This window comes from Strix uralensis, chromosome 1, assembly GCF_047716275.1.
Source record: "Strix uralensis isolate ZFMK-TIS-50842 chromosome 1, bStrUra1, whole genome shotgun sequence".
Classification (NCBI taxonomy): domain Eukaryota; kingdom Metazoa; phylum Chordata; class Aves; order Strigiformes; family Strigidae; genus Strix; species Strix uralensis.
In genome coordinates, this window is record NC_133972.1 from 101,944,811 (window position 1) to 102,016,899 (window position 72,089).

General features: G+C 40.9%; 1 protein-coding gene across 2 annotated transcripts; it reads left to right on the forward strand.

Annotated features, from left to right (window-relative positions):
• Positions 1–13,743: 13,743 nt before the first annotated feature.
• INO80C (INO80 complex subunit C) lies at positions 13,744–45,659 on the forward strand. 2 transcript variants are annotated; one of them, XM_074875402.1, is made up of 7 exons: positions 13,948–14,079; positions 23,650–23,788; positions 25,918–26,028; positions 35,281–35,391; positions 38,298–38,409; positions 40,117–40,184; positions 44,944–45,659. In XM_074875402.1, the coding sequence occupies exons 3-7, from the start codon at positions 26,005–26,007 to the stop codon at positions 45,073–45,075; spliced, it is 447 nt and encodes a 148-aa protein (XP_074731503.1). In that variant the 5' UTR covers positions 13,948–14,079; positions 23,650–23,788; positions 25,918–26,004; the 3' UTR covers positions 45,076–45,659. The 2 variants fall into 2 exon arrangements, with proteins under 2 accessions (XP_074731496.1, XP_074731503.1); XM_074875395.1 differs by lacking the exons at positions 23,650–23,788; positions 25,918–26,028 and having other exon boundaries at positions 13,744–14,079.
• The last annotated feature ends 26,430 nt before the right edge of the window (positions 45,660–72,089 follow it).

Here is a 72,089-nt window from a genome sequence, read left to right on the forward strand (position 1 = left end):
CAATTACCTGAAAACATAGGCACTGTTTTGATGTTTTTGCTGTTGCCTTTCTTCCTGGCTTTTGGAGTTGTTTTTCTCTTAGTTCAGCAGTAAAGCCAGCATCTGCAATTTGCTGCTGTCTACACAGCTAAGCAAGTGGCAAGTATTACACTTTTGTTATGGTGGATCAGGCCCTTAATCTGAACAATGTCTGTAATGAATCAAATAACCTCCAGGGCATTTCTCTTATGTATGACACAGTTATTTACTTCCATATAAATCATGCTTTTCAGAAACGAAGTGCTGCGCTGCTTCTAAAACCCAAATAGTGATGAACTTTTACCACATGTTCAAACAGAGGAGGAAGTGCCTCCCTTTCTAAATTTCTTCTAGCTATGCTGTCAATCAACCACAGTTTATATTTCTATTAAATAGGCAGATTTTCCTTCCCTCATGTGTCCGATATATTTTTTTGTTTGGGCCCTCATAGTTGCTCATCTTGCTACATCCCAAACAACAGGCCCTGATGTTCTGAATGGTGCCTTTATTAGGATTGTTTCATTGAATTTTTAGACAAATAAAGATACAGAGGTGAAGAAAGCAAATGTACAAAACTGATTATTTTTCTATTTGAAAACTAGGTTTCCTGCTGTTCTAGACAGACGGAGAGGAAAAAGATGGTACTTAATGAGGTGGGGCATATTGTACTTCTTGACAGCACTGCTGAGCCAGAATCCCATTTTTTAACATGAAAACCAATGCAGTAGATAATATGTCTTTCAAACACAGTTTTAAAGTGAAAACCAATACACAAATCAACTCATCTCACCTAATTTTCTCATAGCAATAATAGACTAGTTTGGTTTTACTGCCTACATTTGCAGTTATTACTGTTCCCTCTTCCTCCCATTTCCTACCTCTCTCTTTTTTGTCAAAAGAGAAGATAAACAGATGCTAGCAGAGTAACCCTGAAGACAAAAATACCTCAGAAACCATGCACAATTTCCCAGGAATTCTTTCAAAGCATGCTGCTAAAGGAACATGGTCATGCACTGTAAGCCTCATACTGAGCTCTGGTCAGTGTGGGACATTGTTTTACACCACCAGAATAGCTTGCAAAGTTTATAAACTTACAAAGTTTAGAAATTCTCAGCTGGCAAGGTTAATTATCCTCAAGGTTAGTTATCCTCAGCTCTGAAACTAAAGATTGAAACCATCTGGGAAGGAAAAAAAAAAGATGTGTCAATTATCTAAAATGGGTTTGTGCTTTACGTATAGCTTATTAATAAATATATAGTCAGAACACATCAATCCTACTGAGCAACTCCAGCCTGCAGGAAGCTTATTTTAGGCATGTGATTTGGGAAGCATGCAGAAGAGAAGGCTCATCCAGAGTCGGTGCAGTCAGTTGGAAGAATGCTGCTAACTGAAATGGATTCCAGAGGACCCCCATGTGCAACAGTCAGATACCTTTGTCTGTCAGCATCAGAGTTCACAAAAGCTGTGGTTTTCTGTACTCACTCCCAGCTAAGCAGAAGCCAGAGTTACCCTGACTATTAATGTTCATCAGCAGGTTGAAGAGTTTACTGAGGTCCACAATCCCTTCCCTCTCAAAAATCCCAATGGCTGTAAGACTCTCTTTCCAATTAAGGCCAAATCAGATGGCCCCTGCAGCAACACTCAAAGATGTAGCTTTTGAAATGTTACAAAGCCAACTCAGATTCTTCAAATGTAATTTTGGAATAATTCTAATTTAATTGTTGCCTTTTGCCTCAGAGTTTTTGTGCCTATGTGTTTGAATTAGCATTTTCAAGTGAAAACCTAAAAGCATTTTGCTGTAAGTAACAGGAGATGTTAATGTAAAAACTAATGGAGATTGTACTTACCATTGAATAAGGCACAAAGGAAAATAAGAGCCCCAAAGAATTTACCATCTAAGGGCTCATTAAATTCAGTGGGACTACTTCCAAGATGAAATGAACACTTCTGGGCTAAGTATTTGTGAGATCTGTTTCATTTTGCAGACATAAGATACAAAATCGTCCCTTGAGACTAGGAGAATAATTCTGCAGAACAGGAGGCATGTACTCACTCTTACTATCTTCAATAGCAAAACTTTAAGGATAGGAGAGCCCTCTGAAGAGTTTTTTACATACACTCCTCACACACGCACTTCTATGTATGTACGTAAAAGTTTTATCTTTAGATATATATGTATGTGTGGATGTGACTTCCAGTTACATAAATATTAAAATATCTCTATATTCATATATATATTGAAATCCAATCTATCCCTGCTGTATAGCATATACTGTAATACGATAATACGTAAACTAACAAAGAGGATGGTGAGAAGACAAAGTCTTTCATACTCGTAAGACATCAGAGGTCCCAAATCCAATTTTAGAGTCACATGATCTTCTTGATTATATGGAATAACTCCTCTTTCTGGAGGAATTCTAGCTCCTGCTGTGGTCTGTGAAGAGTTTTCCTCTGCTTCCAAGAGGAATCAGCCGAGTCCTTGCTTTGTCCAAACAGAAATCATTTGGATAAGACTATGGTGTCCCTGCTAGATGCAGGAGTTGGGTCTTGTAGTTACGTATTTTAAAACACTGGATAATTCATAATCACCAATAAAGGGGAAAAAAACCCCACAAAACCCCACACCCAACCAAACCTATTTCTTACATGGATAGTTTCAGATATAGCAAAATTCCCTCTTTCCAACCTACAGTACAATTTTAAACAATCAGAGTTTTATGAAAGTGAGAAAGTTGATATTGACAGCTGCTTTGGGATTAGGTGGGTTAATGTTCTGGCAAGATAAAAGGAATTAAACCTAAAAGTTACAAGGCATTATGATCTGCAGGAAAACCCCTACACCTCACCATGCCATTCAAATTAGTTTCTGGTATTAATATTGAGCTCCTCCCAAGTTGTGTTTTTCGTTTGTTTTAACACTAAATTGGGATTTATGCAAACATTCCTGAAATAGAATGGATTTATTACACCTTTTTAAGTAGGAGATTGAAAACTGCCTACACGCCTACAAAATCATCATTGCTCCATCAGTTAAAATTACATCCCATATTGCTCTAATTTAATCAAAAGCCAAACTTTATTAAAAAGAACAGTCATTAAAAAGAACTGGCTTCTTGACATTAGCCAATACCAACATTAAACAAACAAACAAAAAAAATGAATAGCTCATCCAAAAATTGAGGCAAGTGTGAAAAGGAAAAAATATGTTAATCTAATTGGAATGGACTCCTTTCTCCAAGAAATAAGAAAAAATATTGGCAATTTTCAAAAAGAATTGGCAGAGAGCATCTTAAGAAAATCACTTAAGGTTTCATCATAGTAAAAGTAAGATAGCATCAATATTGTAGATTTTGTAACATCTGTTTACAGTCAAGATTTTTTTACTGAAGTACTATAAATTGGCAATTGTTTATCTACAGTAATGGACTCAATTACTGCTTCCCCAGATTATGCAATGAGCATATTCAGTAACTGAGATAATTAAGCAATAAACATATACTTCGAGCTACAGCAAAGCCTTGCCAGCATTAATTCTGCCAAATCAGAAGACATGCACACATTGCAATGTCATTTATTTGCTCTTCATTTTTCAGTACTTTGTCCTTCACTGTTCACTTCTGTAATGCTAATGTACTATTGCTTTGAAAATAATCACAATCATGGCCTGACCACATGCAGTTTGAAGAAATTAGTGCATGACCTTCCACACTACACAGAAACACATACATGCCAGATAACAAGGTTATGCAGCATTAGAGAAACAACTACATGCAAAATTACACATTATAAATGTCAATATGCTAACCAAAATTTCGAAAGACATATTTTGATTGCAAACTTGTGTACACTACAGGCTTACATTACAGAAATAATTTTTTTTTAAAAGTCTCCCTCAATCTCAATTTAACCACCACCATTTGTCCTCAGTTTTTAAATCTGTCAGGAATACTCTTTATTTCCATTAATTTTTCATGCTTTTTTTTGTAGGCCCAACACTTAAGTTGATGGTGGTTGCCTCTGAATGCCTAAACCTCCTTGGGAGAACGAAATGCTTCACAAGATCAAACTGGCATTATCTTACATCTCTTAGAACTTGCTAATTGGGAGAGACAGAACGTCACTGCAGATTAACGCATCTTCTTTCACTTTGAGCACCTGAGTTGAATCTAATCTGCACAAAAGTGACTAAAAATCAATCTAATCTGGCAGTGATGAAATTATTAGGTATAATTATATGCATTCTCAGATCCTTAGCTGGAGAAGACAAAGATTCCTTGGAACCTTTCAAGAGAGGAATTTAAATTATATTTGTAGGGCTTTTTAAAAATCAAAATCATACAGAAAACATTTGTTTTCAATCATAAAAGATGAAAGATGATCAAGACAATATCTTCTGTTCATATCAGCCCTTAATATTTGCTACAGGAAACAACACACCCCCATGCCAGAAGTGTGTTGGAGGAAGGAAGGAATTGGGGGAAGGGAAAAACCTTGAAAAGTACTCAGATGAACCATTTTTAATTACCTAAAAACGTGCATTACATTTTTAATGATGGACTCCTCTCCATTAAAGGAGCAGAGATCTTAGCTTGCTCATGCAACGAAATAATTAGCAAAATTCCTCATTTGCAGAGGGCTATATATATCCACCTACTGCAAGCAAGTAAAGTCAGCCCTTTTGCCAAACTCAGAGCAATGGACGTGACCAGGAGACCATAACCCTGACTTGAAGCTACTTTTTCTTTTTCCTCTCACTCAAGTTTGCTGAGCCATATTCAACTACAAATTAGGATATTTAAAAAAAGAAAAAAAAAAAAAGAAACAAACCACTACAACAGGCGGACACACCTATTTTTTGTCAATAATCTCAGCAATAACACAACACTAAACAGTGCTGGAAAAAAAAAATCTAGTTTGTTTAAATACTAATCATGCTTATTGAAAAGATTGCAATGGATTTGCAAATTTTTTACTGTATAACATGACATATTCAGCAGCACACAGTTAACAATGTTCTTCATCAAAATCTTTCTTCAAGTGGTAAAATGCATCCATTTGTAATTCCAGAATTCCAAAAATGAAGACACAGATGATGAAATCATTGTATTCTGAGCATTAAAAAGCACAGCAAGTCTATGCATCAGAACTAGGAATGTAATACTGTGATTAAACTAACAAATTTGGTTTTGGTGAAAAGAATAGATTCTCATGTAAAAGAGAATCACATTGTTTGCTACTACGGTCATATTTTTATGCCCACAAGAACATGGACAATGGAAATCCAGTCGATACAATCCATCTGGATTTCCAGAAAGCTTGAGGAACGTAAGCACCTACCAAAAACCAGTGAAAGTCCTTGCACAGATAGAGAACTTGTCAAAAAACTGAATATAATGGCCCAAAAGTGTTAGGGAAGTAAATAGTCCTCACAGAGATCTGTCCTGGAACACATGCTGCTCATTGTATTTATAAGAAAGCTAGAAAAGGGGTGTAGCAAGGTGGCAAAAGCTGCTGATGCTCCTTCATTACGTAGGGTAGTGAAGGTGAGGGCTCATACAGACCTTATGTGTCTTAGGCAATAAACTAGCACAGGAAATTCAATATAGATAAATGTAAAAAGATACACAGGAGAATAAAACTGTCCAAATTTTACATATACAGTGAGTTGACCAGTATTTCTCAGGAAGAGAGACCTAGAGGTTAGGACAGACAGATTATGGAAACATAAGCTTAATGCTCAACAACAGTCAAAAAAAGAAAATCACTTATTCAGAAAGGAATTGAGAATAAACCAGAGAACATCTCTTTGCTACATATAACGTGTCTGCATCTTACCTACTGCATGCAGTTTGTTCCCTCCATCTGAAAGATGTAGAGCTGAAAGTGTTCCAAACAGGGCAACAAGAAGAATCCAAGCATTATCTTCCATATAAGAAATAGCTAAGTAAGCTAGAACTCTTGAGTCTAGAAACAGAAATGTTTAAGACCAAATAAGGTAAAGGTCTATAAAGTCTTTAGTGGCAATGGTCGATCTTTAATGTCTCTCCAAAAAACAAGAGCCAAAAAACACCAAATGAAGCTAGAAGGGAGTCAGGTTCAAAACCAAGAGAAAGAGGTGGGTCTTCACACCTGTGATTCAGCTGCAACAACTTCTGGTTGTAGGATACCATGAACACCAACAGCTCAGACTTGTTCAGTGGGCATTGGACAAATTCATAGGACTGGAATCCACCAAGAGCTACTAAATACACGGAAACCATCTACAGGATAAGTATCATCCTGTGTAGTTGCCCTGTTTGTACAGTCTTCCCCGTCCATCTGCTTTCAGCTCCCACTGAGGATGGTGTACTGGGTTAAACAGTCTGACCCTGTATGGCCAGCCTCACATTCTCACTTCTCTGTGTGAAAGCACATGCCTTTGACGAACAACGATGGAATTGACAGAATCACAGAAAACAGAACTGAAAAAGTTCTTGAGAGGTCATCTAATCTACTCTCCTGTCTCTTGGTAGAATCAGATGTACGTGATCTTTTGTGGCAGATGTCTAACCTGTTTCTCAAAACCTTCAAAAGCAAGCTATTCTAGTGCGAAGCTGGCCTTCTCTGAAAAAGGCTCTTTGTAATATAACCTGAATCTTTCCTGCTGCAAAGTTAATCCCTTTATTTCTTTATTGTTACAGACACAGAAAGATATGGTCCCTCCCCCCTTGCTGTGGCTTTTCATATCCTTGGACTTAGCTACCAAAACCTAGAAAGAAAACCCAAGCCCTCTCAAACTGTAGTCAACTAATCATTGAAAGGAAAAAAAAAAAACACCACAAAACACCAACCCCCCCAAATACCAAAATTCCTCTACATATTACCCACTTGAGTGCATCACAGAAAGTAACAGAACAGATTCTTCTAGAAGGGTCATTACTAGTACAAAAAAACCCATGTGGAGTATGGCCATTATATGCAGAATGGCGAATACTGCTCAGTAAATTGAGTTCATCTACAATAGGCACAGAGAACAGTTCTTCCCTTTATGCAAAAATGGCCTTCAGCCCCCTTCTCCTCCTTATGCCGCACGTGTAACCCAAATTCTCACTCACTCTTCACAGACCGCACTTCCTAGACCTCAGAGCATCCTCTTATTCTCTTCAAGAAAGATAGGAAAGACTTGGAGAGAGTCCAGAAGTGTAATGCCCAAAGCTAGACATAGCATTCAAATTGAGCTTAACCAAAGCTTTGACAAGTGAAAGGATTACAGCATGTGCCTCGCAGGCTTCCTGCTTGTGTGACCTGTATGTTCAAGGCACTGCAATACCGCTGATTCACATCCAACTCATAATTCACCCAGGCTCTGTGATGCCTTCTACTGCAACTGTTATCCACTCATTTTTACCCTAGCCAATGATTTATGTAGTTCCAATTATTTTCAGGTTTTTTCTGTCTTGTAGAACACTATTTACTCAAAAAGAGATGATCTTTTTTAGGAATGTCACAAAAATTACACTGATGCTAAGAAGCATCAATTTGCTTCTCTTTGTCACCTCACATGGACTCTAGGGATTTTGCAGGATCAACAGGCAATACTCTTAAAAATCACTGGCTGTAGAAATAAAGTATGAATTTGTGCTGGTTTTTATATATATATATTAAAAAAAAAAAAAAAAAACCCAACAGAAAAGACTTTTCTCTAAATTCTAATCTCATGCTCCAACTACAGTCTCCTCTTGGCTTGGTATCATTTGCAAGTTCAGTTAGGGTGTTTTTTTTGTTTGTCCCATCATCTGGTTTGCACAGTAGCAAGTTGGTAGAGCAGAGACCTCAGCTAAGACACTGGGTGGAGTCTGACTAGTTCAGCATCCACCAGAGTGGTTTACCTAGCACTTGAATTCTTAGTTTGCATTTCAAAAAAAAAAAAAAAAAAAAAAGTGAGACTGACAAATAACCACCAAAGTCAAGATGTTATCAAGCAGATGACATACTGGTTGCACTTTGCATCTTCATCTTTTGGGTTTTTTTTTCATCAAGAAAATAATACTAAGCAAAGCAGGTAACATTCACAGATGGCCCACTAACACTTAGAGATACTGTTGGCAATATTAACTTACTTAAATTTATATCCCAATTGCAATAAAAATACCACAGCCTTAATCTACAGGCAAATGCAAAATTACTATAGAACTAAAAATGTTATAGCACTAGAAGACTTGTTCTAACAAGCCGAGATGCATGAGATAATCCCTGTGAGCAATTTATTCAGTGACTTCAACCTCTGTTCTGTTAATGAATTCAATGGGACATCTTTATTTCCGTGAATTTATTCTTTATTTAGAATTATTAATTAATTATATGACCAAGCTCAGTCTCCAGACTGCTCGCAAGCTATTTGCCATCCCACCAAGATCTTATGTTCATAAATCTGATTACTTACTCAGCTAATCCACATTTTTTTCAGTCTACAAACCTACAGTGTTTTCAAGGTGGTTACTGCATTAAAGATTATGCAAATGAGTATCATGACATTTTTATCTTTCTCAGCTGAGCATTTCGGAAATCAAGAACTTGTTCACATGAATAACTGCAGAAAACATTAATCAGAATCTGAATGCAAACTAAATAGGAAAATTCTTAACCCATTTTCACTCTCAAAAAGATAACATTAAATCTAATATGATAAATTAATTCATAAATCTTTTGAGACAGTGGGTAAATATGCTAAATATTGCATAACAAAAAATTATCCAGGATATCCAGAACACAGGGTTCCATTAACTGCACAACGGTCAGTTTCTTCCTTTCACATGGTATGCAAACACAATAATGTTAAAAATCAAGGTCAAATATTACATGCCAAATTTTTTTCCAGTGTAGAACACTATTTTACCATGGTGAAATCTGTAGTTAACATAACTTTTGGGTTAGATTTCTCTTTCCTACACAGTGTTTTAGTTAAGGTTGTCAGACACAGCATGCATTCAATTTTTGGTCAGAAGTCCACACCTCAAGTAAGAACACTGATAAATGGCAACAGTGCTGTCAACATGACTTTACTCAGTTACTAGCAAAAAGTTCAAATAAAGTACAACTAAACTGCAAACAGAACAGCACTCTAACTCTTCTCTTGCTGCTCATTTCTGATGTGTCAAACTCATAACATTTAAAAAAAACCTTTGAGAACAAGAGGCTACTAGGAAAATGGCACAAAAGGCATTCTAAAGACCCTGTTTCTCTTTTTGTGTTACTAAGAATATAGAAATGGCTTTTTCAAAACTTCTAACAGGAAGACTGCATTGCAAGTTAGATATTTGATGTGTGCAGTAAAAAGGCCTTTAATATTACAAAAGTATTCTCCTTAATCCAAAGTTCAAATACCTATTTTAAAGGCATTCGGCATTATATTTAAACAAAGCTAGTGCAATGCCTGCAGCTGCAAATTGCAGGGAACAAATGCAAATCACAAGAGTTCACACTGCAGGCTCTGAAAAGTCATCAAAGCCTCCAAGTACTTTTAAAGAATAATGTACAAAATGCCACCAGACCTCACAAGCTACCCTGCAGGAATCCATTGCTTTTTACCTGATAGAGCGGTGAAGCTAAGAACTTCAATCCTTTCTTTTTCCAGAGCTTCTATAAAAATGCAAATGATACCCAGTAGACACATACACAACTAAAGGGGAAAAAAAAAAAAAGTGTGGGGTTTTTTTTAAATAAAACTTGTCTTTTTAAAGAGTTAAAAACTTACAAATTATAGCACAAACTGCATCTGTGCAGTGCCCCCAAAGATGGATAAATTAACAGAAAAGTTGTCTGATACTGTTGCCAGGAAATTGTAATAGTACAAATTACTATGTAACCATCACTAGGAGATATTTCTCAACTGCCAGAACTTCCTCCATTGCGTTCAACCTACCATCTAGTAAAAAGTTATCTCCGCTTTGTAGACACAAAAAAAAAGCAGAAAGAGGTTATGTATGAATTTTAAAACCTTCATTTTAATTCAGTGGTCTAGAGAGGAATTATGTATATTTTCTTACACCATTTTAGATACCTAATAATCTTATAAATGCAATATGGCCAATGAGTGAAGCCACAGACAATTTCATTTTCAACCTGCCCATTTTTCTGGTAGTATAGAAGAATAGTAGAAATGTTGAAGCTAAACAGCCAGGTGGAACATAAATTAGGTACTGCAAGAGATTTATTTTCAAAGCTTGAAACAGAATAAACTTACAGTTGAGTAGACCAGTTTTTTCCTGTTGATGGAGCAGAAGAGTACCAATGCATTTGGTCTGAAGGCATCCAAGGCATTTGCTCCCACACAGCCTGACCGTGGCTGTCGGAGGGCGACCCACTGCAACCAGCCGCTCCGCTGGGCCAGTTCACCAGTACCAGTAGGAAGGGAGCTGGCACAACTCTCTACTCCCTAGGAAGCCGCTCCTGGGGCTGGCGCAGGGAGCAGCTCCGACAAAGCGTATGCTGCCCCAACCGTTTCTGCCTATGGATCTTCTCCGTCAGCTTTCCCTGCACCTCCAGATACACGTTGCTGACGTTCATGGTGGTAGGCCATCCTCCCTTCCAGGTCAGCCCTTGCTGTCCCGGCAGCTCATGTCACGCCTCGCAGAGCCACCTGCATGGCAAGGCCCTCCCATGACCCCCGCAGCTCACGGACACAGCCTGCGCAGGGGGCAGAGCGTGGCTGCCGGGGGCCTCGCTCTCCCTACTCTGCTTCACCCTAACTCGTGCTAAAGATCCTTCTGCTGGTTTTCCAAGCATTTTCTTCTCTCATCACCTTCTTCCTCGATTAAGAAAAAAAGAAAAATCTTAAATTATCCTAATCATGAAGCACCTACCACCCTTCATACGCCTCAACAACTTCACACTGAAGTAATCCTTGCTGCATGATGAGAAAACTATCATTAGTGGTCAATTTTCATCCAGTCAAAGGGTGAAAACAAAACCAACCCAAACAACAAAACCAAAACCCCACCTCACAAACCTGGGATAGGATACCTGAGATCTTCTTCCCTAATTCAGGAGACTCCTGCATTTTTCCTCACGTATTATCATGAAAAGTACAAGGAACCTTTCCAGTTCACTGAGACTTACTAACAGGCAGGTGGGTGACTGTTAACATCAAAGAGCATGCAGGGTTATTGCTGAGCTGTATTTCATTTTCTTATTAACAAGGCAGCATACAAAAAAATAGACCTTGCAGTACTAGTGAGGGAAAGTGTTCACCTCAAGTCAGGTTCAGAACAAACAGCAGGAAGAACCACATCACACCAAGCCAGACTAGCAATTGCAATTTGCACTTCTTCAGGCGAGCCCTCATCTGTATGGCAAAGCAACTGCCCGTTTAAGCGTGTAACAGGAACCTAGCAAGATACATATTGCACTTATTCACCAGAACACCACCTCTTAATTTTCAGCAGGGCTGGGTGTGGACAGCCACTCAAGGAGTGGGGAGAAGGCAGCCTTGCAACTCCACAGCCCTTCCCACATCCCTAATTCTATTACTCATCCCCTGCAGACACTCTCACCGTTTACATTGCCATTATTGCTATTTTCCAATGAATTGTAGGCCTTCTGGGATTGTAAAGCATTTGGTACCGTGTGAAATTGCACTGTACTTAATATTGCTGCAATACGCATGGGCCTTGGGATTTTGTTTTTAGTAAATTGATTGATACAAACGGGTACAGATAAGAAAATGCCTGGCTAAGTGCTATTTAAAAACTTTCACTGATGCAGCACCTTAATTCTCTGCATGATTCACATGCAACATCTACTCTGCAGCAGCATTAAAGATGCTCCTCTCAGTAAAAGTACTCCTATGATAAGGTACGCTTTCTTTTTAATTGTGCATGCCTGGGAGCTGAGCACACAGCATGTGCGTGGGAAAGAGATGGGACCCAGCCCTGGGAACGAAAAAAGGCTGACTAAGACAAGATCAACGCTTTGAGCACACAGCAAAGCAGATTTGGCTTTGTCAGGGGATGTGACTCCCCTGCAATTCCCAGTGCCCCTGCTAATTTCAAACTCAGGTCACCATCTTGGTCATGTGACAGGAGGCTGTTGTCTGAAGCAAGAAAAAACACACACTGCACAGCACACATCAGCCTCAAACAGCCACTAAGGGCAAACGCAATCGTGTCTACCAGTCTGCTCTGCAGCGCTGCTGGCAGCCTGCACGCTCAGACAGAACGACAGCAACTACAGTTGGAAAGGAGGAGATGGGTCTTGGATGTTTGTACAAAGCCTTGCTTATGTCTCTGGAAAGCAAATCTTGTCCTGCTTTTCTGCTACATACACAGGTGCCTGGAACACAGCCTGGAAGTCCAGGCTTTTGTCTTCAACTCTCTTTCAGGCCACCTTCAAAGCTTTTGTTTTACACAGCACTGCCTGGCACCCCTACTGTGACCAAGCTCAATCCTCATTACAGCACCGTCTATAAACAAGACCTAATTTTTGCGCCTGAATATCAACTTCTTGGACCTGTGCCTCTCCACAAGGCATGTGCTGTGGCAGGATCTCATACAGTGGCTGCTAGAAACCTAGTAGTCAGGCTTTGCATAGAGGTGGCTCAAAGAAACGTGGTAATAAGTTGACCAGTATGTTGAATGCAGGTGCATGCAAGCATAAAGAAGCTAAAAACAGTTTAACAGTCATCAAGCAGCTTGAGAACTGTCTGCAGCCCCGTATTACCACCAACCAGTTCTCTGGGGTAGGGAATGAAACAGCACAGACAAAAAGATGACTGTGAAAACACTTTGGAGCACAGTCTGAATCACTACAAATCTATTCTGGTGCATCACTCTGGTGCAAAATTACTCCAGATTCCAACAAGAAAAATTGCTGGACCAGGTTACCATGTCAAAACAGAGTGGAAACAACCAAATCTGACAGTATGAGCTACCCAGAAAGGCATTAATTATCAGCTATCTGTAGTCGTATTTTGAAACCTTTAATGACAAGTGTAATTACTTGCAACTTGCATTTAAAAAGATTATACAGTTTAAGTGTGGACAATCACATACAACACTTATCAGTAGGCTTCTCAGAGCTCATGATCTTAGAACTGAGGGGAAGCAATTAAAGCCAGCTGCATGTTTTATCAAGGCAACTGGAAAAAGCTGACACATTTCAGACTCACAGACCCTTCTCATGGTCTGAAAGCGTTTTGCATAAACTTTACCTCACTTTGGGCAGGCTTAAGACAACAATTGCCTGCAAATGCAGTGCAGTACTCCCATGCTCACACCGTGCATGGTCTAGGTCCCCTGTCTCCCAAATAGCTTTTTATTTTACACTTCCCAAATGATTTCGCACTGTAAGACTCAAAAGCCTCTGTGATATACAGGACTCGGGTGACAGCGCCCTTCCCCAGCCTTGCACACTTACACGGTTAGCAAACCCAAAGCCTGCCACATCTTGTCACCTCCCACGGCCACGGGCGCCAGCCCGAGCCCGGGCCCGCGCAGCCAGGCGAGGCGAGGTCCCCCGGGGCCGGCTCTGCCGCCACAGCCAGGCCTCCAGAAGGGACCCGGGCTACCGCAGGCCCGGCGGGGGGGGAAGCAGTGAGCATGCAGGCTACTTCCTACGAGGTTCGCCCCAGCTGCTAAGGCAGCGGGCGCGCACGCCCACGGTGCAAACCCTCACGAGTGGAGCCCAAACCGCTGTGACATCCCCCCACGGTACAGCCCGGCCGGGGGAGGGGCGGGCCTCGCCACGCCGCTGCTACTGCGCATGCCCGACCGCAGCGCCGCAGCACCGCCGGCCAGCGCCCTGCGCGTGCGCCGCGCTGCCCTCGAGCCCAGCGTGGCGGGGGGGGGAGGGGGAGCGCGCTCCCTCGCGCCCTCTCTCTCTGTCCCGGTTCTGCCCCGCCCCCCCATCGCCGACGAGCTCGGCCCGGGCGCGGAGGGGCTGGGAGAGATGGCGAGTCTGATCCCCGCGGCGGCCTCTTCTCCCGCCGGCGGCCCGGCCCGTAGCAAGAAGCGCCCGGCGAGCCCGGGCACCGGCAGCGGCCCTGCTAAGAAAAAGAAAGTGACGGTGCCGGGCGGCCCTCAGGTAACGGGCGCGGGGCGGCCAGCGCGCATGCGCGGCGGGGACCGCCTCCTCCTAGCGCGCCTGCTCGCGGGAGGCGGGTGAGGGGCGCGCGCGGTGCCTGCGAGCAGGTCGGTGTGGCTGTTACATCCCCCTCGGCGTGTCGTGTCCCGTCCCCCGACGGGGACCGCTGCCTCTGCTGTACCCCCGGCCGCCCCGCGGCCTGCCGCCGCCGCCGCCGCCGCCTCCCGCCGGGCCTCCCACGGCCCCCCTGCCTCCTGCTCGCCAGTCCCGCCCGCGGCCCCGCTGGATGCTGCCGAGCCTCAGGGAAGGGCTGTCCGCCGGGGGCCTGAGGCTGAGCTGGGGGGCCGCGGTGGCCCTCGGGTTGGCCGTTTCGTTCCAGGCGTTTGGACGCCGAGTTTCAGGCCTCTTCTTTCGTCCCCCTGTAGCGTGGAGGTTGTGTCCCCTCCGTGTATACAGCTAAACCGGCAGTACAGTTGTCATGCCGTCTTCAGTCGGGTGTGAAACTAAAGCAAAACTCCACTGAGATTCGGTTATAGCTGTGGTTACAATCACTTGGCTGTCGGCGTTGTATGCGTTGGCACTTTCTGATCAAACCGTCTTGCAGTTGTTAATTTTTCCCCATGCTTGCCTTCAGTAGCTTCCTTTGTACCAGACATTATGCCATACCTCAGCTCTCTGTACACCTACGTGCACAAACCTGCTTGTGCATGATGATGATTTTAATTTGAGGTAGTTGATCTGTCGTCGAGGAGGGACTAGCGCTTGAACGAGTAGAGTTTAACAGCTGTTGTGTGCAGCTCAAATACAATTTTGTTTTATGGCCTCTTGGTTGAGCTAAGTGGACCTGAGCTAAGTGTGAAATGAAGATGTAGCCTGAGTTGTGGGGAACAGGGTTGGAGGGGGGAGAGGGGCTATTAATGTGAGTTTTTCCTAACTTTCTACCCCCATTCGCAGTGGGTAGCACAGCCCCTATTTCTGCACTATGTGACACCACCGTGCAGCTCCACAGACGCATCCCCAGCTGATGACACCTACCCCCTTGATCATGAGGTAGCATCTTATGCTCCAAAACTAAGCTCTGGAAGAGGTTCAGAGTCAGTGTGTAGGTGACATCTCTATAGACTTTAGATGCAGTATGTCTTGGATTACTTATTTTAGAAAGATTTTGGTAGCTAAAGTGATCGAAAAAGAGTTGGAAAAAAATGGTTCCTCCCCAATGATTCTTCTCAGTAGTATTTAATGTACTATCACAGTTCTATAGCTACAAAGTACACCCTACTGCTAGTTAGGTTGCTTATTTTCACATGAGCCATCAGATTGCAGGAACGTTTCTGCATTTCTCATCAGATCTTCTCTCCAGACAATTAAAAGCTATTGTGCACACACCAGAGCACAGACACAAACCTTTCCTCATTCTGAATGATGCTCTTGTAACCCTGTGGCAGTCACATAGTTTCTTTTCCTTTTCTGGTGGGCTTATCTCTAAGAGAGGGAGTATGAACCATGGTGCTTAATGTAGCTAATAAACTGCACTGCAACTGTGAAAAATTACTGCCTGGCACGATCACATTTGACAACTTTTTCAAGGTCTGCTAGAGGTAACAGTCTGGATTTCCCAGGAGGGGACTGCTCTGTGCATGTGTGCTTGTGTGTGTATGTGTATGCAGATATAAAACATTGTATACTTGTATATAATTTAAATGTGTATAAAATATATTTAAAAAAATTCCCCAAACCCTTCAGCCTCTAAAACTATTTTCTGAAGTTCACACCAAACTTAAGTCTGTGGACAGCTTCCAGTATTATGAGACCATCCATGATTTCTTACTCAAATTGAGTTTTGATAGTGTGTGATAAACAGTTTTTGCAATTCTTCTCATAAGCAATTTCAGTGGAGGAAGAAGTAATTTCTCAACATTATGTCCAAGTCAGCATACGCATTCACTGACTTCAGCAGTGCAGATCAATCCCATGAGGAAAAGAAAAAAAAAATGAGTCTCAGAAAACATGTAACCTCAGGAATGGGACAAGAAACAGCTCGTTGATTTTCTAGCAATCATATTCAATGTTGCTGACTAGCTCTGGAGCGAGCCAGTTCAAACAGAAATGAAATGGGGGCTTTGCATTTTTTTGAGTTAGAAACATTGATCATTGGGCACTTTCTTCTACAGTACCTTATTTAATCTTAATCTCCAGAAGTCCTTATAATGTCCTTAGTTAATTGCTGAGTAATGTACTTTTTCTGGATAAGGAAACCTGTGACACAGTGAAACACTCTAGTCTGCTGAGCTATTGAGACTGTAGCCAGTCAACAAGCACTTAACGCTCTATTTTATAACTTAACCAGTCTTTAAGTGGCTCAGCCAATCAGGGACTAGGTCATCCATGAATTTTAAATACTTTTTCTGAATATATTATATATCGAGTATCCAGTCATTGTGGGATTTTTATTTTAGTTTAATTTTTTAACTCCAAACAAGTGACATTCATTTGGCAGTCTGACAGGTACACACCTTTAAATACACACCACTTTCAGCACAAGTTTGGAGGTAGCACTTGTTACTCCTCTGACTGCTCACTTTCCTAATTAACCCCTCTGATATTTTTAACAGCCTTTTACAGCCTGTTTTCAGCCTTTAAGAAGACAAATATATAGTGCCGTAGCTCTGCACTAAATGGTTCCTATTTTAAGTAAACTGACATTGTGAAATAAATAAATAGTGAATTATTTCCTTGGTTAACTAGCAAACTATAGGTAAGAGGATCCCTACTGAGAGGTTATTAACTACTTGGAGGGGTCAGTTTACGATCTGGGTACTCCCCATTATATTAACTGGTAACTTCTGAGAACCTTGTGCCTGGCCTGCATGAAATTACACCTCCCATTGTGCCAACTGTGAATTTACCCACATCTGTGATTCTGTCACTGTGAAATTAAACAAAAAGGGGTGTTTGTAAATTCCATAAATCATATGGTTTGTTTTTCTTTCACGCGCTTTACGTCACAAGTAGCTCTCGCAGTGCTCGCACTGAAAGACATGCTGGTCTGGTAAAACTGTAGATTTCAAAAATGTGGTTTATTTTTTTATACAACAGTTTTGTTTAAGTATAGCAACGTAATCAACTAGTTTCAGTAACTGCGTGTATCCTGCAAGAGGGCACAATTATCACACAGCATACAGATTTTTATAAACCCAATTTTGATTATGTTTCTCCAACATATGAATTGCTACTTTCTCTAAGATATACTTTAGGAACATTACCAGAAAACATTCTTCATCATTTGTATGAGTTACCGACCCAAAGGTATTGAGTCATATTTGTTTTGGAAGCACGTTGCACATAGGGCTTGTCACTCACGTCTACAGAAGGAGACATGTGCTTTTTTGGATATAATGCCTGTATTTACCAAATGTGAAATTAAAAGCAAGTTTACAGGAAAGCATGATTGCAAATTGATTACATCACTTTCATTAGCATTACACAATTATTCCTCCCATGCAGTTGTGCCACTGAAAAATACCTCAGTCTTTGCTTCAGCAGAAGATTTTTAACGTTTAGGATTATTGTGTATATTAAATTGTAACTTTCATGTGTCAAAACCAGTGCTGTTTAGTGATTTACATAGCACCGTTCAGTGAGGTGTCCTCGCCCTGTGATTCCCAATAGCAGCTGTGCTGGTTCAGCTCCATCGCGGGCTCTTGTGCAGACTCCAGGTCTTCCGTCTTTTTAATTACTATCACTTAACCTAGGATAGAGTCTTTGACACTGATCTTAAAATGCCACCAATTCCTCTACCTTAATGTTCACACCACTATTTTTATAGATTATACAGCAACAGGAAGCTTTTAAAAGAGTATATTCTACATCAGGATGTAATTGATGAAACGTAATGCTTGCCCATGACAGCTAGCAAGCTTTAAAGATAAAATTTGCAGAGACAGATTTGGGGAAAAAAAAGTCTCTGGTTTTGTCAGAGGACAATTAAAGAGAGAAAATATGCTAAATATTATGGTAAGTGTATACTTGCTTACATTATTTGTGAAACAACTTCAGACTTAGGTGATGAAGTAAACGCGTCACTTTGAGACTGACATCATGTTTCGTCTTACATTTTGAATTGATGTAAACTGCTAAAGTACAGAAATACAGAGAATGCTTTTCTGCTTCCTTCCTCTCCATCGTTGTAGCAACAGCAGGTCTTGGTACCATTCAGAAAACTGAACTTCCTCTTCTGCAATGGTATTTAAGAGTTAAATTATTAAATATATTGATTTTATCTTTATTTGTGAATATTGCAGCAGTACTACTTGCAGCTTTCATTTTATGTAATCTGCTCTCATGTATACTTAACACTTTCTGTATTTCTTGTTCTATGCTTAAAAACAGAAGGTATACAACAATATTAGAAAATAGAAGGGTTTAAAGTTATGGGCCTCTTAAATAAGCTCCTTTCATGAATAACATGAAAATAAAAGGAGCAACTCTGATATGTTTAGAACTCCATTTTTATTTTAAATATAACTGAACTGAAGATCATCAGATTAGAGTTCTGATAGACAGCTGTCAGTTCAATAAGAAGACTTAAATATATACATATTAACATGGTTACTATTATGTACTCAGAAGCTGTCCACTAAAGACAGAGTTTACCCTAGTACATAAATGTCATGGAACTGCACTCTAAACCATCAGTAAATTTAATAAATTTTCCTGTTATGCTATTTTACCAAGCCCATCACTGTAAGTAGGAAACCATCAAATCAATTTTAAAATAACTTTCTTTTAAAGAGTCCATTTGATCTGGCTGTAATTTCCTGAAAAATGAGGTTAGGGAGAATGAGTTTAACTACAGAATCAGTGAGTACCACTACAACTAGTGAGCTGAACTGCTGCTCTCACCATGTTCTGGGAGAAGTACCTCCTCTAGTGCGTCACAGTATAATAACTTTCTGATCTGAAATTAAAAATTGCCTACTTACAAATTCAGACCTTGTTTACTCCAATCAGTATAACAGTAAATTTATTCTAATTATTATAATGCTATTCCATATAAGACTTTCTGTAACAGAAAAGCATTATTTTCCTTTGTAGTTGGAACTGTAATAAACAAGTTGTGTTTCTCATCAGTCCACCTGCCTTGAAAGAGACAGCAGGACCCTTATACAGCATGATAGTAGGGAGATGTAAGTACATATGTATTTGCCAGTTTATTAAAAAACTGTCACATCATTATGCTCTAGACTACACTTTTTTTTTTTTAAAAAAATCTCTCAACCTTAAGGTTATGACAGTAACTGAAAATACATGAATTTAACCAATGAAGCAGTGCCAATCTGAATCTACTGCTTGCCTGGAACAGTATCTTTAAAAGATACAATGTGCTCTCAGGGGTTGTTAACTTAACTCAAACCTAATTAAATTGATTGAAATGACACTTCCATTGGATAAAGTATAGATATCATGATACGGTGCAGTCAGTTGCTAGTTACTGATAAGAACTGCTGAGGTGAGCTCTTCCAGTTCAGCCACTTTTGCACTTATTCATAACCCTACCCAAGAGTTTTGGTTCTTATAAAACTAGCAGCCAGTTTAAAACAAATTGCCATGTCTTAACAAGAGTTTTAGCAGGTAGTGTTTGAATTAGGATTGCTGTCCCACAGATAGGTAACATACTCTGGCATCACACTGCATGTCACCAGACCACAGAGCGCTGAAAATCCCCCAAACTTTCAGTTCTTTATGTGGAGCACTCAGAGGGTCACCGCTTACATCTCCTAATCCTTTCAGACACGTGTCCACAAAGGTACTTTCTGCAACAAAGCAGACAGTGAACAGCTGAAATATTAAGCATCTCTTCTTCCATGGGGTTTTTGTACTCTTCCAAAAAAAGGGCTTATTTTCAGGCAGTCCACTAATGAGAGCCAGCATTATCCTGAGGTACCAGTTTTTGTCACTTGCACATTTAAAGTCAAATCTGTTAAAGAACCAGAATCCCCCCAGTTCCTGATGGAGAAAAATTATAATTAAAGACAAGTAGCAGATTTTGTAGGGAAATCTGGCAAAAGTTATGTGTGTTTTAAGTTTAGCTTTATTAAAAAAAGGGAATTGCTTTTATAGAGCAATCTAGATTAAAAGGGAAACTGTCAAAACTGAGAGCTAAGAATTGACTTTGCTTGACATTTATCACATATTGAAGGCTGTAGATGATCTGTAATCATAAAAGTATGTGAATTTCCAAACCAGACTATGCCAGTCTCAGAGAATTACCAACCCCCCAACCAAATGTGATTAGATTTTAGATTTAGAGTAAACACAGATGTGTTATGTTGTCGAAAGGCAAAAGCATATGTGTATTGACTTTTACTATGGGTGTCAGTATGCTGGTGTCATGGGTTTTTTACCCTTCTCCCTTATCCTAGTAGAAAATTTCAATTTTTCCTTTAGCTAACAGAAAATGAGGACCCTTACTATGATCACACTTAATTTTAGGATTCATAATAAACATGCAAGAAACTTAGGAGAGATAATAAAGATGGTTCACTGCTTCTTTCATAAAGTGATAAAATAGGACAGGTTATTTTTTGGAAGAGAAAGAGCAATCTAAAACACTGCACGTATGTACTTCAGTGTGACATTTTGTCTGAGAGGTAGTGCTCCTAAAAAGCAATCTCAGAATCCAGTTAGTGCATTAAAAGGTTCAGATTAACAAAAGAAAACTTGGAATAATTTAACTGTCTAGATATTCCAGATTTGAAGAGGTTTCAGACTGTTTCTCACATTTTTGTAAAGTGTAATGCTTGTGTTAGGTAATAACTTCAGTTCTTGCTTTAGCAAGGCATTAGCAGTTATATAAAAGTATTAATTTTGGATTAGAAGGGCTAATAGAAGTATTCATTTGGTAGCTTGGGTGGGTTTTGAACACATTTTTTAAGCCTTGCAAGAAAACAGAACAGAGACGTTGACAATTTTTTAGGCCTGCAGAAAGCCATGAAAGTTGTGATACTGTGTTGTGAAATACACCTGGCCCTCAACAGCAGAATTCATATCCATGAACAGCATGTCTTGTCTCACTGCAAAGCACACCTGTGACTTCAAGAGGCTCAATTAGGCAATCTATTAGCTTCTCATGAGGAAAAAGGAATGAGTCCCAGTCTCCTCCTATCTTCTTCACTCCTACCTACCCCCACAAGTGTCAGCTGCATGCTCCTGCTGCCTGCATCAGTACTCACTAGACCTGCTCAGCCACTGATAGAGGTCATCAGCCAGAAGACTAATTTACCAAACCTTCTCCCTCTCCCAGGAAGCTCCATTGTCTCCTGCTGTGCTGGTGAACTGGACTGAAATACAGGGAGATCTAACAGGTATTGGAGGTAGCACAAGGAAGAAACAGGACCATGTGGCAAGGAAAACCACTCTTCCACTACAAGCGAGCTATTTCATGAGTTTAGATACTCTTTAACTGTAGATTTCATTGATTTACTATAATAAACTAAATGAAAACTGGAGCAGTTCAAGATCTGATTCATTAGTAGATCCAGTGTCCCTGCCTGTGGGAAGACCTGGAAAGTAACAGCTTCAGCTGTCATACTGCTTGTCTCTCAGTCTCTAAGTACCTTAACTGATTCTACGAACTCCAGCAAGCTCTGTGAGATGCCACCAAAATAAGCTAGCAGGAAATACTGTGGACTAGTCCTAGTTCTACTTCTCCCTGAAGATTTAAGCAACTTTTTCTACTTGGGATTCAAAACCATGAACGTCTGCCTTTCTGAAAGCAGATATTAAAAAACCTTTCTTTCAAAAGTAGAACAGAAGTCACACATATGGCACTGATAGTTGCTTTTTATATCATGTGTCCTAACAAGTGCTTGCTGTGTCCTCCACTTGAAGTTAGTCCTGTTCCTGCCACTGCCTGAGGGGATTCAAACCCTCTTTTTCCCCACACACACCCTAACTATCAGGCTGGAAGCCAGTCTGGTGTGGTGGGAGGGGAGCGTGGAAATGTTTTCTCCTCTACAGCTGAGGATCGAGGCTCTCTCTGTTCCAAAGAGAATGACTCCATAGCCTGGTACTGAACACGTTTGTCAGAACAGTCTGCTTATGTATTTTAGGTATTTTTTTTCTGTTACATGTTTTGTCTAATGATACTTTCAATGCAAAATACACAGTTGTGCAAACAGGGATCAGAAATCTTTTCCTTCCAAAACTCTAGCCAAAAAGTCATGCCATCTAATAACATGCATTTATGTTGTAATAAAAATGCATCACTTAATTCAAGAAACAAATATGAAATGGATAGAAGGAAACTATTTTGTGAGTAATATGTAATTAAAATGTAGCAGAGTCCATCATTCTGGGAGGGGTGAATATCTGTAGTTACATGGTTTATAATCATCCTGCCCCAGGATGTAAGTGCTGTCTGACTCAGGAAGAAAAATTGTCCTTGCTGATTATAAGACCTTGCTGAGGATAAGCAGCGTTTTGGAGAATTAAAAGAAAAATCCTTCTGTAAAGCATTGCAGGCCCTTGCTAGGATTCACCGCATGAAGAGAGACTTCTGGTATCATATCTGTCTCCTCTTATCATTTATTAAACAGAGAAAAATGATTTAATGTATATCATATGTCCTTAATTTTCATTAAACAGACAAAATACCGCATTTCCGTGTGCTTCAGTGCACAACCTGCCTGATATGTGACTTACATAAAATCTGACATGATTTAAAAAGATACCTCATTTTGCAAACATCCACAGGCCTAGAGGTGAAACCTTCTACACAGTTTTAAGCAAGTTAGGTTTTTTACTTTTCTGCCCTTACAGTGTTGGCATGCTTGTAGCACCACTTACCCCTGTGTTTATAAGGATGCAGTGTGCCTATCACAAACAGCCTTATTTACTGCTTCCTCAGATTTATGTGTTTCTGAGTTAGTGAAAGGATGAGAAGGACAGAAAAAGCTGAGATGCCTATGATAATTTCTGCATAACAGACAAGGTTTACAGGTATGGATAGTGTCATTTAAATGTACAGCTGGAAAAATCAAATAAGTTTTCAAGCATATCAGTATTTTTTCAAATCTGAAAATGAAGCAGCAACTTCCCAAGCTAAATACAGAACAACCGCTTAGAGTTTGGTTAGGTATGTATCAAGTAGACCATCTCTGAAGAAAAGGTTAGTGGAATCCCAGGAGTACAGGGGATGTTAATCAGGGAAAGGAGAGACTATTATGAAAATACTTATCATCTAGGAGAAAGGAGAGAGTTAAAAACCAGTAGGAAACTGCTTGAAAGCTATCTGCCTTAAAAAGTCTTTCTACTGAGTCACTGGTGTATTGGTATGCAGTCCATCCCGAAGCTTGTCTTAATTTTCCAGATAAACAGGTACATTTAATAAAAGATGACCCCTCTGCCCTGAAACTTTGTTACATTTATGCCCTGAAACCATCAGGACTACAGCAAAATACTGCTGAAATGGAACATGCAGAAATTAGGGCAGTAATTAATGTGAGTTATATGACTGCTCATGACCAAAAGAGCTTTTTGTTAATAAACCCAGTATTTTCTATTTTATAGGATATTGATTTCTAACGAGGGAGATGGAGAGTTGCCCAGAGAGCTGTCGAACCTCTGTCCTTGGAGGTGTTCAACACTGCTGGGATAAAGCCCGAAGCAACCTGGTCCAAGATCAGTTTTGACCTGCTTTGCACAGGAGGTGGGCTGCTGACCTCCCAAGACCCCTTCTGGCCTCAGTGATTCAGTGTCCCTGTGTCTCATTTCAGATGACTGATTTATGTGATTAAGATGGGTGTGTCCTCACCCTAGACCAGTGGTCATACACTCCTTCCATAGGCAGGTCAGGGAACCTCAGTTGGGTACTTTTCCCCATAGTGTATTTATGAAGCCCAAACCTCAGTGACTATATTTAGACAGTATTAATTCTCCCTACACTGTAATAACGGTTATGTTTTAGTAGAACTGCTTTTCCCTGGGAGGAACAGCGCAACGTTCTTACAGCAAAATTAACTCTTAAAATCAACAAACTGGAATAGGAGAAGGCCATTTTTCCTTGGCCTGTGCACAGTGTGTTCAGGCTCCTCAAACCAAAGTAGTTAGCTGGAAAGTCCTTATGCCTTAAGTTGCTTATCTTTGTTTACATAGTCTAGAACTAGCAATGCTAGTTTGAGTCTCACATTAATGACCTTAAATTTTCTCAAGTCAGAAATTCCATTTTCTCCTTATTTTTTGTTAAACCTATTTGTTGCAGCCACAGAATCGCCCTTTTTATCCTCCTCCTTTCCATCTGTCCAAAAGGTATTTTTTTATTTGCTAAATAATTCACTGTGGGAAGCTTCTTAAAATATCCTGTTAAATCCATCACAGAATATTAAATACTATGTTTCCTTCTCACCTACAATCGTGGATGTGATACCAGAACTTCATTAATTCTAATGTAGGGGACAAGTCAAGTCTTTAATAGTTCTGTTCTGTTTCAAGTCCAGCAAAAAAGGCAGTCGGGATACCAGTTTGTATGCAAAACACTGAACTGTCTGGCACTTTTCAGATGTGCTGCAGTTCCTCAGCTTCAATATATAGTATCAGGGTGGAGTGTATGGCCACAGAACTTCTGTAGTTGAGTAAACAACCACCTACTTGTACTAATGTTTCTGCAGAAATAGTTCAGAAATTTCCCTTGAAATTAGCATCACTATACAACTCTCTCCTCCCTTTTCCTCCTGAGCAGCCTCAAAGTAAACTACAATAGATACTTGTATTACCTTATTTTCACCTAAATTAGAATTTGCCCTATGTTTATTTTGGTTCAGTCATCAGGTTTTTTTCATTATCCAGTTAAACGTAGGTATCCATAGGATAATGCACCTACAGTTTTGCTGAGTACAGGAGACCTGGTGTGCTATTCAAAGCAGGACTGGTTGGTGTTGAGTTTGCTAGATGAAGGGAAGTGCATGTAGTATTCAGAGGATGTACAGACAGATTTTTCTGTCCCATTATATGAGACAAACAATAAAGATGACATTTGTAGTCTGAAGATTTTTAAAAACTAAGGTATAGTTTCTTTTCTTGTCCTCTTTTAAAGACCTTTGGCGCACCTGATACAATTACTGCTCTCTGATATATTATGCCTTTGATAACTTTTTGAAGGTTTGTAGAAAGAATATTTTTATTCTCAGTTGCTTTAGAAGTGGAATGTTCCATGCATCAGTGTACCTAACGTTTGTCTTTCTGATAGTGTGTTTGGATATGACAGTCTTAAGTACCTGTACACAAATGGAAAAACCTCCTGAGTAACTTTAGACTGCAGCACTAAGCCTTTGCAGTAGGACTGCTGGTATTTACTAATGCATCACAGCAGCAGTAGGTGTAGTTAGCAGAAACGTAATAGAAATAGAATTTTTGTCTACTTAAAGCAACAACTGAGACAGATAGAAGGAAGTGCTAAAATGTGCAAAAAATAGGGAAAATGCAAAAGTAAAGTTTTGTTTTCTGTATTGGTTTACCAGTTAGTCCATAACATCTGAATGTAAAATTTGCCTATTCTAGTTCAGGTCTATATTTCCTAAGAAAAATAGATAGAATAAGACCTCTGGAAGAAAGATAACACCCTGTCTTTACTTGAAACTGATTAATTGCCTTTCCTTGAAGAAATGTTGTTTTGTTTTTGTTTGTTACTTAAATGTTGTTTCCTGTCAAAATGGATAATGTTTTACAGAATAAACTAGAATCAGAAAACTGAGTATTTTCTGCAGAATGGAATTGCTTTCCCATCAGCCATAGGAGCTGATATCTTTTTGCTTTCCTTGTCCCTGGTTCAGTCACATGCAGATGAATGGACTTGGATCCTTCTCCTACCTTGGCTGAAGCCTGTTATTCGACAGAGGGATTTTGATATGCTCCCTGAGCAGCATTACAATGTTAACAGCACTTGAGCACATTGTAAGCCTCCAGTCTTTTCTCCAGAAATACTTTGACCTTAACTGTTCTATATCAAATGAGGTATTGTAAACTTTAAGAAGCAGTTTAGCTGAAGTCCTTGACTGAACTGAATTTTTCTGATAAAGGAATGCACTGGCAGTTTTTATAAAAATTCAATTATGATTTACTCTGGTCTTTTTGCTAGTATGCTTCCATCCATTTTCAGTCTTAAGGCCCATCAATTTAGAAGACTTTTTTCTCTTGGGGAATCAAAATGTTCTGTTAGTTGGGCTCAGTTTTACCCTTTGTGAAAGTATGAACTATCACATGCTTTTTCATTCCATATATACTGAAATTTTTAGCTCCAGAGCTGCTTAAGCATGCCATTCAGCTCCTGAATCAGTCCAAGTTACAATTTTCTTAATAAAGAAAACTGTCAAATGTTATAAACAAGGAATAGTCCCAGTCCACCAAATGAAATCTAAAAGTGAGAGATCCTTTGCAATTATTTAAGCCGAAGGGAGCTTTGTGGCAAATGCAAATTAAACCAAGCTTTTCTGGGATAGTGTGAAGCTATTCACAGTTGTGTCCCAATTACATTTTATTTGAGGCTTTTCCCCATAGAAAATAGTAATTTTTTTCCTTGAAATATCTGTGAGTTATAAAACTTTGTCTATCATAGTGCTTGAAAGTTTTTAAATGGAAAAACATGTTTGGCATCTGAAATCTCTTGAGAAGAAATCAAAGCTTTTCATTGAAGCTTGTTGGGTCTCTTTCTGGGTTTGAACGTTTAATCATTTTGAAGAGAACAAAGTAAACTTGAGTTTTTCTGGATTTTTTTTTCCTTAAGTAAGCAGTACCAGTAAGAAAGGAGTTCTTGTGTCATGAAATTCCTAGGTCTTTTTCCCCTATGTTTTCAAGAAATGTTTGAGAGGTGGGGCACATAATTAAAATCTTTTTCTCCCTTTGGCTGCATTTTTAATTTTTAATTCAAACCCTCCCACAGCATAATAGAGCTTTGCTTTAGGGTGTTTTATACCTCTATCAAAGTGACTAAAATAATTAGTATTTTATACATTTTGGTAAGTATTTTGTCACTGGAAGCACCAGTGCAGGTGAATGATAATGGTTTGAAGTTCAGGCAGTGACGGGACCCTAAATGAGAATGTCGCCTTTTAATCAAGAGCACTTGGAGTCTATGGTATTGAAATGCCCTACAGAGAACATAGGAAAAAAGCCATCCATCACTTTGTGACAGTCCAATCTTTTAGTGCATGAGTAAAATTTTATTCAGCCTTTCTAAGGCAGTTGGAATGTAAGATGTTTTAACTCACCTCAAAACAGCAGTGTAAAAGTTCGAAAGCATAATGTACAGATTGCTTTCTGGACAGCTTATGTGTCTTATGTATAATCTTTGTTTATTTCGTTTGCAACTGAAACATTTTCTATGTCCTGCTTCAAACACCTCCCCCCTCCCTATTGTACACCCATCAGGCGAGATTATTTCTAAATTTTAGTCATATGTTTAGAGTTAATTGGCATAACTGATTAACTCTTGATGTTCAGCAGAAATACTCAGGAAGTTAGAGGGAAAGAACTGCTGCTTTAGGAAGGGCAGATTTTGTAAGTCTCACACAGAAAAGTAGTTTTGACACGTGACTCAGAAGTCCTCTGGGGAACACTTAGAAGAAGCTGAAGTACATTTAGTGACATGTACTTGGAATTATAAACTGTTATTATAATAATTCAACAATCTAATCTCAAACTTTGTGTTGTTAATGTTTGTTTTTAAGAACCCTCCCTCAACTTTCTTGATAAGTGAAAGCAGCAGCAGCATCTGAGGATAATGTCATAATTTAAACAAAAATATTTTTGTTGTTGGGCATTTGGGAGATTTACTTTTTAGGTCAATGGAAGCAGAAACCTGTACTAGGAACCTTGTCTTTTAAGATGAGTTGGCAATGATGAAACCCATTGACTTAAATGGATTTACTTCCAATTTACACTGTATGCATGATCGTCTTGCCCACCCTACTAGCTGCTTGAAATCAAGGACATACTTAATACCCATTTTCAGCTGGCTACTACTCAGTGTTTGTGTTTAGTAAATTGAGTTTTTCAGTACCCTGTGGAACAAATTTGCTGTGAATATGCAAGATTAGTTTTTTTCCCTGCCTGGCATTTGAACATTTTCAAGCTGAAATATTTTTTGTCCTACCCCAAAACAAGGTAGGACCTTCTGTGAAGGGAGAATGTTCCTAAAATGCTACCATGTACCCAAATGCTGAGAGAGAAAAGGCTGGGGAACTTGTTTTGGGCTTCATTTTAGTGAGTGGAAAGGAAAAGGGAAAAAGTTTTTCCTGCTGAATCCGAGAACAAGTAAAATGCAACCAGATGGGGAAGACATGTTTACACACGTTACTGAATAAGTCTTTCCAGCAAACCTTTCTGTCACAGACATGGGGAGAGTTAATCTTGTTCAAGAGTGCGTTTCTTCAGTGTTACATTGTTATTGAGTCTTCACTGAGTTTGCTTTCAGAAATACACTGTGCTAATAATGCTGGTGATGAGAAATTTTTTAGCCATCATTTTAACTTGAGTTTAAGCACGTCTAATTCTGACACCTTTCTCAGTGAATTGTTCCCAGCAATGTAAAGAGCTGCATTTTTCTCTGCCAGACTGTACGTGTTCAAGTTTTAATGACTCCTGTCATGTCATCATGCAAAGTTAAATGAATTAAATATTCAGAATGCCAGGCTTGTTATACAGTGAGAGCTAATATATTAATCAAACAACTTAATATATGTTCCAGTATGAGCAGTATTAGCTGGGACTCTGTTAAATAGCTGACATTCAAAGTCTACTCCGAATTTTGAAAAGTCTGCTTATATCATCGCTGCTGTCATCTAGTGACATTTGTGCTCTGTTTTCACATGGCATTCTCACTCACTGTAATTGGCTGCTAGTGAAAATACAGGTATTATCTATTTTATAAATTACCATTTTCTTCCATGGCAGTATAGCACAGCTTTATCAGGATGTCATACAACTTGCAAACAGCTAAAAGCTGAGTAAGTTGCTACAAGTTGGATATTGCTGCCTTAGAAGTAACCTACTACATGAATAATTGGACATATACCGTTACTGAGGCTGAGTTAAAACAACAGTGTTAATGAAATTAAGAATGTCATTGTAGGATAATTGTGATTATGAAAATCAGCTGCCAAAAGTAAGTAAAAATAGTTTAAACTATTTATTGAAGGTTGGAGACAACAGGGTTCCTCAGCAAGCCAAATTGGGTGCTTGGGGCAAAATTATCATCAAGTGTGAGGGCCTGATTTAGAACCAGACCCCTCTTAGTACTTATTTTTCAGTAGTGACATACAACCCCCTAGTCATCACTGTAAGACAAAGCCAGAGTATGAGAAATACTGAACACAAAAATGAAACGAAACCAAAAAACTGTACTCAATATAGTGTTAAAACTGACTTATGAATGAATGATTTGCAGAAAACAAGACAGAGAAAGTCAGTGTTCACAGTATTGGTTTTGAAGCCCCCTTAAATTAGATACTCCCTTTCCAGTTCTTACAGAATTTACTTACACATTTAAGTTTTGCTTTAGCAACACACTGTTCAGTTTAACTTCTATTTTTAAATTCTGTTTACCATGTAAGTGGCCACTGCCGATTGTAGTTTACCTTCAGTGATATGCAAATCCATTTTTTTTCTAAGCCATGACATGCATGGTATGCAGTGATAAGATGCCAGAAATGCACAAATTTATGTCTTTGACTTTTATGTTTCATATTTTTAAATGTTTTTTATACTTTGTAAAATCCTGTTAGTTTAAAATAATGAAAAAAATATTACAGAATATAATCCAAAAGTAAATAGGTAAGAAATGATACTTCAGCATATATCATTCTGTTATGCAGTTTTAATTCTTGCTGGGGAAAAAGAAAAAAAAAAAACAAAACATGACGATTCAGATGAGCACTTTCATAATAAGCTAATTCTACCTGGTATTTAGTCCCATCACAGACACCCATCCCAAACCCCACAATGCTGATTCTACCTAGAAATAGCCAAAACAAAGAATTCAGCTTCCATGGTCTACAAGTTTTGCTTGTCCTCTCCCTAAGTAAAACCAGACAGACGGAGCAATCTTTGGAAATCATGTGAAAACCAATACATCTGTGGTAGGGAATTTGGAACAATATATTGAAAAAATTAATAGATCTACCAAAACCTAAAATTGAAAGTAGTATGTGAATAGGCAGCCTCCCAGTGCATGTTTTCTCCCACTACAGACAGCACATACAGTAGGGTCCAAACTAGGCTCATTCCTGGGGTTTGGCTTTATTCAAAAGAAACTAGTGTTAAGGTAGCAAAGCTTAGCTCAGGTCTCTTCCCCAGACTTGGCTGCTCTTATAACAAACCTCTTAGGACTCCCAAGTGTTTGCTGCAGGTCTTTGCTCTCTCTTTAATTTTTGCTGTCTCCTAACCAAGTGAAGTCCTCAGCCAGCTTCCTCACTCCGCGACTGTCACCTGGTCCTAGGACCAACAGGGAGGACAGTGTCCCACCCAGCTGGGATGCACTGAATACTCAATAGATGGTCTTGTGAAAAGAAATGCAAAAAAGAAGCAGCACCCCTCACTATTACTCCTGTCTGTCACAGGAGGGATAGAGGTTGCGAACCTGTCACACTGTGGCTGTAGTTAAAATTCAGCTAAAGCACATAAACACAACTTTATAGAGGGGATAAAAATTGCACAAGTGGTCCTATAAGAAGCCTTTGAACTGCTGTCTACAACTTTTAAAACATGCAATTCCAGTCAAGGTTGCTCTATGCCTGGCTAAGGAGGATACTGGGAGGAGGAGAGCAGAGGAAGGTAACATGGGAAGAGGTGGCAGCATGGACTTCTGTGGAGGTTAACAGAAGAAGAGTTGATGGGAAAGGATGAACATAGTTAATGATGGCTTAGCTGCAGTCTTTACTGTAGTGTTTTTATTGTTCTTTGGGGTAAAATTAGTGTAAGCGTGTTCAGCTGTACTGAAGTCACACCTTCATTTGCCAGTGCAGATGTACCCTGTAAATGTAAAGCCATTCCAAAGTCTTTGTTGTTATTCAACAGCCTGTGGAGAGAAACCTATACTGCATAGTGACTATTGTAGCACAGATTTTGTGTAGCCTTAGTTACTGTGGTGGGTTGACAGTGGCTGGATACCAGGTGCCCACCAAAGCTGCTCTGTCGCTCCCCTCCTCAGCTGGGCAGGGGAGAGAAAATATAATGAAAGGCTTGTGGGTCGAGATGAGGACAGGGAGAGATCACTCACCAATTACTGTCACGGGCAAAACAGACTCAACTTGGGGAAATTAGTTTAATTTATTACCAATCAAATCAGAGTAGGATAATGAGAAATAAAACCAAATCTTAAAAACACCATCCCCCCCCCCCTCCCTTCTTCCTGGGCTTTAACTTCACTCCCGATTTTCTCTGCCTCCTCCCCACCAGTGGTGCAGGGGGGCAGGGGATGGGGTTGTGGTCAGTTCATCACCTGTTGTCTCTGCCGCTCCTTCCTCCTCTTGGAGCTGGCTGGTATTGTCTCTGTTGGACATGGGGAAGCTTCTAGCAGCTTCTCACAGAAGCCACCTCTGTAGCCGCCCCGCTACCAAAACCTTGCCACACAACCCCAATACAGTTACATAAACCACCACTTAAAAGACACAATTTATTTATAAGGTGCACATTAAAGGCAACTTCACTGTCTCCGTCCCTGAAGTGTATACTGAGCTCCCCATAAAGGACATTTACATTACAAGATCAGTTAAAAAGAAGCTATTGAGAATTTCAGCCTATGGTTAATTACACTTTCTTTCTAGCCCTACTGCAAAACATTTGGGATTCTCCTAGGACGCTGGGGGTGAGGGAATTAGGTAGGAGACTGGCTGGGTAGAGAAAATATGCTGGGGGCTGGCTTGGGCAGGAAGGGGAAGTTGCCCGCATGTGACTGAGGGTTACAGCACACATTGAGCAGTACGTGTTCCCTGGTGACAGGCGCTTCCTCACTGTACTCACGAGACCATCATCACTTCATAGGACTACAAAGAGGATTTGAATTCATTCCTGTTTGTTTGCCCCAACACATGACAGTGAAGAATGAACTGTTTTCCAAACTAAACAACCAAGCAAACAAGCACATTTGTGAGAGATTTGTTCAACTAATGTTAAAAGTTAAGGATTACCTTTGCCATACAGTAACTGTTCACTGAGGAATCTTCTTTCAGCCTGTAAATTATGTTTTGTATTGTCACTGTATTATTAATTTTCAGGAAACATGGGTTTTGCAGTAGAAAGGTAGATCCATATTGGTTAAAATTAATTTGGCATCCCCCCCCCCTTTAAAAAAACCTTTAAAACTGAAACATTAAATGATGTTTCTTCTGCTTTAAATCATGGCATTTTAAAACATAGGCTGGACAGATTTGTAGATTGTTGAGACATTTTCAGTTTGTTGCTATAAGACTGCTGAGGATGTCAGCTGAGACTTTTGCAGGCTGCACAGAAAGAGCATTTCAAAGCTCTGTACTTGCCGGAGTTCACTCATCTTTGCAGTAGCACATTATTCTGGAAGCAGTGTTTCTACTCAACTCTTTAATGTTTTTCCAGAAAGAAAAGCACATTAGCTGAGTACCTCTCTTCCATAGTGCTGCTGCTAAAAATCAGAGTTTTCATACAAGCAGTGCTGAGCGAGGGAACTGGCATGCCTCTATGTCCTTATCTCAGTTCCCAGCATTTAACTGGGATCATAATACTCAGTCTTATTTGATTCCCAGTCTGTCACAGGGCTCTGAAATCGTGATATCAATTGCATACCACTATGGTATGCAAGCTGCTTTACAGTCCTGCACACCAGCCTGCACTCTTTGCCTGGGAGAGGAAACCACTGCTCTCCAATTATCCACGGCAGATCCAGAAGCTACTGCTGGCATTATGCCTCCGTGGGACTGGAGGATGACTTGGGTGTCTGCATGGCCCAGAAAAGCAGCAGCTGCTGCTCCAGATCCTGCTGCCTCTGCCACTGTGCAAGGAATACTGGCACAAACAAAATTAACATCTGGCCTGTAACATGAGTTATCCCGACTCTTAGCAGCATTAATACCTGAAATCCTTTAGGGGTCGGTCCGGAAAAGAAACAACGTGTAGAATTTACATTCAGGAATTGTCCTGCCAGGAACAGTTCCTTACTTTCCTTCCCATTGCACCAGCGAGATTAGCACCAAATCCACACAGAAAAACCCACTGATTTCAGTGAGTGTAATATGTAAGTGTACCCAGCTGCAGAACTTAAGGAGTATATGTATAGGGAAGCTTCTTCCCCTTTCTGTGTAACCATTTTTATTTGTTCCGTCTCAAAATACTAGATACTGTTTTGAGGTATTGTTGAAATGCTACTCAAAACCTGTTTCATAAACAATGGAATACTTAGAAAACTGTGGGATTGGATTTAAAACCGACCAAATGGTACCAACTAAAAGGAAAGAATGCTTTGAAGAATAACTGTGAGTGCTGATTCCTCCACTTAGAGAGATTACACTGATAATGAGCAGTATCAGAGATAATTTATTCATAAAAAATAATCTTGTGCCTTGTTCACTGCTGAAATCTGAAGTGCTGGAAGTGTGCATGTGCAAGAATATAGTTTGAAACCTAGCAACTCATTGTATAAAACCACTTTAATCAGGATTGCTGAAGATACTTTCTCTGCTCACTGTCACATAATGCACATGTTTCTAAACATCCATCTGTGTTTCTTCTGTTTCTCTGACAGTGACTGCTTTTTAATGTTGTCCTCAGCAAGGGAATAATCAGGTTTAGGCTACAGACTTCAGTGTTGTTTCCACTGATGTTATGGCAGTATCCCCTGTACTAGGTGCTTACAGAGGACTGACTTGAAAATAGATAATCTCTATTCATATATTTGTTTTAATAAGACACTAGAAACATGACTATTTTACTTGAATGCTTCTTTATTCCATAGTTTGAATATTTAAGACCTCTCTGCTGTGTTAAAAACAGGCACTGTTCAACTTGCCTAGTTCCTAATCCTATAATTACGTATGCATGTAGTTAAGAATACAAACACTTCCCTTGTAATCACATGGAGAAGGATATGCTGAATCATGGCCTTTGCTATATAGTCCCAGTTTCTAGATGTACTCCCATAATTCACTAATAATAATGATCCTTTTTTCTCCTACTTAAAAGAGTATTGTATCAACACAGAAGGTTTTTCAGTGCAGGTTTTCACAGGAAAACATTTTTCTGTTCTAAGATTTATCTGTCTGAAGGCAAAGTAAAGAAACATTTTAACCACCCGTTCAGTAAATATTGATTTAGCTTTTAGACAAGCTTTTTGTTCTTCAAGAAAAAAGAATGAAGGTATGAAATCCTATTGAGTGAACTGCCAAACTCAATGGTGAAATTCTCATTGACTTCAGTATAGATCAGGATTTCACAGGGATCATTTGGGTATGTAGCATGGGCTAGTTCTGATAGTATGGAGACTTACAGGGCACTCACAAAATAAAAAACAACATAAACTCAGCCATGCAGAACTATCAGAAATTGGTTAGACTGCCACGTAACTTTTTTAGCTTTCCAATCACAAGCACACCTTCTCCAACTCTTCTTCCTGCTAAATAAATAAACCATAAAGAAAAGCCTAGAAAACACCAACTAGTACCCATATAGATTTTGTGAGGCTTGTATATAAAAATAATACATAATAAAATATTTTTTTCTCTCAATCATCACTCAGGCATGATTGAAGCCAAGGATGGAGAATAAACTGATTAATCATTTTTTCTTTAGAACCTTGAAAGAAAACCTTTTTATAAATTTTATATATTCCTGTTAATGCTTTAGTACAGAACATTCTGAAATACATCCAATGTATATTTCTGATGATTTGGGTTTCACATGCTGTCTTGCACTTTATAGAGATAGCTTTCATTAGTACCAAAATAAACGCGATGCTGTTTTTACTCAGTAGGCATTGGCCACTATTCCACTCTTCCCGTTTATGTGTCAGTTGGAAATTGCTTGACAAAGACTCTGTTTCATGATTCCCCACTGCTGACATGCAACATCTTTAAAGATTCAAAACAGATAGGAAGGCTAAAAAGGCAACAGGTAGGTTGACGGCTCCATCTCCAGTTAAACTTGCTCAGAGTAACGAGCAGTAAGATTGTGTTTTTTCTTCAGAGTGCAGGTGGAGAGGCCATGAATGAAAACAAATTTCTGAACACAGACTCCAGCACAGGATCAGCAGAAACAACCATCAAGCCGTTACCATTTAAAGATCCAAACTTCATTGTAAGTATATTATTTTAACAATTTGAAATTCTAAACTCTTCAAATAAAACATTAACTAGGATTCTATTTAACCATATTGCTCATGTAAATATTAACAAAGTCACCTTAACAGCTAAATAAAAGGTCAACAATCTTGAAGAAATTAACCTGCAGTCCATGCCACATTATGGTCCAGAGTGAACACTATATTATAACATGAAAATGGCACTGGTCCAGAGGCAGAACTATTATATTAAATTCTGGAACAAGGTAAGCGCAGAAGTTTTATGGTGTGGTATCTCACAAACTACCACAGCTAGAGAGGAACAATTAATACTGTTGTGAATGTAGGAATCCCATCTCCCAGTTCCTAGCGAAGGCAGGCTGCACAGCAATTGAAATAGAAATCAGCCAGAGAGTTATTAGTAACTGTCATTTTACTCCTCTCCTGGTCCCTAAAACTCTTAACAGACCTGTAGTGTCTGTTCATCCAGTGTTGCTAGATTTAGAAGCAAACACTCCGTGCTCCCCAGAAGCATGGCCTGCTGACGTTCAGAAGTCCTGTAAACTCTTGACAGCTGACAAAATACAGTCTGCTAAAACACTCCGAGATTTAAACTGGGGGAGAAGGTGAAGGAAGACTACAGCTAGCAATGCTGTTACTGCTGGCTTTGTTTTTAATATATTTTTATCTTGCTGTGCCAGGGCCAACTCATTGGCACACTCTACAAATGCTTTCTAGACAAGCAAACTTCTCAGACTGCTGGTCCTAAGCCAGTACTTAGAAAGAAGGAATTTATCCCAGATTTCATTCTGTATGAGTAAGATACAATATCCCACAGCATAAAACCTGAGTAATTGGGCATTGCACAGCTCACTAAGCACAGGTTTGTCAGGGGGTATAAAATTAGTCTGACTTTCAAGTTGCTCTATGTCTGGTTTGCAGACGACTTCTGTCATGAGGAGCATTCAAACAACTTCATACTTTGCTCACCCTAATCCTCCAGTGAGCACCAGCATCTTTGAGAAATGGGTCTTATTGGAAAAGCTCCATTTGTGCCCAGAGGCTTTCCATGTAGCTTCCATACAGGACTTAAATAGCCACAAGGCCTTGTGCTGATCCTTCAGTTCTTAGAGGGACGTCACCATTTCCAAAGAGGCAATACTACTGTCTGCATGCTTGAAATAATAATGAATGTACAGGACCTTTGGCAACTGCTGCAGAAATAATAGGCAGTTATAATAAAAACATGAAATTGTCCTCCCCAACACAGTTACTAATTTGAGAAGAAATACTGAGTTTTAACTAACTTTTTGTCGGTATGAATTGGTAGTAACAATTTGGATGACTTTTTGCATCCTTCCAGCCTAGCCTGCCTTAAAAGGAAGAAAATAAATCATGTCTATGTCTCATAAGTATGTCCAAGTTTGAACCATTAGCTCACTGCAGAGATTAGACTTAAAAGCAGAGAAGAAAGAAGAAATTGCCTTTTTCTAAACTTCCTGAATGGAATTTGCAACCCTTGGGAAAAGGAAGAAGACCTGGCAGTTATGTAGAGCAATGAATAGCTCCACCTATCCTTGCTCCAGCTTTCCCTGAACTTCACTGGTGCAGATGTAGCTTGGCTCATTTGCATTTATCAGTCATTGCCTTTTTGATTGTAGGTATGTGAGGTGATACCCAGCACCATTCCTAGGAGGCATACATGCATATAAACCCAGTAGTTGCTTTTGAAAAAACAGATTACTGAAAAAAAAATCATTATGCAATGATTTGGGGGAAAATTCTTGTAATTAATTGGAATTAGTAATGTGGTAGTATTTTCGTCTCATATTCCAGCAGTCTCTAGGATCTCTAGATTACTAAAGTGTTACCGTCAGAGCAAACATTTGCGTGTGCTTTCTATATTGGATATCCATTACCAAAACCTGGTATATCATCAGCTCATGAGCATCTTTTCTGAATATATCATATGTCTACAGAAAAAAGCTTTCTAATTGAATCCTTCCTCCTATCATTCTCAGCAATTTAACACGCTAATTTATAAACCAATCACAGCAGAACTGTGTTTGCAGAACTTTGCTGAGTTTTGATGAGACTGATGTGGCAGGTAGTAATTATTAACAGAAATAGCAACAATTCCCCAATTGTTAGAACATTTTCTTTTCTGAAGTAAAGCTGTAAATCTGTGTCCTTTGATCATTTAGTAGTAGTACAGTATGTTGTGCAGCTTCTGTCTCTGGAGGGACATAAATAAATTACTCTGTAGCAATCACATTTGATAACTAAAACTACCATTATAGTACCTTTGGCAAGCTTTCCATTAGTGTACCTTTCAAAATGTAAAATTGTCTTGGCAGCCAACATTCTATTTATTACTCTTTTTCTATTCTTCTGTCTTCTATCCTTTGAAAGAAAAATAAAATTTCCAGAAAGTTTCTCATAATATTCATTACATTGTACAAGATCAGTTGTGTTTTCTACAGTCACAGATAATTTGTAAAAGAGCTAGAGCTGCACCTGTAATATGCCATAAAACGGAGAGAGAAAATTTAGCCGTGTAATCACAGTTTTAGACACAACTTCATAGTAATAAGTTCTAATATGATGGGAAGTACATACAGAATCCTGTAATCTCAGGCTAAACCTAATCAGGCTGATTTTCTATTTCCATGTAAAAAGCAGATTTTCATTTCCTTCAGTTAATAGTAAACATAGTAGCTTTGACACAGTCCAAAAAGCTTTGTTTTTCTTGCAGCCAAGATTAAAGTGTACAGTATATTAGCCTGCTGATGAAATAAATGAGGATAACCAATGGTTCATGACAAGATGAGACGTATCAGAAAGACTATGAAATAGAAGTGTCACGCTCTGAAATAGTATTCTTTCTTTATTTTTTCTCTAAATACCGTATTTTTAATTCTAGCACTCCGGCATTGGTGGAGCAGCAGCTGGCAAGAAGAACAGAACTTGGAAGAACCTAAAACAAATTCTTGCTTCTGAAAGGGCATTGCCATGGCAACTAAATGATCCTAGCTGTAAGCTGCTTAGACACTTTGCATGTATTTATAAATAATAAAATCCACACAAATAATTTTCTTTAAAACAAATCTAAATTATTTCATCAGTGCATGCAGTATCCTGCTTGAACAGGGTCCAGTAGTACATTTAAGACTAGTCCAATCATACTTGCCAGTCCTAAGTGTAAAGTTGTGGGAAGCGAATAATTTGGAGTATTATGACCAAGTTCAAACACATTTGGGGAGAGAGTTTAATAAAGGAAATTTATTTATCCAAACCAGGTCAGAAAGTCCTTATTCCCATCAGATTTTTGTTACCTCTTCACTGCTGAGGAGCCTCATCCTCTGCATACAGCCCAGATGTCTTCTGATGGGTGGCTGCTGCTTGATTAGCTACATTTGAACTATTTTCGAATTGGTTCTGCTAAGCCACATACCTGCAGTAGCTTAGACCTCAGCCCAAGCTTCCTATCCAGCTCCTTATCCTAGATTCTTGGGAGATTTAAATCCTACATCCCCTATTCTGTTCAGCACAGCTGAAACTACACTATTAGCAGTCCTGATTAGCAGTCTTAGCTGGTGTACATCTACAGGAGCAGAGCTACAGCAGTGGTCTTAATCTAGATATACTTCAGGTCTACTTGTAAAGTAATGTAGCTGGAGGCAGAATGTGATCCTCAGATTTTACTTAAGCAAGTGGAGCCATTTCAGAATTGAGCATATGCATGTACTTTTTGTCAGACTTGGTGCTTTATCCAAAAATAGTTAGCCATTTTTTGAAGTGTTTTAGATGTAACTGTTATGGAAAAATGCAGACTACTGTGTGTTCCTGGCTATTGTAACTGACGATCTGCTGATGTTGCTATTTCTATTGCCTTCTGTTTGCAACTGTAAATTTATAGGATTTTTTTTTTTTAAGAAGGTGGGAAAAGAAATTCAGTTGCATATTTAAAACCAGCTGTCTGTGGCATTAGTGTCTTTTGAATTATGAGATGATGAGTTAGAAATTTGACATGAATGGAGCATTTGAATTGATCACAGCACCTGAACGAGGTGCAGGGGAGATCAGGAAGGAAGGAAGAAAGGAGTCAGGTACAAGATATTTTTGTAAACATCCAAAATTGGGGATTTAATTACTTAAACATTCCAAGTGTATCTTAAAATGTTTATGAATGAGAGTAGCTGTCTAAAGGGCACCAAAGAACAGCAATTTCCATAATTTTTTTAAACATTCAGACAATTTTCTAGGTCATTGACTGGGCTTACAGTGGTTCATGCTTAAAGATTTAACTGATTTAAAAGATTACTTTGCTTTTCTGGATTATAGTATTTCAGAGCTGCAGTCTTGAGCAATGTTTCGTGGTCTTAACGTACAGCATGCATATGATAATGGCTATTCTTTGCAAATAACCGACTGCAAGGGAATTCATTAAGACTTGTAAGAAATCACATTTCAAATTGCTCTCACATGTTTCCTTTTGGGGAGGGCAGTGCTGCTTACTGAACTGATACTAGAGAGGTGAGCAGAATCAGACTGTTGTTTACAATGCTAATAGGCTAAATGTTTTCAGGGGTAATTCAGCTTCATATTTCTTTGCGCTGCTAGTTAATAGAGACCTCAGAAAGTAAAGGCAACATTTTAAGGTATTGTTACCTATTTACATTTTGGGTTTATGTTTTAAAATATATGTAGCACACTGAATTTATCCCTTTGATTCTCTCTAGATTTTAATATTGATGCTCCTCCTTCCTTTAAGCCTGCCAAGAAATATTCTGACATTTCAGGACTTCCGGTAAGTATTTTATTTTTCTCTTCAAAATTGGCATATCACTTTCCACAATGAAATAAAGCTGGTGCATGCTTTTGTGAAAGCTGTACTTGCTGAGGTTCCTGTTCAGCCTTGTGCTTAATAGTTGTCCAGTGATTTAGGGCCAAACCCCAAATACTGTCACTACATCACAAAATTCTTAGGTTGTTAATAGATGTCAGGACAGATTAAATACCTTTCCTGCCAAGTGGCTCCTATCATACCACTCTTCCAGCTCTAGAGTCTGCATTAGCCCTCATAGTTTCTGATTCTTTAGATTGTTACAGTGAAAGCTGGTGGCCCACCATCTCCATGACTCCTAACTTTGTCAAGCTTTAACCACACAGATTGAAACTTTCCATGCTGAGTGTTTGCCTGAGGCTGATTTATTTCGTTATATCTTTTAGAGAAAGTTTCAAAAAGATGGCTCAGCAATTTCCAGGAATGTGATTAGGCAAAGTTATATTGATTGGCCCAGGTTAAAAAAAAAATCTTGTTATCATTACTCTCAAACTTCCCTTCAGAAAAATCAGCCTGACACAGACACTTGGCATGGGCGTTTTAAGAATTTAAAATACCCCCATGCTTCAGAGCTGGAACTTGGAGTTTGGCAGGTGTATAGCCTGTGTCACAGATGGGCTCTTTTGCATGATTTTGTTAAAGAAAAAAGAAAAAAAGGAAAAAAAACCCAACCACATTTGACTTAGATACAGTTTGCACATGCTCCAAAAAAATCTCAGTAGTTACAATTTGGCAACTGAATTCCCCAGAGATTCTGTTGGCACAAAACGGGAGTAAAGTCATTGAATTCTGCTCAACAAAAATTTTGTATCTGCTGATGACACTGTTCCTATGTGACATGAATAATTTTACTTAAAACCAAACAGGTGTTAGTAACAGCATATCTTTTCACCTTAAGCCCCCAGTGATTTATTTTGCAGAAGCCTATGCATTTATTACAATTGAAATGAATGGGACTACTGTATTTTGGACTATAAAAAGGGTTAAGTAATGGTTACACTAAATAACTACAATAACAGAAACTTTGTAACATCAAATAGCCTTAGACAGAATTTCAGCGTCCCTTCCCCAAGTTTAATCTGTTTCTCATCCATAGGGTACTAGCCCACCTCACAGACTCAGTATCACCTCACAGAAATGCCTGTAAATACAGACACTTGTTATGTTGATGCAGGTTAACACAGCACCTTGCATTCTGTACACTGAATAAGGTGAAAGGCCCCGTTAGGAGAGAAAATGGGTGAGCACTTAATTAAGGACTGCTTTACAGTGGATCCTCAGTGCAAGGCATCAAGGAATAGCTATAGTGCCAAATGTAATCCTGCACATCCTAACGTTTGAGTTCTTGGTTTGGTAGTGTATGTTTTGTTTAACTTTTTTATTTTTTAAGTAACACATTTAAATAAGACACCTAGGAGGTGGCATGTTTCCAGCCTGTGCCTTTGAGCGTGATTTGGAAATGGAGAGGGTTGCTCGGATTGAGGCTGGTAACCCTTGGTGTTCAAGAGGGAATGAGAAAGCAACATCTCCCTTGCAGATGAACTGGCAGACAGCAAATTCAAGACACTGATCACAAACTCAGGGCAAATAATTCCCTCCAGCCAGTCAGACTTACAGTCTTGTAAGAGTATTGCTTTGATATAATAGCAACTTGTTTTCAGACAAGGAGCAGGGGTCAGCTGAATAAGGAACTTTGTATAAGTACCCTTACTCTCTATAAAGATACAGTGGGTGGAGGAAGGGAGGATAGGTGGACATGTGAAATGGTAATGAGTAGATTTCACAAAACAGCAAAAATTCCATACTGGGTCACTTAATGCTGTTCATCTGTTTCCGATCCTCTCCCCTTAGAGTTGCTTTGCAAGTATTAGTAGCATTCACACCAGGTGTTATTAGAGTTGGTGCAACATCTCTGAGCTGTGAGGAGCTCATGCGGAACAGAAGGCATAAGGGCATAAGTCCCTTTCACTGCCCCATCTCTGAGGAACCAAATAATGCTTTCCAGCACTGGCCTTTGATGCATTTCAAAACCAGTCAGTCATTGTAGCTATAGCGAGATGATGATGCAGTTTATAGATGTGAGTGAAGACCATGTCCCTACCAGCTAAGGGTCAGTTTAGCCATAGGAAATAAGAGTCTTCCTCTCAGTTCTTCAGTTTTTCTTTACCAGCTCCTCAGTTTTTCTTTACCAGCTCCTCCTTTCCATCAGTGATTTATGTACTCTAACTATTCTAGCTCAATATAAATACTCTCCTTTCTATATGAATCCATTCAGTGCTGTTTTTATTTCCTTTTTTTGTCTTTCCACTTTCTTTTTTTTTCTTCTTAATTTTTCATCCTCTAATTGGGTTGTGAGTCAAGTTTCCTATTTTACCTGGCCTGCAAGATTTCTCCAGACTGTGATAAAAATACCGTGTTTAAAAAAATCTTTTTTATTAAGATAACTGAGACAGCGTGTCCTTTAAATTACTAAGCTAGAAATGTTTCATAAGAAGCACTAAATATATTTTCAAGATCATTTCCTACTAGGAAGATATGTTGGGTAATAGAATATTTTAGAAATCTAGGATAAGAAAAATGTCCCTGTATTTTCTGTGTAAAATCTGAAAGCATTTGTGTAAGAATATATTTTCTATGGGAATGCTGGATTCCCCATGGAAAAAAAAAAAAGTAAAATAAATTCCTTAGCATTACCCATTTAGGAAAGAATTAATATGGTCTAGCAGGTACAAAAAAAAGAGAAGTGTATTAAAACACTCTCATTAGTATACCTGCAGTTATATTAAATGCCACAATTAAATTCTACTGATCGTCTTCTCTTTCTGTGTGTAACACAAATGGAATTAAATTTACCAGTAGTCTAAGCAGAGCAGCCAATTTGTATTTGTAAGGCAGCCTAGAATTCAAAAGCTATTATCTACTATATTGACACTGCAAAATAAAACTAGTATTTCCAAACTTGCAAGATGAGTATTTAGATATTTTAACATGCAAAACAAATTTATTGTAAAGCAGATTAAAAAAACCACCAATCCTTCAAATGTTTATATTGCTCTTCCTTTTCTGAAAATGGATCAGCCGTGTTACTATAGAAACCGATTGAGATAACTAATTTATTGTATTTGAAGAGCATGCATCTGTGGCCTTTGACTTAGTTTCTAAATATGACAGAGTTTTTTCTTTGCAAAATCACCTTACTTCACTTTTCTAATCTGTTTTAATTATTGCTGAAGTAGCAGTATCATTTGTTTTCAGACTGAAGTCATGGCATAAATGACTCGTTACCATACATCAGTGTCTGCAAACAGTACAGCCCAATATGAAGTATCAGAATGGTGAGGAGCTGCTGTAATGTTTTTAACCTACATTGGTGCACAATACAAATTGAAGATATTGCTTGGCTAGTTTATTACAGAATTAGGCACATTTGAAAAGCAGTCTACTTAGTTAGGTTTTTCTTACACGAGGCCAGAGGTAAAGTATGAAATAAAAATTAATGTATACCTGCTGTAACCATAAAGTTACTACCAGGGATAAATTTACTCCTAATATCCTAACTTTGCCGTTTGTTTGAAAATGAATTGATGACTTGACTGTTAGCTGACTACATTTAATTAACCTTGTGGCATTTCTTTTTAAAGAAACGAGCTACAAATAACACTTAATTTTCTGCTAAGTTTTATCAGACCAGACAATTATGTGGATTGTTACCATGGTCAACAGATCCTTTCTAACATAAAGATGGTAGAGGGCTCTGCACTTCAACGGTATGGATGGGGAACACTCCAGCTCTCCCTGGCCTGTTCTTTTTTAGTAGCAATGTCCTAAGGGATCTCAACTGCCTGTGCCTTGCAGCCTGCCACCATCTCCTGTTAAAGAAAGGTACAGAAGACCCTTTCAGAGCCTTGGCAGGCACTTGGTAATCCAATGTTGAACAGACAGTGATTGTCCTGGAGGCTGAAGGTGGAGAGGCAGTACCCTGAAGCCTGCCTTCTTCCAGCCCACCCTCCTGTGCTGCCCCCCAGCTCATCCAAGCTCAAGGTTTCTGTAGCAACAGGGAAGGGGAGAGGCTGGAAGGACACTGGCACCGCTCCCAGGCACCCAGGGTGCAAATACAGCAGAGGATACAAGCGTAGCCCAGGGTTAGCTGGCCAGGCGGCTATCCTGAAAGCAGGCATCTGTAGCAGAGCACAACACTGAGTTCACATTTCTTATCAGTTCAGTCACAGAACCATAAGCTGAGATTCCTTTGCTTTAACAACCACTTTATAGTAAATTAAAAGCTAAGTTGTATGCAGGAGGAGAAAATCAGTCCAAAGCTATCAGAGCTCCCATAATTCAGTCTCTTTGTGGGTAATTTATTGGCAGTAGACTGACTCTTTGGAGAGCTGCCTTGAGAGAGACTGCACAAGGCACAGAGTTGCTAGGGTGAGTTTAGAGAGTTGAGGAATTTCTTTTGCACTGTGTTTTGTATGAAACTATTTCAGCCCTCTGTTATGTTTAATGCATTTCTAATGTGATTTTATAGGGGTCTGTTAACTTCTCATAAGTTCTGACACGAGGAGAAAGAAAAAAGTACAAACTTTTGGTCACATGGTAGAACAAAGGTGCTGTTGCTGGGAAAAGAAACTCACCATTTTGTGGTCTTGTAATTAGACACTTTTTTAGTATTCTGTTTTGAGATTTTATTTGAATAGTGTCTCTACCATTGTTTCTTTTTCAGGCAAATTACACAGATCCCCAGAGCAAGCTAAGATTTAGTACTATTGAAGAATTTGCCTATATTCGGATGCTCCCTTCAGATGTGGTTACAGGATACCTGGCTCTAAGGAAAGCAACGAGTATTGTTTCCTGAAGAGACCAAATATTGTTGTATATCACTTGTGAACAGTGCTAATTTTGAAAATCGTGATGGAAACTGACTGCAGGACTCAGATTCCTTAAAACTATCCATGGATTTTTACATCTGGAAGTAGTTGATGATACATGGATTTGAAGAACATATGGATTTAATTTTGATAAATGCTGATATTTGTTAGTTTGCCAATTTGTAAGCAATTTGGTTTGGTGAACAGAATAACTTAGACCTTAAAGATATGTATGTGCACCAGGATGTCTGAGTTATATTAATTTCTGTAGAGACAGGATTTCATCCCCACCCTGTATATTTTATGTACTGCTCTGGCTCAGAAGACACAATCATTTTGAATTAAGGAAAAGGTACCATGATATCCTGACTTCTAAACCTGCCTTGCTGGATGCACTTGCCACTTGGCTATGAAGAAGTTTGTCCCATCTGTAAAATGAAGCTAAAATACCTAGCAAGTGCTGCTGCTGTGATGACTGTTTATGGTACTGAGCTCTGTGGAAATCAACAGCTTCACACAAATATTTGTGTGGAAGAACTGTCAACATAAATAAAGTTGGACTCAAGCTTGGTTTTGAAATATCCTAATTAATATGTATAACAGGATCAAATCACCAAGTAACTTAATCATGGCACTTTGTAGTTTTTGAGTGCTTCATTTCACAATCTGACTATTCTACCTTCCCTAGTTTGTACAATATTAGTACTAACTAGTACAAAAAAAGTACTAATTTCCCATACTTTTTAAAAACAATGATAAAAATAGCAGGAATTCCACTGTCCAGTGGTGTTCTGACACTCAGATGGTCTTCAGCAAGACGAAACCTCCTACCTCAGGACACTGACCTTTGCACTGTGAGGTACCAGAAAAATAACCAATAGCAACTGAACATTGCCACCCTTTAGAGGAAGGAGACTGAAGAAGTTTGGACTCTTGCTGAAGGCTGCTGACAAGTACATGCCAACATCAAAATGACCATAATTTCCTGAAACTTAAGTCTAGGGGCAAGGGGGCAGAGAGTTTTCTGCCCATTCTTTCTTTCTGTCCTCTTCCTTATGTCAAGCTGCTAATTTGTTGTCTTCCCACTTCTGCATCTTTGTCCCAGCCCTAGGCTCTTGTCAAGAGAGTCTTCAGGCTCAGCCATTCCTGGCCTTCAACCACACAGCCTTCATAGCCCTACTCCACCAACTGCCCTGTAGCTGTGGCACTTACCTCCCTTAGCTCTCTGAGCCAGTGGATGTGAGCCAGAAAGGCTGCTAGGCGAGTTACCACTTGCTGTGGGAATGCTCTGTTCCCACATGCAAAACTGCCACATGGAAGGCTTATCCCATAGCTTGTTAGTCCTGGACTGCTTAGGTCACTAAGGAGGTGAGATCATGGGACTGCAGTCCTGTCTGACCCAAGCTCTATCGTGGACGTTGGGATCTTGTGCAAGATACCTCTTATCTCTGACTGCACAAGCAACATGCAGAGGTGACTAATTAGTGCTTAAGCTGTACCTTGAATACACATTTCTACAGACATGATAATTATTAGAACAGATTTTTTTTTTCATTGAGAGAATAGATATGCAGAGTATTATTAATGCTAGTTTAACTTCAACTCCAAAACAGGAAAAACAATAATGGGACACATTGTTTAATGAAAGTCTGTGGGACTCATTCCTCAGTTTTTGTGATCTAATATTTACAAAAACAAAGTAATTTAGAAAGTCTTTGACATGCTTACAATAGATCCTTCAAAGCCCTGTACACCAGATAATGCTACAACTGTATCACAGTACAAAAAATAATAAGACAGGATATCTCTCTTCATGCCAGTAAGCATCCAAGCCACATTCTCTTTACATCCGAGCTTTAGAATGGATGTTTTTAACTTACTTTACGTACTGAAGATGTGTTTATAAGATAAGCTTAACATTGATATGAAAAGACATAGAGTTGCTGTAAGATCATTTATGCTTTAAATAAGCAGGCAGCAGCTCAGAAAGTTGTATTTCACCAGATTATTCTCTCCCACAAATATTTTTAACATTCTTTGGGAATGACTGTTTAGAAACGTAGGCTCCTTCACTATCAGAAGTGCTCCATGCACTCCTGCACTGTATATTGAGATGTTTCTTCTCAGCTAATTTCTACTGCACACTGTTTATGCATTCCATTTTCAAAACCTAAGTGTCTTACTGAACTGGAAAAGTAAATACAGCTTAGATTTGGCAAAACCATTAGTGACTCTTCTCTCAATGCTCTCTATCTATACAATGGCTGCTAGATCCCCTTTTCTTTCCTTGTTTCTTCCTTTGTTCGCTACTGGCCCTTTTTTCTTAGTAGTACTTCACTTTTACTCCTTAGGCTGTGCAGCAGTCAAGCCAAGAGTGATGAGTCAGTCACCAGCATCATTCAGCCTTACCCTGATCAACAACAGTTTACTATGTGGAACAATCAAAATGAATTTGTTTTAGCAGGAAGCTGAGGGCAGGAAAGATCTAGCAGCCAACATGTATGACGTCGTTCTGTCTAACTAGGTTCTTTTTGGGAACAGCATGTGGACCTTCTACGAGAGAACTGAGCAATACCTCCCTCAATGAATAGCAGAGAAAATATGGATAAGCGAAGAACTTGTCTGTGCCACAGGGTAGTTCTAATGTATGTTTTACTGACAGCTTTAGAAGTGAAAATTGAGAAGTACCTTTATATTTAAAAGTATGGGATGTTATCTAGATAAACGTAAATAAGTTGAATTTAAATTGCAAAGAGGACAAAAGAGAGACATCTGAAAAGAACAGCAGTGTTGAATACCATTTCAGACTTTGGGAGAATGTACTTTGACTAACAGTAGTGCCACATCTGTAAAGCAGGAAGCCAGCAGTCAGGGTGAGGACTAATTTGTTCAAGTACAACCATTACTATCTGTGAAGTATCACCCGAATGCATCACATGCATTTGCATTAATATGTTTCCCTGTCATCCCCCCTCCATTACTCCTGTAACAGCTTACAGCACGCCAGTTGCTAAGCTCCCACAGAAATCCCACTGACATTAATGGGAAGTAAGCTTGTTCAGCAACTCACAAGGTATAGTCCAACTGGCAAAGCTTTACCCTTAGTCTTTTTGGCAGGTGGAGAGCATATTTTCCTTGCCTCATCTGTCCTACCCCTCAGAAAGAATGAAGATGTTTGCCAGAGGCCAAGCTCCTGTTTTCCCGTGCATCTACCTGCCCCACACACTGCTTGGGGCGGGGGGGTCACCTCAGCTTACTGTGGGGTTTTCTGGGTTTTATTTAAGACTGCAGTAGCTTGTATTTACTCCATGCTTTGGGTAGATCTGCTTGCTCTTGAAGCCTGGACAAAGCAGACAACTGCCTCTACAGCTGTCGGCCCCCAGGCAGCAAAACTGCCATAGCTGAACTGCTGGGTATGGCCAAAGCCCTGTTGCTGGAGGGATGCTGTGCTGCAGCTGGGACAGGGGCTGGGTGGCGTGGGGCTGTAGGAATGTGGGGCCCGATGCTTCCGAGGGAAGGGGTGTGCTGGAGGCCATGAGAGGAATGAAGTTCTTGGCAGCTGCAGCTGCTGCCTCCATCCTTCCCATGCTCTCTAGTGGATGGAAGAGCAGGATGCTGGAGCTCCAGGGCTCTTGCCTTGATTATTCACTGCTGGTTCGTTAAAGCAGGCCTGTACCCATAGAAACTTCCTGCCCCAGCCCTTCCCTCTGCTGCATCCGTGCTAGGAATGACCTTGGCCCCATGTCCTGGAAAGCAACAAAATTCAATTCAAAGAGGCCTTGGGCCAGCTCATTTTGGAAACCCTGCATTTCACTGTTCTGTAGTTCCCAGCTTTCTCCCATCACAGCGTTCTGGATCCCTATGGAGTTGCTATATATGGGCTTCCATGGAGGACAGGAGTAGCAAGCACATGCTGGGAGATGTGCCTTGATCTCCTTTGACAGAGGCCTGTAAGTGTGAAACCCCGCCAAAGCACAAGGAAATTAAGGGAAGCAAAGGTGAGGGCTTTTTACTGGTGAAGAATATCGAAGTAAAAATTGACTAGTATAAGGTTAAAAAGGTCTTGTAAGTCCACTCTGTTAAGAAAAAAGCTCAAACTCCCCACATGATTACAATATTTTTCCTGAAGGACTAAGTAATCTTTAATAAATTAATACAATAATTTATTACTAGAAAACTTACCAATGGGTTTTAAGGCCTCTTACAATCTCTAACAATGTACATGGTTTACATCCGCAAGACAAAATAGCAAGATTCTTTCTGAATCACTTCAGGGAAGAAGACTTTCTCAGACTTGATGTCAGGTTCTGGGAGAAAACCCCTGACTTATTGTGACTGAAGTGTTCAGCTACAGTACAGATACTGCTTGACTCATCTTGTTTAAAAGAACACTAAAATGATGATAGTCGCTAATACTAGAATTCACAGAATTCCCTTCGTATTTTTCTCATTTTAGTACGTGTCCCCAAATTAAAAACCACTTTTCTCTGCCAGTTGGAGAGTGGATGGGTGGGACATAATAAAATAATACAGCTTCCGGTAAGAAAAACATTTTAAGTCTATTTGGTATCTGTAAGCATTGCTTGACTTGGTTTTGTATTATCTGAGAAGCTTAACAAATCCAGTCTTTTCAGATGATTACACTACTGTAAATCACAACCCACAGACAGCAATAGCAGTAATCTCTTGGGAGAGATAACAACAACAGCTAACAAACACTGTTTAAACCACTGGTAAGTAGTGCTTGTGTAATTGCACACAGTTTATGGCCTAGGAGATGACATGTGTTAAGTACAGAACATCCCTTTCTCTGACAATGTAGCCTAAAATCAATAATCTCTACATAAAAATCGTAGTACTAGTGGACTAGACAATAAGTTTTGGGGGCTGGCTGTGGTTACTCTTTGCCAGTGCATTCTCTGGGCAAGAGCTCCCATTGGCTGCTTGCATTCTGACTGCTGTGGCTCTGTTACTTGACTCTGGTACACCCAGCACAGCACCCCAGAAAACTGCATCTGGTTCATGGACTATCTGAAGTCTTCTCCAATGTTCCAGATCTGGGATGCAAAAATTACTCTTCTCTCAAGTGAGGAAATCGTTTACGAGCCCCTAACCATGCACAGCAGATGTGAACAATGTCCCTTTTTTCTGTGAGTCTTGAACCCAAAGCATAGTGTGTGTTAAAGGAGAATAGGTGCCCCTGTGTGGGTACTTCTGTTTCAGCACAGGTCACACACAAACAAGTTCTCAGCATCAGGTTTTGGAATTTCTGAAGAGAGGTGCCTACCCATGCATGGGAAGAAAGCGCTTCCTGCCTCATCCTATCAAAATAAATTGATATCCATGCATGTTCGGTGCCTCCATATAGATCTGATAAATCTACACCAATAAACCCTCATGAGCAGAGATGCAGGTCTGCTTGGTCAATACATGGCGGGTGTTGGGCATTGGGTAAGTAAGGGTAATAGGTACTATTTGAGTTTTGGCTGTGATTCCATATATATCCCGAGGGACAGCAGATTTACCAGACAGCTTCTCTTGATTCTCTACTCCCAGGAGGAGATGCCTCTAAAAGGACACCATAAACACACATACATTGTCTACATACTGTGTGTCAGGTCATTAGTTTCATGACTATTGCATCAACATGACATAGAGGGGACAGAATTAAGGATCTTTTAATAGAATTGTCTGTTGGCCCAAATCCTCTCTTATCTTCCATCTTAGATAACTTGGATGCTGGTAACCCCTTCGTGCTCACAGGAGGGCATGAAGGAGTGACCCCACCCACATGGAGGAGTGCTCCTGTGGTCTGAACTCCATGCAAACAATTAGTGGTTAATTGTGTGAAACCTTCAGGCCATGGCTGCTTACTGAGACAGTGGAGGGCTGCCTGTACAGTGTGTGCCTCCCCTGTCTGTCCCGTGTCTACAGCTGCATCCCTCACCAGCTGGCTAGGCAAATGTGGTGGGGGTGAATACGTGCAGGCAATCCCATGGTGGGAGTCTGCCTTCAGCTCAGGACCAAAGTGCAGACACCCGCTTTCAAACTGGAAAAAGCCAGCAGCCTCTAGGAGTGTGTCTGAATAGCAGCTCTTGCATAGGGGACAACAGAAGCAGTGTGGGGTCAGATAATAACCTTATTAAAGAGGAAATCTCTGGAATTTCAGCAAGAGCTGGACTTAGACTAAGGTGAGAGGACTGGAAGCGGGATTGCGGAAGCCATTGCCCTGACAATATAGGCTATGCTGAAGAGAAATAATTTATAAAACACTCTGTGGGTGATCCTTAATCATCTGAAATAACACATATGGTATTATGGTGGTTTTATATTTGGAATAAAGAACATAGAGCATAACTCACTACTTCAAATTGTGCCTTTCTGGAAGGTATGTCACAGCTGGTGATATGGAGTCAATGGCTGCCATCAGTCTTGTGTGCACAAGTGACAACAGCTAATAGGCAAAAGCCTTGTTCTCCTCATATTAAATGGGCTTTTGTTACTGAAGCTCATGGCAAAGCACAGTAAACGAAATATTTTTGGCCTCTAACAACCAAGAATTTGTTTGTTTGTCATGCTTCATCTCTTGTACCAGGCTGTACAAAATCAGAGAGCTAAGAAATAAGTACCAGCAACTCCTTTCCAGTGTTATGTGAGCCCTTCCCATGAGCTTTGTAAATTGAGAATTATTACTACCATTTTCATAAAGTACGAGATGTTCCATGTCAGTAGCCTGGTTTTGCCCCATGCTTCCTAAACCCTTGAGAAATGGCACACTGAACCCCACTGTGACATCCCCTCCCTCCCCCAGCAAACAATTTATTTCAGCAGCTATCTCCACATTCTTATAATTTACTTAATAATGAATTGGAAGCCAAATTCTCTGTGGGCCTTGAGATGTCCTTCTGAAGGATCACACTGGGACAGAGTGCAAAAGCCATTCTTCCTGTACATTTCCTGTATGCAATGCCATGGGGACACACAGACCTCTCCAGAGCCTTTGGGCAGTGACTCTCACCCCAAGGTCTGTTTATATCTTCCGTAAAAAATACGCATAAGCCACATGGATGATTTTACAACAAGCAGCGGAATCCTGCTCTTCCACATTTCACACACATGCTCTGCTCACTGCACTTAACAGTCTCTTGATTAATCCCTCCAACTCTACGAATCATGGGATTGCATCCACTGCAAAACAGCTATACAGCCCTGGCAGTTTGGACACTCTCCAGAGAATGGGAGACATGCCTTGAATCTGTTAGGTGAAAGAGGAGACTGGGCCCATATCAAAGGGCCGGAGGGAAGCATCCTCACCCTGGGCAGTTGATTAAGGAGAGCAGGAACTGCAGCATCATCCCTGTACTGGCTGTATTTCAGACAAAGGCAATAGCCTACAATAGCTTTTTTGCAGAGTGTGATCTGGAAGAGCACTGCATCTGCTGCTGCAGGACAGAACATGGGCAGGAGGCTGGCACTGAGCTGCTCAGCTCTGTTGAGGCTGACATGTCTCCGGGCACACTCAAAGGCAGAGCTTCAGATGTCTGAGTAACCATCCAGGATCCAGTCAGCAGCTGTTTGAGGGTACAGAGGACTGCAGGTTTGGGCATAGACTGCCTAAACTCAGTCCAGAACCCTTTTGGGATCTGGTCCTCTCTGAAGACTTGGGAATGAGTCTTACCAACTCAGTGGATTTTGACTCAACACCCATATCATCTGACCAGCTCACACAGCATGCACTTCGTGTTACCAGAAGGTACCTGGTATTGCTCCCAGTACTGGATCTGAAGTGGTGACAGCATGAGCATCAGAGGAGGGAAAAAAATAATCTAGGGGATACAGGGGCCCTCATTCTCCCAGAACTCTGCCTTTCAGGCCATGTCTCTATTACCTTCATGGCCTATTTAGCACTACCCTCTACCTCCAGCTTTTCCAAACTTGGAAGAGATACTGGACAGGATAAAAATCCTGTCCTACAACATACATTTCTAAGCAGTTCTCAAACGACATAATCAGAATCCAGCAGTTACAGGTGTCCTAAAAGCCCTCCTTTGCATCTCTGTATCACTATAGGTGGCAAAGTTTTGGTAGGAGAGGGGCTGCAGGGATGACCTCTGTGGGAAGAAGTTCAGGCGCTGTAGGGTACGTAAGAATTACAGATGCAGTTTCCTGACCCCCTAAAGATGAATATTTGAAGTAACACCTTGCTTTTTGGGTCATACAGAAGGAGAGGCTTTATTTTGTCCTGAATAGTACATACAAGTTTGCTCAAGTAGTAATTATATCTGAGCCACTAAGAAATAATCTCCAAGGCATAATTAGTAACCACCTTCCCTGGGAGATGTGATTCGCTCCACCTCCCATTTCCCCTCCCTGCTCCAAAAAACCCAACAACCAACCAAAACCTCTCAAACCACCACAGCCCTTTGATATTCATCTTAAAAATGAGGACTGAAAAATAAATGACCAAGTTAATCAAAGGAAGGTGTTTGTATAAGATCAGTAGAATTCACCTGCAGATCTGCAGAAACTGCATACTTAAAATAGAAAGCACAAGAAGAAAAATCCCAAGTGGAAAAGCAAGAAGAAAAGCTGAAACCGCAAGAGGAAAGCTAATGGCCTATGTTGCCAAAAAGGCAGCCTTCTGCAAAGGATAATTGAAATGCCAGGGTGGGCCAAAGCCAGAATCATCCTCTACAGCAGTTCTTTTGTCAAAAGGGCCATTGAAGCAAAGCTTAAGATGGAATGAACCCACCAGAAAATCAAAAATGGCTTGCCATGAAGCCAGAGCTATCCTAATATACAAAGCGTTTTCCATCAGCAAGCGTATTTCTGTTTCTCAAACTGTAGGGCTACCCAAGGCTCCCAGTTACCACTTGAGAAACTTAAAACCACTTAAGTAAATAAAGAAAAAGACACACACACATACTGAGACCTTCCAGATTTCACTCAAACAGGCATGTGGGCACTTCTGTTCTTAATACTGTCTCTTTCCTGCCAACTTGTCTTGATTAGGGATATTTGTCACACTGTAACTCTATCCACAAACCCTGAGTGTAAATATATGCACAAACCCTTAACGTAAATATATGCATTGGAAAGATTTTGCCAGGAACTTAGAGTGTGTGAGCACTTCTGGCTTTTCTCTGGGTAATGACTTCCATTTGATTCAGCTAACACAAATTCTCATCTAGATAAGCCCACATCCAGGGCCACGCAGCGGGCAGGTACCGACCTCCACGCCTTGGCCTCAGGCTCCTGTAGGAAGCGGTGCTGGGGATGGCACAGTGATCACCATCACAGAAGTGCCAGGGTTTACCAGGAGATTACTTTATTTTTCTTGGCTCAGGCTTTATATACATCTCTATACAAAACACCCCCCACAAATGTGTGTTTTGAATGGTAATCTGTTATAAAAACATGGAAAAACTATTGCACCTGCATACACATGGGGGTGCAGCTTATAAATAATTTATTGTAGTTAAGCTAAAGCTAAGGGATAAACTTTGATTTTATTTGCTAAAATATAAGACCTAAAATTGCTAATAAACTGCTAAGAAGTATTCTATAGATTGTCTATTACAGGAAATCTTGCCAGGATGCTCAAGCGGTTTATGGCCATCTCAGATATCTGGGGAAGAGTGAAATGGGTCTAATGCTTCTGAAGTTTTGTGGGGTTTTGAGAAATCCAGACATCTGCATTTTAATCTTTGGAAAATCCTGAGATCAGCAAGACTATCATCTGCAGGATTTAACCACAAGTTGGACCCACTTCTTAGCAAGTCTAAAAGTCTTATGGTTGCTGTAAAAAACAAAACAACCCCCTTTTTTTTTAATATGTACACATAATGATGGGGTTTGTGCTGTAAAACATTTGTCTTTAAATGACAGGGTAAGAATATGATAATTTATGCTTTCTGCATAACCAAGTTAACTGGATGTATCTCTGACTGATTTAAGTAACTTCAGCTTTTCACCTGCTTCTTTGTCTGCAATATGTTTATTGCAGCTGTGTGTGTCAGCAACACAAAAGGGGGTAAGAGCAGCTCTAAGCCAGGACTCAAAGGCTTGCAAAGCACTCCTGCCTTTTAGAAGGTCCTGTTACCCAGCTACCATCACCTCTACCTTTCACATGGGGGGATTTTTTTAAAACATGGGGTATGTGGTTCAACCAAGAGGTGCTGTATGTTCACACCAGTGCTTTTTGCTGACGGGCATGCTGTTTAAAGTTTCACTTTTCCTCTCTCATTACTCGTCCTTCTATATTTGTAAGTTAGGAAAGGTCTGGATGCAGGCCCAACTCTTCATGATATTTGAGATTTTTTTGTTGAAATAGCTCCAATGCCATCAGCAGGGACCTCAACTAAAAATGTAGTAACACAATGACTTCCCTTTCGATGTAAAATCAATCATGTCAAGTGCTCAGATATACACATCCCTCTATGTGTATTAATCGACACCACCTTAACTGCATTACAAATTTCTAGTATTTACTTTGGCTTCCTACATCCTCTGTTAATTAAGTCTTACTTTTCTACGACACAGGCAACTACCCTGAACTTTTCTAGAAGCTGATATAGCACACTGCCCTTTGGAAAATGCAATAAAACATGGGTGCTCACCTAGTGCAGTATCTACAGCAATTAGAGGCACTGCTCATTAAAAAGTGAAAATAGGTGGATTGTGCTGTGCAGTGCACCAGTGCTGTGGCAGCAATACTGCACTGCTCCATAAACAAGAGAAAAAAACCACATTAAAGCCAATTATGGTACTTGTCTCCAACAAGGGCGCTAATTCCAGGTATTTGGAACAAAGAATACAGTGTATTTTACTTTTTTTTTCATCTTTCTGCTTCTAGACTGGGCAAATTAACGTTTTCTTACCACAAACCTCTGGAGACACCATGGGTTAAGAATGTTTTTCTGAACACTCACACTAAAAAAGCAGTCAGCCAGCTACCGAGCTTTGGAGGAAGGAGGTGGCATCTCTGTTTGTACACCTTGAAAACAAGTTATCCTGCAGGGTGTCAGGCTGGGTGAATAGGGGCTAGGCAGAAGTACTGAAAAACCTTCTCCCTTCCACCCAGAGCCAGCATAGCTCATTGTGATGGTTTAGCCCCTGCCGGGGTCTGAGACCACGCGGCCGCTGCCCCTCCCCCACAAAGGGAGTGAAATACAAAGCCCCGGTCTGAGATAAGGACAGGTTTAATACAGCAGTGCAATAGCAACACAACAAACAGCAACAATAAGAATAACAGTGATAACAATGAACAGAGCAAAGTATATCTACCAATACAGGAGTGAGAGGAGCAGATGTATAAAACCACGCGCCCTGCCTGCGCTCCCGCGCCAGGATGTGACGTCCGCATGGTATCTGAATAACCCGGCTAGAGCTCCCCCCCCACTGCTGGGGAAACTTAACCCTATTACCTATAACCCTGTTAAACCAGGACACTCATCAAAGCCACTATTTTGCACGCATCATAGTGGTGACCTTGGGTGAAAAGACTTACACACTTCTTCAGTGGGCCTTATCATTACCTATCACCACCTATATGCTGATTTAGACAAGTGGAGAGGCATGTTGTCCCTCTTCTCTCCCTCTCCATACAGGGGGAATGCAAAGGCCAGGTCCTGTGCCAGACAGCTCCTCTGCTGCCGGCTGTCCAAGCCCAGCCCCAGCACAGAGCTGCCTGACAGCAGTTGCCTACAACCGTGGTGATGGGAACCCCACCACAGAGGAAATGTGTGTGCACTGCTAAGAGGAAGAAATACAGAAAAAGGGAAGAAATGTACTGTCATCCAATCTGCAACATATTTCTATAGAGAAAAATCCATTTTATTATATTAACCATTATATTTTTATAGCTTTTTTTTTCCTGTGGTGGCCAAGTTTTAGTAGAGCAAAGCTTTAGTTAGTTTCTGAGAAAGGAATCAGAGGTTTGGTGCCTCGGCGGGGGGTAGGAAAGGGGGAAGAGCTGAGAAAATAACTTTTTAACTTTTGCAATAGGCTCACGTGGGATTGTCTGCCAAACCCACCCCAAGCCAAGCAGCTGGGGAGCCCAGGGGCTGAATCAGCGGTGTAACACGTCTATCTGAACTTCCCAGAACACACAGATGCTGGGCTTGATATCTGCCAGACAGATAGGTTTCCGGGGAAAAACCAGCCCCCTGCCCCCACTTCCGTGTGCCTCTCTCCTGCCATCAAGTACAGGAACGAGCCAGCTGCTGCCATTAGCTCACAGGAGCGATGCCTACATCCGAGCCGGTCACAGCGTGTGCTCTCCACAGCACCTTTCGCTTTCCGCTCCAAGCCATGACGCACCGCGACATTCCCCTCCGGCCGGGGACTCCAGGAAACAAGATGTTTGGCTTGGACACGGGCACAGTGACACAGACACAGGTGGCTCCATCTATTGCGACACAGGGTCAAGCCTGCTCTAAAGGGTCCTATTTTCCCTGGTTGTTCCCCTAGGGACCAGGAAACAGGGTGAAAAGCAGGCCCCTTGCTGGAATTAAATTATATTAAAGTTCACTCTGTGAGTACTTGTGCAGCTCCCTGGCATTTATTGATAAATCAGTCCAGGCCCCAACAACAGGGAGAGGCAAAATCTCACTTCTGTACCACATGTGGGGAAAACGACGACCCAGACTTGGAAGCCACTTTGTGGTTGACATGCGTTTCCACTGCAGGCTTGGCCAAAATCCCACTCCTGGCCGACTCCAGTTGCAGGACATTTGGGTCTGGCACAAAGCTGGATGGGTACCTGTACTCTGCAATAAGAAGTCACTTCCAAAGTAGCTGGATGAAACATATATTCCCTAGGATGAGGGACATCTCAGGATGCACGCAGTTTTGATTTCAAACTCCCCTTCCTCAGCTGTTCTTTTTCAGCTCTTGTTGATTTTTGTTGTAACACCCATTTTAATGTGTTTGCTGCCACCTTTTACCTGGTGGTATTTTGCTCCAGTGGGAGAAAGAGTCAACATTTTAAATGTATTTGAGGGAAAAAGAAAAGCCAAGAGTCAAGCTCTCTCTCAACAATAGGGGCTCCTTCCTTTTCTAGACAGTCCACACATGCTTCATTGCCATTAATCATTTTTATCCTGAATAAAATTAGCTGGAGACCTCTACCCGCCAGGCCTGAGGCAAGCAACCCACTGACTGACTGGGCCAGCATGTCAGATGTTGCTCTTAACACTGACTCTGCAGCGACAGCACCCTTTGATTAGCATGCAGGAGGGAGATGCTCCAATTAATGATGAAAAATGCTGTATAAGGTGGTGTATCTCAGAGAGGGAAACAAAAAGCAGAGTTCTGCCTAGCGGGGAGCAGGGGAGGTGAGGCTGCAGAGCTTGGCTTCAGTGGTTGCTTCCCTCCCCTTTCTGTCTGCAGACTCCTTGGCCAACACAAGTGGTGATTCACAACTTGGAGCTCGTGTCCCCTTCACCCCCTCTCTCTTTTTCATCACTGGTCTGGCAGTGGAAAGGCTTCCCACACGATCCCTGAGCCAAATCCTGCTGGAACTGCAGTTGTCTCATGGTCCTTTAATCTCAAATAGCTCAGCTGCTATGCTGGCTCCTGCAGTTAGGAGCTGCTTAAATTTCCTGCTGCCTCAATAGAATATATTTCTTGGTAGGCATAGTGAATCTGGGACTGGGACAGGACTATGATGTGAGGAACAGAAAGCCCAGTATTGCACAATTGGTTTGCATCTCTGCTAAAGATTTCATTTGTAATGCTCTTCTGGAGTTAAAGCAAATTCGCTGCCAAGTACAGTAACTGAAGTACTCAGTAAGAGTAATTTGTTGTACTTGATACTTTTTCTGACCACAAATGGATAACATTTTTTACAGTCTTTTCTTTTAACCATGTAGTGAAGAAGTTCAATAAAAGCAATTTTTGCCTATGGGTTGCTGAACAGTACCAATATCTCCAAGCATTTTTGTTCAGGATTCAAATATGCTGTGTGACTGGTCACCCATGTTAAACAATATGGTTTCTATTCCCTAACCAGATTCTTACAGAGGCCAGGACTATCTGGAGAAAATCAAAAAGGCATTGAAAGAGGGTATAGGGAGAGAGGCAAATTTAGAAAATTCAGCAATCTTCTCTCCTCTTGTAAAAGAAAGTACCTCATATAAGGCTGTACACGTGCAATTCAGACTTTAAAATACCCGCATTCTTTCTGTGCTTGCAGATACCCCTGTCTAGATGGGGTTTTACTCAGCACATCTACTCCAAGTCCTGCCTTGTGCATGTATGCTTCGAGTTTTTAATTGCAAAAGGTGCGGACAGGTCCCAGTTTGGCTCAGTTTACTGCTTTCAAATCTAAACGGCAGCTTGAAGGTTCACAGAGATGCTTACTTTCATATGGCATGTACCTCATATTATTTCACATATTTACCGGTTTGATGAATGGGTCGTGTCTGCTTTATGTTGTGGTGTGGCTGGCTAAGTACAGCACTCCAGGTGTGTAAAGGGCACAAGATGGTTCAGGAGCCTGTGGATCTTCTAGGTTCCTGGGAACTTCAGGCCTCACCTAGCTAAAAGTCCTCCTCTGTCACTAACTTTTTGCCACCACAAAGAACCACGATGAGATGGAAGCAAATTGAGGCCCTTTGCTGGTGTGCCCAGAGAGAAGTCTCCAAACTGGTGAGAAAACCAAACAGGGCGCCTGTGCAAGGCACGCTGTTTTCTCCTGAGCTTTTAGTCCTCGGTGTTTTGCTGCAGAAGAATGTGTGTTTAATGCTCAAGAGAGAGGAGACATACCGTGTGCTTTTAGGCAGAGGACCTCTCTTTTTCTCCTCCACTACCACAACTCCTCTTATCCTGCTTTAATAAACCCCGGTACTCATGCTAACAAGTTTTATAACACATTTTGAGATGTATCCACTAGATAGCAAGATTAACACCCAAATTCAAGCAATAGCAATGTCAATGAACTAAACTGTCAGCATGTCCCAAAGATCTTATCAAAACAAACTGCTTGCTGTCTGTGGCTTGAGGCAACTTTATATTTCATTTTATAATACAGGCTCTGTGACTTCTCATGCTAAAGAGTGCCTAGGATACTTAAACTCACAGCTTCCAGTAATGTAAGAGTTCTGTCTAAACCCACCAGTCAACTTAAAAAAAAAAAAAAAAGGCACCTATATTTTGAATGTTAAGGCCTGCATTCTGCGTTTATGGCTGGTGAATGTGTTGTTTCTTAACCCTGATGTAATATAACTATTTGGCTTTCACACAGATATAACACAGGTTTCAAAATATTTGAAAAGTTCTGCAGCATGTATGTATACAGCTAACACTGCTGTATGGGGTGAAGTTTTCTTTAGCTTCATGGGACAGATATAAGGAGTGGTTCATTTTAATATAACCCCTAAAAACACAGTACTGTTGTTACTGGTCTTTAAATGGTAGTTGGCTCTGGGTGCTGACTATAGTAATACTGTGTCAAGCTCAGTGAGTACGGATAATGTTTAAAAGTCTATGTTTCATTTATTTAAACTTGCATAAGCATACTTAAAAAAATGTATATTGGGCTCTTATTTTAGCCACTCTTAGCTTTGCATTTTTTATAGTGAAAACATATTTACACTTCTAATATATATTTTCCTCAAAATGTACATGCTGCTGCATTACTTCAGCAATAAGGATGATACATGCAACCCATCAGAAAGCAAGACAAATAAAAAACAAATGAGAAAATACGCAGTGCAGAGAGGCAAGTACTGAAAAATATAACCTCGCCAAACCTCAACTTACATAACCAGCTGTTTGAGAGCACTTCGTATGTTGAAAAGAGATTGAATAACAAAAGCTGAATCCTGGCTGCTTCTGCTACTTATACAGGTAATCTTCTGGGGGTGCTCAGATGACTTAAATACTGTGTTACATAAATGCAACTGGAAGTTTAAACACCCTACATGGGTTTCAAACTCTCCATCATAGCCTCTACAGTGTTCTAAATGGTTTCTCAGATAAATCATATGGTCATCCTAGAATATTATATCATGAAAAATTGCACATTTTAAAGGAGGATTTGGTTAAAAACTCAAACAAAATCTCTTCTGCGTATCACATAATAGATTATATAAATTAAACTCTTTAAAAAGTGTGAAAGAAGCAGCAGCTAGTAAGAGTGCACATTATCTCTGCAGCAAATTCAATGACAATACAAAGTGTAATATGAATGGAAACTATTAGCAAAACACATTTACTGGGCACCAAAGCAGAAAATATGTTATCATTTGCTGGAACCAGCCTAAATAAATATCTGCCAAAGAATAAAACAATTTACAAGGAGACCTTCCTGTGTCTAATGGGGCTATGTGTTTAATGTTTTTTTTCTTCATATTGGTATTTGAACTGGGTCACATACATTCCTCTTAAGATGACATTTTTAGAACCTATTTATAGAAACTCATCCTGTCTGCCACATCTTGTTTCAATTAAAATTTGATCTTGAAACAAGACAGAAGGATGGAAGTGAGGGGACCCTGTAGTACCAGCTACTGATCATCTATTAAAAGTTTATGCAGCACTTTGAATGAAAGGGAAGGTTTTCAGGAAAACACCAGCACAGAAACACTGCCCCAAAAACCTGCAAAGCCTCCTTTTGCAGCAGGAGAACAGTCCCAGACACCTTCTCCTGTGCCACTGGCACTCCGTGCAACCCCGAGCCTTTTTGGAGTTGCTTTCAGCTCTTGCAGCCCTGCTGTTCACACTTCTTTTGCCTTTTTATGAAATTCTTCTTGCCCCATTTCTCTAGGTTTCTCAGAGTGCGAGACCACTCTGTAGCTTAGAATAAGCTTTCGCATTTCAGACTTTTGTTTAAGCAAAGCTCTTTGTGGATTTCCATCTCAAACATGCTTCTGGGACACAGATATATTCTGAGCATCATTGATCTCAGGAATCCTGGCCAGTTTGGGATATTTAATCAACTTCTGTGTCCCTCCCTTACACCCCAGTGACTCCAGTTCACCTCTCCCATCTCCGGTGATCTCAGCCTCCACAGCATTTACCGTCACTTTTCCCTTCCAAGGGTCTTCTGTCTGCATCATTACCTCTGGCTGCCTCCCAAGTCCCCTAGGTCCCCCCCTGAGGAGGACTGAGCTCTCTTCCACATTTCTGGCTGACTGAGAGCGACGCATGTGGATGTGAGCTGGGTAAGGAGGGAAAATCAGGGGAGGAAAGACAGATAGAAAGGTTGAAAGGCCTAAAGACATAATCTGTAAATTTATAGCTGTTGCACCCCTCCTTGCAAAAGAAAGTGTCTCACTTCGGGCTGCATATGGTACAGTTCAGACTTTAAAATAATTGTGCTTTTTTGAGAAAGTCAGAGAGATCTGCTGCAGGGCAACTGGAAACTTTCCCTGGTCGACCTCCTTTGCCACACAACTAGACAACACCTTAATATCTAGTGACCCTCTGCCCTCTCAACTGAAATCAGCTAGCTGGTTCAAAACCCACTGGAGAAATGGTGGAGAAAACTTGCACCATACCTATGTAAAATAAAGCCACCAACAATGTAGCTGCCAGTGTCCTCTCCCAGCATTCATGGTGGGAAGCAAGACGATTCAGGAGCATTGCCCTGGGCTGCCAGAGCACAAGCTTGGTCTTGAAACCACAGCTGCACCTCACCACAACAGGCACTCAGAGCTGCCAAAACATATAACACAAATTTCATACCTGGCCTGAAGAACGGAGAGACACTTGGGCATCTCCACCCTCACCCCTGGGACTCCTGCTGCCCTGGGCCCCACACCTCTCCTTGGCTTGTCCTACCCTCCAAGGTCACAGCAACCACGTGTCCTCCCTGCTCCTGCCTCCCTCACATGTGTGGTCTCCCCATCCCGACCCTCCTCAGCAACTGCACCCATCTACGTGCTGACCTGAGCCCCCTCGTCTCCCCCTTCTGCCTCCTACATTACCCCAGACTGCTGTATTCCCTCCTGTGTGCACACACAGACTCTTACATTTCCTTCCTCCATTCTTCTGTCTCTGAAGTGAGACAATTTTAATATTTTTATGTTAATTGCTTTTGAATAACAGCCTTTCTGGAAAACAAAAGGTTTCCCAGAGTACTGGTTTCTTTGGAAACGTTCCCATGGCCAACTACAAGCTGAAAAAATAACAATAATAGGAAAATTTCCACATAAGTATATAAGACTTTTTTTCAACGACTGGTGAAAAAGTGGTGGGGTTCTCTTTGGTTGTTTGGGGTTTGGTTTGTTTTTTTGACATTTTTCAGGCCAGTTTTCCTCTCTAGCCTCCCAATCCCGCACTCCTGCGAGCAGAAAGGCATGAAGCGGAGCCTTGTTGCAGTCTGCTTCAAGACAGGGAGAGGCAGTAACCCTGTTTACCAAGAGCACCCTCGGTGCGTACGAGCAAGGAGCTGCGTGGAAAGGCTGCCTGCCTTGGCTGGCATTCCTCTGTTGTTAAAGAGCACAGGAAATGATGGACGTTTCTAAACCAGAAAAATTTGCAAGCAAGCTTCGGCTAACCACAAGAAACTAAAGCACACGGCAAGAATCACAAGGCTTATGGCAGAATGGGAAAAGCTGACGACTTTTGATTCATGGACTGTTAAAGGTTATGATGCTGCCATATAGCATTATGGAAATTAAACCACAGTTTTAAACACTAAGCAGGTAGCTGCTTCAGCAAATAAACCCAGGGTTCTCTCTTTTTCATATATTTGTATGTGAAGTGGTGGTGAATTTGGGCTGGTATCAAAGAGGGAGTGACACTTCTGGGGTGAGTGAAAGGGGTTGTGAGGGCCAACTCACGTGCAGAGTAGTACAACCCCTTGTTCACTTGCCTGGAACAAAACCATTTGAAGCACAAGTCTGTTAAATCCTGCCGTAATCTGGCTCCCATCTCCCTACCTTCTGGAGCTTTCTAATGTCCCCTTCCACCTTTAGAAACTGAGGATCCAATGATAGTATATGGCAGTGGCACAAACTGAGCCAACAGCTACCTCACAGACAGTGTGAGTGGATGAAAGATTAACAACCGCATAGATGCGATCCTACCTTTTTGCCTTTTGCTCTGATAGCCACAAACTCAAAGATTTTCCTCTCTGTTCTTTCTTCTCAGCTTGTCCTATCTTCCTTTGTTATGCTCCAGTTTCACAGGCTTCTTAAAAAAAGAAAATCATTTAAAAAGTGCTGTAAAGGAAGGCATACTTTATACACTATCTCATTTCAGTGTAGGATTTTTCTAACAGCATGCATGTCATGTTTGTTAACTACTAAAATATCACAAAAAGTACCACCATCTCATATGTTGAGTTGGCAGAAAGAGAGGAAAAGCAAATCAAAACCTAGCTTCCACCAGTGACTGGCACGCTTAGGGACTTGGCAAGGAAAGCTACTGCTGAACCATCTTCTGCCAGTGCAGAGATTTCCCTGTGCCTGGGGAAGTCTGCACATGGGGCTGCAGGCAAAGAGGGCACAGGGAAGGAGGTTTTGCTCATGGGCCCACTTTCATACCAGTGAACCCCATGACATACATAGGGTGGAGGAAGATAAAGCAGAGAAGCATGGTGGGACTTGGTACTTTACAAATCTTTACCTTCTGACAGGGCTGAAGGGCTTCACGAAGGTTTCCCAGCACACTGCCATGCAAAGGGATGCTGGGAAAAAAGTTTCTGGAGTCCTCCACCCAACTTTTCTCATGACCAATTCTTTGAAATCACAGAGGGCATGAAAAGAGAAGAAGAAAGGAGTCCAAACTAACCTCAAGAGGGAAAAAAGAAAAGGAGTACTTGCAAGTTGGAAGAGAGAGAACCCCAGAAGACAGCAGCTGTTACAAAATAAACCCCAGAAGGCTGCAGGTGCTCGTTTCCTCCAGGTTTTAAGCAACAGTTTGCAGCAAGGCTGCTGGAGCTTGTAGGAGACCTTGGAGCTAGGTAGGGACCATCAGCTAGTCTTAGCTTTACCTACTAGCTTGAGCACAAAAACTAGAATGTATGTTTTTATTCCTTTCAAAAAATGTTTTCAGCGATAGCCTTGGTCTGCCTACTAAGTAAAATTTCCATGAAGTTTGTGAAGCTGACTATCTTGATTCCACCTGTAGTGGCAAAATAGCTTTCCTTGTGAGCCAAGTGAAAATATGGTTACTAAAAGAGGATCCATACAAACAGTATTTTGAGACTGAGCCAGTTATTAGAAAGGAGTTTCCATTTCCCTAGACATGCAGTGCTTGCACTGTGTTAAAAAGGAGACAAACAGCTTGCCATGAGCCTGTGATGCTTGTTTGATACCTACTGCCTGTGCATGCATGCAGAGTTGAGCTGCTGAAAGGATGGTAAGACACAGAAGGATCACAGCAGCTACTGCCTGGAACTGTGTTATTTCAGATCAGGACCTGTTCTCTTCTAATATGTGGAGTGTTGCATTCAAAAGCTGCCTCCAAAAGCCCTCAGTAAAAAATTCCTTGCCCAGATCCACTGATGTATGTAGCCTCTGCTTATTCCAGTAGAAGTTGGGCACGGATGGACAGCCAGACGTGCCATAGACCCTGGTACTGGTATTGCAGCAGAACATTTACACAGACACCAGAGTTCCTATTCCCAAAGGTACTCAGGCATTTTGTACATGCTGCAGTCACAGGGGACAGCTTTTGAACTGCTGTGGACCCCTATTCCTGTAGTGGCTTTCTCCTTTCAGAGATCCCAACAAACAGGGGCTGGTGTCAATGTATATCTTCATTTTATGTCTCTGAGTATCATGTGGAATAAAGTAAATCCCCAAGGTATGCAACAGGTAAGTGAAAGTTGGAAGGAAGAGTCAACTAAAAAGACAAGTATTGGTGAGCCTGAGGTTATGAGCCCTCGGCTGCTGAGTGAAAAATATTTACTCATCCAGAGATGAGAAAATAAACAGAAAAATCAATATGCTGTCCCTCTATGCTGCACATATACAGATGAAAATAATTAAAGTCCATCTCACTCCCTGTTGTGCAGATGTAACAAAGCATAAATGCACTGTTCTCCTCTACTAGTCTGGAGGCACGGAGGAGGGACAAATTAATGTCAGACACTGAAATGGGTGAAGTAGCCCCTTTGGCTTTGCAAACTAGCATGAAGAAGTGTGAGACAACCACCAGCCATGTGTAAGTGCCACCACGGAGCACAGGCTGCGTCTTGGCTGAGCCAGGGTCCAACATCAAGAGATCACAGAGGGACAGGCTGCTCCTGCAGAGGGGTCTGCACAGTGGCAATGTACGCTCACTGCAAGGCAGGGAAATGTGGAAAGTGGCAATCGTGCCTGAGGATGTATAGAGATCAACAGCAGAGAGGGACTTCAGTGTAACGGTCTTCATCACCGTAGTATTTTGCTCTTAATCTCCCCCACTTGCCAGGAGAAGCTATAACCATCTTGAGTTATTTCAGCTGGGGTTGTCTAGACACTATCAGAAAACTGAGGGATAAACAACTGAGGGATAAACAGCTTTTATGCAGAAAAAGCTGGCACTTCAAAATTTTTAAAAACTAAATTCAGGGATCAGGCAAGGAAATCTTTAAAGCTGCCACTGATGCAGATTTTGTGTAAAGAACAACTGCTTTTCCCTCGGTGGCATAAAGGTAAAGAAACGGCATTCTCCCTTCTCAGTGCACTGAAAGCAGCTATGAGCTAAACCTGTCAATTCATACTCAGTTTAAAAAAGAACCAATGTAAAAATGCAAAAATATGTTGGATGACACACGTAAAAAAATAAATGTTGGCAATGCTTTCTACTAATTACTATTATATATGGCAAATAATGAGTGCACAGCTCTCTAAGACTGTGTTACTGAATTGTCTTAGTGGTAACACCACCATCTTTCCTTTATGTTTCTTTTCTTTCTCTTTGTTGCCCCTCATCATTGCACTGTACAGGCAGCAGCAAGCTCCCTGCAGCAGTGACCGCACCTGGCAGTGCATGAGATCTAGCCTGCTGGAGGGCCCGTGTAAACACAAAAAGGGATTGTGTTAATCCTTCATGCAGATTACTTTGTTGGGGACAGTTTGGGACATCCACACAACAGTATTTTATTAACTATTTGTTACAGACAACTTGAAGAGTGCCACAGTGCATATAACCCTGACCAGCTCTCCTGCACACTCAAATGCAGAAAGCGTGGAGTGTTGTAAGTGGTGTCCACTGCACGCAGTTATGTTATTGTAGCTGAACTAGAAATCAATCCTTTATTGATCTGGGGAAAACCCATATCTTTTCCAGGACACACATGAATTGTGTTCCACCTGTGTGCTATATATGTACACTGATGTTTAATTTACTGCACTTTCACTTAGTATCACCAGCATTCACATATTGCAAACAGGAAAACTGAGGCAGGAACTTTGGAAACTTCTTTTATCTTATGGATTTAAAAAAAAAAGATACTTAAACAGCACATCAGTTACCGCACTGAACAATAGACTAATAAATTCTAGTATTGCATATGCTATATAGTAAAAGTTAACAATCCCTTCTTATTTAGATTAAGTGTCTTCTCTCACAAAGCACACCCTGAAGGACTCAGCAACAATATTTTTATATTCTATCTAGGTACTTATATGGCTCCCATCACTGCTGTACCTGCTTTTATGGTAGCTGTGAAATACAGAGCCATAGAATCTAATACGGAATCAGAACCAGGAAACATTGTTTGTCCAACTACTATATAAGCCAACAAAGGAAACAAAACAAGAATCACAATGAGCTTCAAGCTCTTTTTATGATGTTGAATCACTCAACTTCTAATTTATTGATCACAAATTGCTATTGTTAAGATTAAGTATGAGCATCACCTGAAAGCAAGCCACCACTTCTCAAGAGACAGAGGGAAAAGTGTGATTCCCATTTCTTCTCTTATGAAACCCTCAAAAGAGAGAATATTTGTCTTGCCGACAACAATCAATTGGTATGACTGACTCTTCACTTCTGTAAGAAAACAGGAAAGAAGAAATGAGAAGCTTGCACAATAAAGTAAGTGCACATACATCCCATCTGTTATGACCTGCCTCTTAGAACAAAAGGGTATTATCTCCTCAGGGAAGACCCACTTCATTTTGGTCCCACAGTCATTAGCATCTTCACCACATAAATACAAGAGACAGCATTGGGCATTGTTTTGCACTCTCTGCAGGGATATGATTGATGGTACAAGACAGTTTACTGTGGAAGAATCAAGACTGTGGGAACATAAAGCTTTCATACGCCTTTTTTTCTTGTGAACATGGCTTACTTTTAGTAATGAACATGCTCAGGTATTTTGATCTCAGACAGAAGCAGGAGCAGGGTTTTTACTTCTGAGGAAAGAACCATTTCGGTGGACTGGCTGAAGCAGCCAATGCCCAGGGCTGATGTGTAGGACTGACGGCAGCTGCAGTACAGCACACAGTGACCTGCTACTGAGAGTGAAGGCACACCCAGATCCCATGTTGGGAGACTAGTGTGCAACAGGACAAGCACCCTCAAAGCTGAGGACAAACTGAATGAGAGGTAAAGCAGGCTGGTGTTCAGCAGGACATCCTTTGGGAATAGGGAGGTGCAGGGAGCAGTATGTGCAAGAGGGAGAGAGGTTGGGTGGAATATGGACATGATATAAAATCAGCTCGGGAACACCCTGAATGCCTAGAGGAGAACAGCTGCCATGCATATGGAGATGCATTAAGACTATCTCCCCAGGAAAATTTCCCCAGGAACATCTACAGCAGGAAGACTGTCGCTGGCAACTGTCTTACCAGTAGGTCAATGGAAATGTAAGAAGTTCCCCTTCCAGTTTCATCTCACTCAGCTACAGACAAGTCCCACAACCAATATTACTTTGTCAGGGATCTACTTCAGCTTTTGTGAGAGTCTCAGACAAACTCTCAGTCTGCAAGACATAAGAAGTCTAGACAGCAAGACAGCAAAAGAGCCACCCACCAGAGAAAACGTGAGGTCTTGGCCAGGAAGTGCTTAGCAGGCAGCATCATGGCTGGCCAGAAACGTCTGCACAAGCAAACGGTGGGGCTTGAGACAGAAACAGTGTTTGTGAAGTCAGTGCTGGGTTTAGGTCACTATTTCAGACAATAAATCTCTCATATGCTGTAGTGAGGTCTAGGGCAACCTGCCAGTACATGAAATTTGCATTACTTGATTAAAATAGAGGCCAGAACCTTCTTAGTTCATTCACGGAAATGTCAAGGAGCAAGCGGAAAAGGAGGTGTTTCTTCACAGAAAAGACATCTCTCTGAGGATGCCACTTCAAAGCCGTAGAAGTGACACAGGGAAAACACCTGCGGTGGTGTCTGTTCTCTGTTTCTGACTCAGGGGCAGAGGGAAAGAGAAAGGGTTGCCAGATGTCATTTTGAAAGCAGCTTTTCTGTGTCTGGTGTTCCCAGACATACAGGGCTTCAGGCACCCTTGGATGTAGGTGATGCCCATGCTGACAGACCTCGTTGAAGGGTGAAGCCAGGGAAGGAGTCACAGGTGCTGCAGCACCTAGGATTGCCCAGAATCAAGCACTTGGGGTGGGGAAGCATGTCAGAAGAGGTCCAGACCCACTGTGGCTGTAATGGATCCTCATCTAAGGAACTAGGTCTCATCTCTGCTCCAAGGCTAAACCTAGGTTAAACCTAGAAGGGTTAAACCTAGAAATATCCCTGCACAGGCAAGGTGGCAATGCACACAGTTTACACAGGCCCATAACTTCTTCACCATTAATGCTTGCTATTCCTGAGCTTGTTTTTAAGAGTGCATTGCAGCACCCCACATAGATGTAGATCTGACTTCCTCCAACTGTGTAGGACCCTGTGTGCTCACCCTGTTTACCACCCAGCTGCTGGGTGGGTGCGACAGGGAATGAGGAACTGGGAAATTACATCTTCATTGCAAGGCGACTGCATGTGCTGAGGAGGGAGCACACGGGGGTGAGCGCCGTGGGGCATTAGGGTCTCTGGAGCAGGTAAGGTGTGGGTCATCACTTCCAGACAGGAGCCTGTTTCAGCAGCAGTGACCCATGAACTCCCTCCTGCCCCTCACTGGGTCTGGTAGCTGTCTCAGCCATGACAACTAGGAACAGTCTTTTTCTGACCTCAGGTCTCAGCCTAAGTGACAAAGAGAGCATCAGGCGACAGAAGTACCTACTTCTTCCAGGCCATGGGTCAGAAGGAAGAAATTAAGAAGAAGCCCTGGGTCTCTCTCCTAACATCTGATGCCAGCTCCTCTCCTCCCTGGAGAATTCAGGGAGGGGAAAAAAAAAATCAAAATAGTCTGGCTAAGCCTGTGTGTCTTTTTACCGCAAACACCTTCTGTTCTGGCCTATGCAGTTGCTTTCACAGCTGGAAAGGGAATATTTTTTTGCCTTAAATAAAAAGAAAAAAATGGCTGGACTCTTTTCAGTGTGCTCTGGGGAGCTTCAGGAAGCCACATGAAACTAAAATGCTCTCTATCACACCGCTGGCACCTTTCCACAGCTCCCTGGGTGTCACTGCGAATTAAGTTATGTTGGCTACACTTACAATTTTTTGCTGAACATAACTCATCAAAGGTAAACACATGGAAAACCTCTGGCTTTGGTAGCAATTAAGAGAGACGTCCTGATGACGAAACCGCATGTTCCCTCAGGGCTGGCCCTAGGAGTTCTGCATTAACATGCCTGCACCGAATTTTGAAGTGACCCTCAAAAGACACTTTCTACTGCCTGCCTCAAAGGCTGAACGAGGAGATCTAGGGGGAAGCTAAAACCTGTTGCAACAGAAATCCTGCTTTAATAGCAGGAGATAGCAGGCTCAGACCCCATGCAAGGACTAGGCACAGGCAGTAGAGAACAGAAAGTGGGTGCCCATTCTCTATAAAACAGGCCTCAGCTACTGAACATTTCCCGTGATGTTCTCCCAGGAGAGCAGCTAATCCCTCCAGCAACCTGGGTGACCAGTGCGGTCTTTCCAGCCAGCTTCCCCTCACCAGCTCTTCCCATACATAGCCCAGCCCCCTGGTCTGCCTTCCTTCAGAGGCACTGTGCAGTGGCCAGAAAAGTTTGTCTGAGTTGTTTTCTTTCAATGCAGACCTCCCTGCACGGCAGTAACTTGCTCTCATGCCGTAAGCCACCCAGCCCCAGGAGCAGCCTGGGTGAGAGCATGCACAGGACCCCTTTGCAAGGACTAAACACTGCACAGAGGGACTCTGAAGGAATTATGTGGCTTGTTCCTGAGGGAAGGTGAGGAGGGGAGAGATGTGGCTGTGGCTGCTCTCTCCCTATGTGAGGGTGGAGATTCAAACAGGGTTGGTTTCCTTCCCCATGCAGATGCATGGATAGGGGTGGTTAACATGGCTTGCATTAAGTGAGGGCTGGAGGACTCAGCACCTTACATTTTTTCCTTGTTTTCACTCCTCCATTTTTAAGAGAAGTGTTTAATGTACTGAGGCTGACCCCAACCTTATACCAGTACAACTGAGACTTCATTGACGTGCATTTCTATTTATACTGGAAGAAGAGAAAACAGAATCGGTTTCTACCCATAGCAGCACCACAAAGATGAGAGGGAAAAGGACTGTGAATGCTATAAGGCTAAGTTGTCATAGCAGCATAATTAGATTTGAGTCTACTTTGTACGAAAGCAGACTGCCAGAACCTCATTTTGGAGGGAGAATCATTGTCAGGAGAAAAAGGGAGCTCTATGCTGCTCTGTCTAAATTGCATTAGACAGCAAACAGCAAACTGGATCTGCATCTCCCTGCAAATGAACCTCCTTGTATGAAACCAGCCAGGCCATTTGCATCTGTTGTCAATTCAGAAAGAGATCACATGAAACACTTCTTCACAGAATTTGAGGAAAGTATATCAAATTGTAAACTACACCACATAACAACATATTAATTATAGATGCAAACAGTGTTTTCTGGAGATTACATGTTCACTGAATTAAAATTTAAACAATGATGAATTGGTTAGGTCGCTTTCCTGTTGAATAAGTAATTTCAGTAATCATGTAAATATGGCTTCATCAACCATCAGTATACA

Excerpts from the sequence above, each read along its gene's own strand:
- INO80C (XM_074875395.1), top strand. The coding sequence starts at position 13,759 with ATGCCCGACCGCAGCGCCGCAGCACCGCCGGCCAGCGCCCTGCGCGTG. Across the intron at positions 38,410-40,116 it reads GCAACTAAATGATCCTAGCT|ATTTTAATATTGATGCTCCT; the intron begins GTAAGCTGCTTA and ends GATTCTCTCTAG. Across the intron at positions 40,185-44,943 it reads CTGACATTTCAGGACTTCCG|GCAAATTACACAGATCCCCA; the intron begins GTAAGTATTTTA and ends TTTCTTTTTCAG.